Source organism: Apodemus sylvaticus, chromosome 2 (assembly GCF_947179515.1).
Source record: "Apodemus sylvaticus chromosome 2, mApoSyl1.1, whole genome shotgun sequence".
NCBI classification, from domain to species: domain Eukaryota; kingdom Metazoa; phylum Chordata; class Mammalia; order Rodentia; family Muridae; genus Apodemus; species Apodemus sylvaticus.
The window spans coordinates 68,476,026-68,548,114 of NC_067473.1; the positions used below are offsets into that span (position 1 = coordinate 68,476,026).

The window sequence follows — 72,089 nt, forward strand, 5'->3', positions numbered from 1 at the left end:
GTCCTGGATTTCCTGGATATTTTGGGTTACAAGCTTTTCGCATTTTGCATTTTCTTTGACAGTTGAGTCCATGGTTTCTATGGTACCTTCAGCGTCTGAGATTCTTTCTTTTATCTCTTGTATTCTGTTGTTGATATTTCCATCTATGTCCCCTGATTTCTTCCCAAGGTTTTCTATCTCCAAAGTTGTCTCTCTTTGAGTTTTCTTAGTTGTTTCTACTTCTGGTTTTAGATCCTGGATGGTTTTGCTTACCTCCTTCACTTGCTTGTTTGTGCTTTCCTGTAATTCTTTAAGAGCTTTTTGTGTTTCCTCTTTCATGACCTCAGGCTGTTGACCAAAGTTCTCCTGTAGTTCTTTAAGTGATTTTTCTGTTTCCTCCTTATTGGCTTTTGTATTCTGGATTTCTTTCAATGATTTTTGTGTTTCCCTTGTAAGGCCTTCTAACTTTTGATCCATTTTCTCCTGAATTTCTTTAAGTATTTCCTTCATGTGTTCCTGTACCAGCATCATGACCAGTGATTTTAAATCCAAATCTTGTTTTACTGGTGTGATGGGGTATCCAGGACATGCTGCTAAAGGAGAATTGGGTTCATATGCTGCCATATTGCATTGATTTCTGTTAGTGATGTTCCTGCATTTGCCTTTTGCCATCTAGTTCTCAGTGGTGTTAATTGGTCTTGTCAATGCTGGACTCACCAGTGCAAGCTGCCTCTTCCCAGGTGGCCTCTAGTGCACAGCTGACCTCCTGCACTGCCTGGATACAGGGTGCTGTGGCCCAGGTTGTTCAGATCCCGAAGCAGACACCTGAAGGCTCCTGCAGTGGCCTGCTGGACTCACCAGAGCACACTGACTCCTCCCAGCCAGCCTCCTGGATGCCCCTCTTGTGTCTGGCAGGACCTGGAGATATGGCTTGCAGCCCAGGCTGTTCTGTATCCTGAAGCGGAGATCTGAAGGCTCCCACCAGAGGCCTCGGGACTGGAACCTACATACAAAGTGTATCTTGATAGCTGCTGAGTGACAGGAACTATGCCAGGTGCACGTGCATTTGGGCTTTCTCTGATCCTTTACTTGTGATGACTTGTTTTCATTTTTACCTCTCTTTCTCATGATACCCTCTTCTCATCTCTCTTCATTTTTTTTCCTCGTTATACTCCTCCGGTTTATGTATCTCTCCAACTATTCCATCTACTATAGTCCCAACTCTCATTTGCTTTCAAAACCTTGCTTGTAGTAAAGCAAACCTTGTTGATCTGAAGTTATTTTTAAGTCAAGGTGACCTAAAGAAGGGGTATGCTCATTGCTTTGGGTGTTTCAGTCCCCTTGACTATGTTTTGTGAGTTGTCGTATCTGCTCTCATATCATTGTTACTGTCGCAGACAGGTTTAGGCTGTATGACATTGGAAGAAACGGTTATGGATTATGAGGAGGTGGCTGGATGGACAACAGGTGAGGGCCAACAAGGAGATGGCTGAAGAGGTGTCTTTTAAGTATTTATTTGCTATCATTAAGAGTGGCCAGTCACTCTCTTAAGATGGGACTTATTACAGAATAACAAGAATCTGTAATATTCAGTTCTCAGTAGATGTTGCTATCAAGTCACCCCTTAGTTCCATGTTGTCTACTACTTTCCACCACCTTCTGGAAATTGGAGCTTCCAGTTAACAGCCTGTCCATTGCCATGTCCCTCTATTTCCTACGTACCAATTTAGTGAACTATGTAGTTCTCACTTGATAGAGGCAACTCACTAAGGTGTGTAAGTGTAAGGTGTGTACTAGGCAACCTCAGGTGGCATTATCTGTCTTGTGCTGCTGGCCTGGTCATCTATGTCCATCTACTTCAGGCTTCGTTCTCTCTCACCTGAGCACAGTAGGTGAGTTTTCACCTCATTTTCTTCACTTTTTTTTTTATATTTGCTTTCTCCCCTTCTTCCCTCTCTCTTTCTGTGTGTGTCCTCCAATGGTTTGATCATGAGCTCCACAACTCTGCATTTTGATTTGTTGTGGTTTTCTCTTGAAAAGAGAAGTTTCTTTAATGGGGGGAGAGGTCTAAACTTTTCCGTGGCTCTGATATAGTTTGGATTTTTATTGCTGTAATGAAATAACATGACAAAATAAGTTGGGAAGGAAAGGGTTTATTTGGATTACACGTCCTTATCACTACTCATTGAAGGACAGGAACTCAAGCCGGGCTAGAACCTGGAGGTAGAGGCCATGGAAGAATTCTGCTTGCTGACTTGTTCCTCACGGCTTGCTCAGCCTGTTTTCTTATAGAACCCTGGATGACTAGTTCAGGGATGGCACCGTCCACAATGGCCTGGATCCTCCTTCTTCAATCACTAATTAAAAAGGTGCCTCACATGTTTGCCTGTAACCTGAACTTAGGGAGGCATCTTCTTAATTGAGGTTCCATCCTCTTAGATGACTTTAGCTTGGTCATGTTGACATGAAACTATCCAGCACTAGATATAAGGAGAAATATATAGGGGTTATTCCAGTTTAGTGGCAGTTGTAGATTTTCCTCCAAGATCCATGACTTCACTAGCTCTGGAGAGTTGGTTAGATTTCCAGTATCGGCCATGGTAGTAGGTCTTAAGCTCCTAATGGGAGCTGTTCTTTTCCTCCAAGGTATGCATGCCACTTCTGTACACGTAAGGTTCTTTCGTCAGGCTGGTCTTTGTTAGTGGGTCACAGCCATTCTACCTGGGTAGGACTATTGCTTGTCACCCTCCTTCCAAATCTCATATGGCACCTTCTGGATCATGGAAGCCAGTCTCTACAAAGGAGGCTTCCAGGGCACTTACAGCTTAGAGGCCTCTGGACCAAGCGTCTGAAATGTATGGTTTCTTAAAAAATAGGGCCTGACCTTCCACTACTGGGTACAATCAAGGGTAGTAGCCACAGCATGTTATGTTTTTGGAGTCTCTTGGACAATCCAGAATGATAACTTAAAAGAGGGATTTTTATGACATGTGTTGAGGATTTTGTTAGTCTTTGGCTCATAGGATTGGGGCCTTTGTCTGCCCACATAGAAACATTTCATTTAACTTATGTACATATACTTATGTACTGACATAAATGTATTTTGGGCATTTTTAGGTAAATAGTAATATAATTTCTTATGAGTTCTTCAGACATATTTACTGTTACGTTATCCCCCTCCTTTCTTTTTCTGTATTTAAGTCCCTCTCTTTCATATTTAGAACCCCTTTGTCTTTTTTCTCCCATTTCCCAAGTCACATCATGTGTACCCTGATATCCCTCTTTTCTTCGCTCCTTCTCTCCTGCTATTGTCCCTTTGTACAACACTGATTTCTGCAGTTACTCCAGGATGTAGATTCACATCTATGCCTTTAATGGATAATCATTGCTGCTGATTTGACACACTTGACAAGATGATAGTCAATTAAGGAATTGCCTGTATCAGACTGGCCCATGGGTATTTCCATGGGACACTTTCTTAACTGCTAATTGCAGTAGAACAGCTCAACCTACTATGGGTGGCACCATTCCTAGGCACATGGGCCTAGTCTATGAAAGAAAGTTAGAGGAAGCAAGTCAGTAAACCCCATTCCTCCATGGTCTTTGCTTCAGTTCTTGCTTTCAGGATCTTTCCTTTGTTTCCCTGATGATGAACTATAACCATGATGTAAATAAATTATTTCTTTTTTAAGATGCATTCATTCCTGGTCCTTTATCACAGGAAAAAAAGGCAAGAAAAATCAAACTAGGACATATTTTGAAAGTGCAAATGATCCCTATCTTACAAACCATTTAAAGGTAGATATTACTATTAAACTATTTCACTTTATTCAAAAATATATATCATTATTTTTCACCTTAGGACACTAGGGTATGGCCAAATATTTTGTTGTCTATATAAAAAGAAAATGGAGCAATGATCATGGTTGAAGTCTGTGGTCAGAACACTGGACCCTGGAATTGTTTTCCTGTCTTCTAATTTACAAGTTTTTAAGGCCAATGAATTCACGTAGACTACTTATTTTTCTATTAGTTTAATTTGGATTTGCTTGTATTTAATTTCTGAATTGTAGAACACTTTTAAGTAATATAATTTAAAATGAAGTAAATTCAATAATTTAAAATGCCATGAGTTATTCAAAACAGCCATCATATCCATCCAGTGTGGTTAAATATATAATTTGTTTTGAAATACATTTATGTATACCACTGTAATTCACAAAAGCAGCATGGGAATAACTAAACAAATAATTTTCAATAGGCTTTCCCATCTGAATACTATTTTTGAAACCCTACTAGGATATAAAGGAAATTTGTAGTTAATAAAGAATTAGAGAGAGCGAGTAGAGATTTAGCTAAGTAAATCAGAGAGGATTTTAAAATATGAATGAAATGCCATCAACAGTGTTTTGTCGAGGAATGTTAATAAAGTGTGCTGAGAGTTCTGTGATACTTTGTGCATCTTAAGTGCTCTGAATTCTTTTTGGTAATGATGCTGCATTATAGGAAGAGTCAATATTTGGATGACACAAGATTAAACAATAGATTGCCTGAATTGGCACCATTCATTTGTTTTGCAGGATAATATGCTCTGAGTTGAGAAGCATATATTAATATTCATTTTTCATTTTGAAAATGCCAAATTAGGCTATGAATGCAGACCCAAATATAGTAATGCAAATTTAGAAACACAATAACTGACATTTCAGGGGTCAGGAAACAGCAAAATCTATGAAAAGCCCAGAAAGTTGTACCTTCAATTGCTGAGTCTCAATGGACTGAACACATTGTCGCCTGTAAATGAAAGTAAGAATGGGAAAGAAAGGGGTTTAGTAACTAAAGGATACATGGTAGAGAATCCTCACAATGTGATGACACATTGGACATATCCTATATGATGTACATCGAAAAGCTTATCAATAAATGCATTTAGCTGAAACTACCATCAGGAACCACCAGTCTGGAACAAAGACTCTTGCTGTTATCATTCAACCTCTAGGTATTTTTTCCAATCTCTCTCTCTCTCTCTCTCTCTCTCTCTCTCTCTCTCTCTCTCTCTAGTACTGACAATTGACTGTAAGGCTCTGCACATGCTAGGCAAGTATCCTACCACAGAGCTACATCTTTCTACAGTTTCTTTTGCAACTATCATTTTTATTAGATAATTTCTTTATTTACATTTCAAATGTTATCCCCTTTCCTGGTTTCCTCTCTGAAAACCCCCTATCCCATCCTGCCCCACAACTGCCTCTATGAGGGTGTTCCCCCACCCATCTATCCACTCCTGCTTCCCAGCCCTGGCATTCTACTACAATGGGGGCATCGAGCCTTCACAGGACCAAGGGCATCTCCTTCTATTGATGTCCAAGAAGGCTATCCTCTGCTACATATGCGGCTGGAGCCATGGGTCAGGTCGCTCTATGCATACTCTTTGGTTGGTGGTTTAGTCCCTGGGAGCTCTGAGGGGTACTGGTTGGTTCATATTGCTGTTCCTTCCATGGGGCTGCAAATCCAATGAGCTCCTTCGGTTGTTTCTCTAGCTCCTCCCTTGGGGACCCCATGCTCAGTCCCATGGTTGGCTGCAAGCATCCACTTCTGTATTTGTCAGGTTCTGGCAGAGCCTCTCAGGAGAGCTATATCAGGCTCTGTCAGCAAGCACTTCATGGCATCCATAAGAGTATTTGGGTTTGGTAACTGTATATGGGATGGATCCCCAGGAGGGGCAGTGTCTGGAAGGTCCTTTCTTCAGTCTCTGCTCCACACTTTGTTTTTGTATCTCCTCCTGTGGATATTATGCTCCCCTTCCTAAGAAGGACTAAAGTATCTACACTTTGGTTTTCCTTCTTCTTGAGCTTCATGTGGTCTGTGAATTGTATCTTAGGTATTCCGAGCTTTTGGGATAATATCAATGAGTACAGTTTTAAAAATAGTTTAAAATTTTAATGTTGAGATCCATCATAAGATGATTCAGATCATCTTAACTTGCTCTGTAGTTCAGAGTGACCTTAAGTGTGCTATCATCCCATCTCAGTTTTCTGGGTCACTGGGGTTGCAGGATTACAGTGTTAGTTCCCAATGCTTTCTTTGACTTCTGTTACTGAAGACTGGATTGGATTTTGTCTTTACTGTTATTTTAACAAATAATTGGATTACATGCAAATGTGTCCATAAACAGAATATTATTTAGTTTGACAGTTTGTAAATTTTGAAAATGAATTCATTATGTGTATGACATGAAATTTCTTCTCATCCAAGTTAAAGGTTCCTTCATTCGGATGCTTCTACTACACTCGTGTTCACTGATGTACAGGGCTCTACGTCATAAATATGTCATAATTTACCTGTTCCTTCTAGAGTGAGTGTTCAAAGTGATGAAACACGCCAGTGGAAAATCACCCAGGCCCTGGCCTGCCTCAGATCTCTGAGTCTTGGAAATGACAACCCTAATGTTAATAGATAAACAATGTTTCAAAGATGGCCACCAATCAATACTTCCTTCTCCACTATACATTGCCAATAGCTCACTGGGCATGCTCTGAAACCTCTATAAAAGCTCTTCCTTTTGTGCAACCATCTGTTGTTCCTTTTCTCATTCAGAGGCAGTCACTGTTCTGTGTTTCGACCCAATAAATCTCTTGTGTGAGGTTGCGTTATTTTGGGTTATTGTGCTGCTTGGTATGATTTTGTGTTATTCCTTGACTCCTGATTTCCAAGATACCCCTGTGTGCAAAACAACCCTTTCATTGAGAACCTTTTAATACTTAGAATTCTGATCATACTTTGAAGAATGTTTGTGACACATATGAACGTGTAGCAATGTCTTGCAGCCTTGCTCTGCAGATCCAGTTTCTGTGGTGAGGAAAGTCCTCTGCTTGGTGCTGCCTCACATTTCTACCCACTTTCCACAGCCTTTCTTTTGACTCCTCTGTTTAGCCAGTATGAATCCAGAAATAAGTTTTTATTGAACTCAATTTAGAATAGAATAAAAAGCCTGTATATTTATCATGTACAAGATAATATACTAAAAGTATAGACCACATCCTCAGTAATATATATGCTCAATACTGCTGAAAATATTTTATTTAGCTTTTTAAGTTTAATTAAAATGTATCTACATTTGGTTTGGTTTCTGTCTTGGAGAGAGTGGGTGGAAGGTGTGCTCTTGGGGATGGATGTACAGATTACAATTAAGTGACTTGTTTTATCGCAGTGCATCCACTTAGACTTTCTTACCAGTGCTTGATTTCCCACGTCTCTTCTCGCTCATCAGAGCTTTGTAGATCCAGATTATCATCCTTTGCTCTGTGTACTGTGCATTGCCTTTTCCTCCTAGTACACTTAAGAAAAGGACTACTTTTTCCTTACTCTTATACAAATTTGTGATTAGACATAAAGCATAATATTTTTCAGTGGTATATGTGTATTGGTGCTTCACTACCCACGGATGCACATACATGCAGGTTCCCATGACCCCGGATGTGGAGACCAGAGTTTGATGATGGGATTCTTTCTCTGTTGCTTTACACCTTATTTTTGAGTCAAATCTCTCATTGGGCCTGGTACTTCTTGGTTGTCCACACCAGCTAGTCAGAGAAGGGTGGTGGTACTCTTCTGTCTCCACCTGCTCAAAACTGAACCTGCCAAATCACAAATCACAAACACCTGCCCTCATGCCCAAGTTTTCTTTTTTTTTTTAAATTAGGTATATTCTTTTTTTAAATTTTATTCGATATATTTTTTATTTACATTTCAAATGATTTCCCTTTTTCTGGTCCCCCACTCCCTGAAAGTCACATAAACCCCTTCCCTCCCTCTGTTCTCCCACCCATCCCTTCCCACTTCCCTGCTCTGGTTTTGTCTTATACTGCTACACTGAGTCTTTCCAGAACAAGGGGCCACTTCTCCGTTCTTCTTGTACCTCATTTGATGTGTGGATTATATTTTGGGTATTCCAGTTTTCCAGGCTAATATCCACTTATTAGTGAGTGCATACCATGATTCATCTTTTGAGACTGGGTTACCTCACTTAGTATGATGTTCTCCAGCTCCATCCATTTGCCTAAGAATTTCCTGAATTCATTGTTTCTATGGCTGAATAGTACTCAATTGTGTGCAGATTGTGATACCAATTCAGACCCTCATGCTTCCTTAGGAAGCACCTTATACACTAAACAATTTTCCCAGCCCCCAAACATAATACTCTTAAATATTTCATAAACTATCTTATGAGAAATAAAATGATTACAAAGAAGTATGATAGATGAGTTCTTCTTATTTTAAGCTCATTTACATCAGGAAGTACTCCTTGCTCTGGAGGAATAATCATCCACCGCCACAACCTTCTGTCCCTGGGGTTTGGAAGAAATGAATCAGAGTGCTGTCTTGTCTTCAGCTGTCTGTACAGGTGTGTCAGCACCATGATACCTGAAGTAGTAGATGGGAATAGAAACTGAGCTACTACCTTACCTAAGACAAATGGAAGGTCTTCTGTGTATCCCTATCACTTCCCTTCATCTTTCGGTATTTGGAAAGAATTGAGTGGATGAAGCATCATGCTAGGCTCAGTTTTATTTAGAGCAAATGGTGTTTGAGACTCAAATGATAGGATATTTTAGTTAACATTGACCTAAAAGTACATACTATAATAAAAGAATTAAAGTGTGTGTGTGTGTGTGTGTGTGTGTGTGTATGTATGTATGTGAAATAAGGGTGTTCTGAAAACAGGAAAAGAACAAATGAAAAGAAATGGGTGGACCATGGTTATGAGAAGCATGGTTAAATACACATGATGGAAGAAAGTGAACTAATGGGAAACATCATTTAATGGTTCACAGTGTTGTAGTGCTATTTGTGAAGTTCACTTCTATATACACACACAACCTCATGCACACAATTCTAATTGTGTGGATGATCATAATTCTAATTGTGCATGGGATGATCATAACTTCCTGGTACCACAACAAAATGAAAATAAAAAATAAAAAGTGACTTTTTAAAAGACTTATTATTATTATTTTGAGAGAGAGAGAGAGAGAGAGAGAGAGAGAGAGAGAGAGAGGAGAGAAGAGGTGGTGTGTGTGTATGTGATCTGTATATTAGTTTGTGCATGTGAGTGCCAGTGACTTGGAAGACCAAAGGTATTGTCTTGCAACTGGAGTCACAGGAGATTCTAACCTGGGTGCCCAAGGAATCAAGCCTGTTAGGTCCTACATAAGAATAGTTCTTAATTGCAGATCCATCTCTCCAGTTCCTAGGCTGAATATTTTAAACATCTGATTTTGAGAGGTCATGCATTATACATTATAATTCTTTTGAAGTTTTTTTCTTAGGAAATTTCATACAATGGGGTGTGATCATATACACACTGACTCAGTGTTTTCCAACCTTCTCCTGGTCATTCCCTACACATCTCCCTCCCAAATGCATCTTTCTTTCTTTCTTTCTTTCTTTCTTTCTTTCTTTCTTTCTTTCTTTCTTTCTTTCTTTCTTTCTTCCTTCCTTCCTTCCTTCCTTCCTTCCTTCCTTCCTCCCTCCCTCCCTCTTTCTTTCTGCTTCTTTCTTTTCTTTCTTTCTTTCTTTCTTTCTTTCTTTCTTTCTTTCTTTCTTTCTTTCTTTCTTTCTTTTTTCTTTCTCTTTCTTTCTCTCTCCTTCTTTCTTTTTTCTCTCTCTCTTCCTTTTATAATCCCCTGAGTCCAATTAGTGTTGTATGCATATACATATACACATATACATACACATGCACATACATATACATATATGTATGTATATATATATATGGTGTAGAATCGTTCACTGGGACATAGAAGACATCCACTAACAATTGAAAAGTTCTAGCTCAGTGAAAATTATTTCTTTCTAAATAAGATTTTTTTATACTTTGTATATCTTTCTTCAAAGAAGTTGAGTATGATAATATTATTCATTACAACTGATTGTCTTAGGGTAGTGGTTATAAGTATTTTTCTTCCTTCCAACACTGATAACATTTTCCCCAAAGTACTTTTTTATTGAAAACTTTTTGTTTTCAATAAAAATGAAAAAAGCAGTTTTGTGTTGAAAGACAGGAAAAAGATTATGATGGTCATGCCAGCTCACATGGTTCTACCACCCTCCTGTCATGCTGGCAATGACTGTGTAGGTTAGGCTAGCCTCTGGGTATATCTGTGAGGGGTTTCCTAGATCAGGTTGAGATAACAAGATGCATGCTGATTGTGGGCGGGACCCTTCCCTGCTCTTGGGGTCCTGGAATGAAGAAAACAAGAAGGCAAGCTGAGCACTAGCAGCCACCAATTTTCCTGTGCCAATGTGAGGCAGCATAACCAGCTGCCTCATTCTCTGCTTCTGCGACCGTCCTAGCATGACAGACAGTATTCTTGTAATGCAAGTCAGAGAAGACTCTTCCTCCACTAGGTCTTTTCAGGTATTTTGCTTCAGCAGTACATAAAGTAAATGATAAGAAAAGCCAGCCTGTTTGAGCCCTCAGGGTCGGTTATCTTATCAAATAGAATAGCAATATTGATTGTGAATATTCATAAATACAAAGTGTTAATATTAATGAGTATACTTTGAAGTTCAAATCCAGTTAAAAATTACCAGGATCTCAAGAAGATACCATATAGCCCTTAGATCATAGCATTCTTATTATTGAAGGGCTAATATAGCAATGCTTTTAGAGGAACCACACAACGTGATGTTAACTATACACTTTTTCTAAATAGTCTTTAGTGAGTAAGAGATGTTTCTATTTCTATGCAGCTGCAATCTTCATCAAGAATGTTTTTGGTTTTTGACAAATGCTGTTTTTTTATTGGTTATTTTGTTTATTGACATTTCAAATGTTATCCCCCTTCCCAGTTTCCTCTCCACAAACCCTTCCTCCCTCCCTCTTCCCCACCTCTATGAAGGTGCTCCCCTACCCGCCCACCCACTCCTGCCTCAGCACCCTAGCATTCCCCTACCCTGAGACATTGGGCCTCTACAGGACCAAGGGACTCTCCTCCCATTGATGACTGAGTGGAGCAAAGACTGAAGGAAAGGTCATCCAGAGCCCCACCTAGGATCGATCCCATCTGCAGACACCAAACCCAGAAGCTATTGCTGATGCCAAGAAGCACTCGCTATCAGGAACATGTTTTTGTTGTTGCTGTTGTTGTTGTTTTTTGTTTTTTGTTTTGCTTTTTTGTTTTTTTTTAATCAGAGATTGAGATGAACACTTTTCAGTGTTTTAATGTGGCAAGTTGCATTAATTTTAATTTTAAGTCTTTATTTTTTGAAATAAAATTATAATTACATCATTTTTCCTCTCCTCCTTTCCCTCCAACCCCTCTCATGTGCCCAGGCCCTTGTTCATAACCCCATTTCTTTGGTTTATTATATATATAATATATATATTCATATATATTCCAAAATATGTAAATACATCTTACCTGATCCATATGTTACTTGTATAGGATTTCAGAGCTGACTACTTGGTTATTATAAACATATTCATAGATCAAACCATTTGCCTAAAAATTTTGTGAATTCATTGTTTCTAATTGCTGAGGAGTATTCCATTGTGTAAATATACCACATTTTCTGTATCCATTTCTCCTTTAAGGGGCATCTGGGTTCTATCCAGCTTCTGGCTATTATAAATAAGGCTGCTATGAACATAATGGAGCATGTATCTTTATTGCATGCCAGGGAATCCTTTGGATATATGCCCAGGAGAGGTATAGTGGGGTCCTCCGGAAGTGTCATGTCCAGTTTTCTGAGGAACCACCAGACTGATTTCCAAAGTGGTTGTAACATCTTATATCCCCATCAGCAGTGGAGGAGTGTTCTTCTTTCTCCACATCCTCGCCAACACCTGCTGTCTCCTGAGTTTTTGACCTTAGCCATTCTGACTGGTGTAAGGTGAAACATCCTAAGTGAGATAACCCAGTCACAAAAGAATACACATGGAATGCAATGTCTGATAAGTGGATATTAATTATCCCAGAAGCCCTGAATACACAAGGCACAAATTGCATAAGAAATGACTCCCATGAAGAAGTATGGACAAGGTCCTGATCTTGGAAAGGATTGATCTAGCATTGGAGGGGAATATAAAGACAGAGAAAAAAAGGAGGGAGGTCATTGGAGAATGGATGGAGAGAAGAAGGTTTATGGGACATATGGGGAGGGTATATCTGGGAAAGGGGAAATCATTTGGAATGTAAACAAAGAATATAGAAAATAAAAATATTTAAAAAACATATTCATAAAACGTACATTAATTTTCACAGCTTAAAATACAATTTATGCATTATGAAGTCTACCTACTTAAAAAGTAAGTTGTAGGGGGTTTATAGTATGCAGTCTACTGGTGGTGCAAACCCAGGATTGTGTTACACTTAGCAGAAAAATTTTGAATCATTTTAGTCTTTCTCAAAGCAACCCCAGCTATTGGCAATCACTTTCCATTTCTTTTTATTTTTAATTCCCCACATCTTCATCTCAACCATCAGTAGTCTACTTTCTCTCTAAGTTTGCTTATTGAAGGCGTTTCATATAAATAGAAACTTAAAATATGGTCTATTACAATCATATCCTCTTATATGACATAATATTTTTTATTAATCATTTTATTTGTTTACATTTCAAATGATAGTCCCTTTCCCTGTTAATCCTCCACATCCCCCCACATCCCATCTTCCCTCTTCCCCCTCTCTTTGCCTCTATGCTCCTCCACCCACTCACCCACTTACCCACTCCTGCCTCACTGCTCTAGTATGCCCCTATGGTGGGGCAGCAAACCTCCACAGGACCAAGGGCCCCCTCTCCCATTAATGTCAGATAAGGCTATCCTCAGCTATGGATGTATCTGGATATAAATGTGTCTGGAGCCATGGAACCCTCCTTGAATACTCTTTGGTTGGTAGTTTAGTCTCTGTGAGCACTGGGTAGTCTGGTTATTTGATATTGTTCTTCCTGTGGGGTTGCAATCCCTTTCAGCTCCTCCAGTCCTTCTCCTAGCTCTTCCATTGGGGTTCCCAGGCTCAGTCCTATGGTCGGCTGAGAGTATCTACATTTGTATTGGTCAGGTGCTAATAGAACCTCTCTGGGAATTCAGAACTTCTGGGCTCTGAATTCTCAAAGCACAGTTAGCATATCAAATGATACCCAAGAAGAGGAAAAGAGAGGGCCCTGGCTCTGAAAAGAGTTGATCCACCATTGTAAGGGAACACCAGGATAGGGGGAAGAGGATTTATGAGACTAATGGGGAGGGGAGAACCCGGGAAAGGGGAAAGCATTCGGAATATAAGCAAAGAATATAGAAAAAAAAGAGCAGCCATACTAGTTACTGTTAGAAAGTGCTTCTTGGCATCTGTGTCTGGGTTTGGTGTCTGTAGATAGGATGGATCCCTAGGTGGGGCAGTCTCTGGATGGCCTTTCCTTAAGTCTCTATACCATTTTTTGGACCCTGTATTTCCTTTGGTAAGGAACATTTCTGGGTTAAAAACTTTGAGATGGGTGGGTGGCTTCATCCCTCACGCACTAGTGGCTGTGCCTATCTACTGAAGGTGCTCTCTACAGGTTTTATCTCCTCTTTTTTGGTATTTCTGCTAAAGTCCTCCTTGTTGGCTACTGGGAGCCTCTAGCTTCCCTGGCATGTGGGGCTTTCTAGTGACTACCCCAGTTCCTTATCCCCTACTACTACATATTTTTATTTAATTTCCTTACCCTCTTACTTCTCTTCTAATTCCTTCTTATCAATTCCTGATCCTACCCTCATTTTTTCCCTCCTTTTCCTCTCTCCCTCCCAGGTTCCTCCTTCTCTCTACCTACTGTGATTATTTTGTTCCCCTTTCTATGTAGGACTGAAGCATCCACACTTTGGTCTTCCTTCTTCTTAAGCTCCATATGGTTTGTGGGTTGTATCATGGGTATCCCAGAGCTTTTGGGCTAATATTGACATATGAGTGAGTACATACCATGTGTGTTCTTTTGTGACTGGGTTACCTCACTCAAGATTTTTCTAGCTCCATCCATTTGCCTGAAAATTTCATGAAGTCATTGTTTTTAATCGCTGAGTATTACTCCATTGTGTAAATGCACCATATTTTCTGTATTCTTCTGTTGAGGGACAACTGAGCTGTTTTCAGCTTCTGGCTATTATAAATGAGGCTACTATGAACATAGTAGGCCATTTTTTTCTTGTTCTATGTTGAAATATTTTTTGGGTATATGCCCAGGAGTTGTATAGTTGGGTCTTCAGATAGAACTATTTCCAATTTTCTGAGGAATTGACAAATTGATTTCCAAAGTGATTGTACCAGCTTGCAGTCCCCCCAGAATTGGAAGAGTGTTCCTTTTTCTCAACAATTTTGTCAGTATCTGCTGTCACCTGAGTTTTTGATCTTAGCCATTCTGATTGGTGTGAGATGGAATCTCAGGGTAATTTTAATTTGCATTTCACTGATGATGAAGGATGTTGAAAATTTCTTTAAAGTGCTTCTCAGCCATTTGAAATTCCCCAGTTAATAATTCTTTGTCTAGTATGGAGCAGAGACTGAAGTAAAGGCCACCCAGAGACTGCCCTACCTGGGGATTCATCCTATAAATAGTCACTAAACCCTGACACTATTATGAACAACAAGCAGTGCATACTAAAAGGAGCATGACAGGGTTGTCTCAAGAGGGGCCCTGCCAGAGTCTTACACATACAGATGCAGATGCTAGCAGCCAACCATTGGTCTGGGCGTGGGGTCCCCAATGAAGGAGTTGGAGGGTGGTCCGGAGGAGCTGAAGGGGCTAAAACCCCATGGGAAGAACAATGACGTAGGCCACCCAGATGCCCCAGGACTCATAGGGACTAAACCATCAACCAAGGGGTAAACATGGTTCCAGCCAAAAATGTGGCAGAGGAATGCCTTGCTGGGTATCAGTGGGAGGAGTGGTCCTTGGTCAGGTGAAGGCTCAATATATTCCCAAACAAAGGGAAATCAAGGTGGGAGGGAGGTGGGAGTGGGTCGGGTGGAGGGGCATATACTTGGAGGCAGGGGGTGGAAGGACGGGTTGGGGCTTTTTGGGGAGGGGGGAAACTGGGAAAGGTTTTACTATTTGAAATGTAATGAAGAATATATTCAATTAAAAAACAAAGAATTCTTTGTCTAGTTCTGTACCCCATTTTTAATAAGGTTATTTGCTTCTCTGGAGTCTAATTTCTTGAGTTCTTTGTATATTTTAGATATTAGGGTTGGTAAAGATCTTTTCTCAATCTGTGGGTTGCCATTTTGTCCTACTGACCGTGTCCTTTGCCTTACAGAAGCTTTTCAATATCCTGTGGTCCGATTTGTACACATTGGCATAGGAGAAAATTTCCGGAACAGAACACCAATGGCTCATGTTCAAAGATCAGCAATCAACAAATACCATAATATTTTTAAGATTCATCCATATGTTTTGTACCAGATCTTAGGAATTGAAACACTGAGTAGCCTTACATTCTTAGGATAAGATTCTACTTGCTTAGGATGTACTACCCTTTTATGTATAGTTAGATTCAATTTACATTTGCATTTCTTTAAAAGCTTCCCCCCTCCCCCCGAATCCATGTCATGTATTAAACTATTCTTTTTGCAATGACTTTGCATAATTTGTGTATCAGAATGGTGCAGCCCTTGTCTAAAAGTTAGAAAATATCTTAATTTTCTAAAAAAGTAAATATAAAGAGTTGGTATTATGTCCTGTTCAAACATGTCATAAATTTCACCAGTAAAATTATCTAGATCCGACGTTTTACTTGGGGCGGGGGGCGGGAGGAATTTAACGTGAATTTAATGTCTGCAGTGCACAGAATGTCTTGCAGGGCCAATTGGAAGAAGATTAGTAAGGCTTTCATTAAAGTTAGTTTAGAAAATGCCATCTATGCGGTGATCAAGCATGTGCCTGCCTTCACCACTTTGAACCTCTACACTTACTGGAATTGATTTAATGATAACTCTAAGTTAACAAATAGTCTCAGAATGGTCTTGTGGCATGTTTGCAAGGAAACTAAATGACTCACAGGATTTCAATGGCAAGTCCCCTCTGTAGTCTTTTCCCCCAGAAAGTAATCAATGAGACAGTATTCTCATTTTATGCACTGGTTTCCAGAGGTTGCTTAATGTGGCTGCCTCTTTCTATGCTGACATCACTGTCTGTAGGATTGGAACTACAGCAAAGTAATCAGAAGATTTCCATCCTTTGAAAGCACATGGCAGGGGGTGGAAGAGGACTTTCTTTAGCTTATTTAACTCCTTTCCCTCTCAGTTACTGTGCTGGTTAACACAATCCTTGACCTATTTGGACTTCTAAAACTGTAATATAAATACAACTCTAAGGTAAATAACGTAGTCGTACCCAATTGCTATCAAGGGAAGGGACACACTATGTAGAAGTTTCAAAAGTCGGTATCCAACAGATAAAAATTCATATTCTTCGAGGGTCTCTGCTCTGCTTCAGGCATTACTACATGAAAAGATATACTGCACCAGAGAAGGAAATCAATACCAACTTGTGAAAAGCCCAAGTGGGAATGGCTTGAATGAAGCCTCACATTCAATACGAAGTTCAGAGCTACGGCTGTCTAATTGTCCAGTGAAAGAAAACACAAATTCGTGACCTTCCTCAGATCATAGACCATGAGGAGAGTTTTGAAAAAGTGGACAAAGAAAGAAAAGTTCAAAGTGGGAAATTTAATAACCCCCTGATAAAAGCCATTGAAAGCTAGCAAACCAGTCATCGAGTCAAACTTCAAATGAGTAAGCATGCTAAATTCTAGTATTTTATAAATAGTAGGAAAAATAATAAAATATTTTAGCCTCTTTAATTAGTCTGTGGTAGATAGTGTCACAAGAGACACAATTATGAGAGTGAGCACAATAAACAAAGCGTGCTGGCATGAAAAAAGACTTTATGTTAGAAATTCCTTTGGTTTTAATTTGCATGTAAGGTTTTATTACTTATGTTGAGTGGCTCAAATGAGATGCTTGTTTCTTCAAAACTTTCTTAGGTTTTGAAATTTTTTTCATTACTTATTTTGTCTAGTATCTGCACAGTTTTTTGAAAAAATGTCCATTTCAACTGCTAGAAAATATGCAAGAAACAAACTAAATTCTATCAGCGTAACTTGAAACCCAGGGACCTGGTGTCTGCAGGTTTGTCATGGCCTGTTAAGCATTTTTTTCTCTTTTTAAATTTAATTTTGATGTTTTGTTAATTATTTTATTTGTTTACATTTCAAATGTTATCCCCCTTCCCGGTCTCCTCTCCATAAATCCTCTGCCCTTTGCCTATAAGAGGTTACTCCCCCACCCATTCACCTTTTGTTTGAATTTTAGCTTCTGTTTTAGGTTGGACATTTCCAGAGGAGGAGAATTTTCATAGGATCATCAACTGTCTCAAGCCAATGACACTCTGGTAGTACTTCATCACTGTGCAAGGATGGCCTATTGTCTTGGTTTGATTGGATTTGCTTTCTGTATGACTATCCATATGTGGCCTGGACAGCATACCCTGCTGAAGCCTGTCTAATAGCCTAAAGACTAGGGTGTGGACATCATGGACTACATTTAAGTAAAATCTACCACTTTTCACGTGGCTCTCAGAATAGTCTCTTATGGCCACTCTATCCCAAGTCATGGACAGGGTTGGCTATAATGGCTATGATGACTTAGACTATGACTTAGACTTCACACATGTTGTAACATAATCTTATAATGAATATAAAACTGTAATCAAAGTGAGTAAAGAATATATATGCATAAAATACAAAAGACCTTAAGCAAAAAATTCAATTGCATGAGGCTATATTAAAAACAGCAGAGCTTATATGTAGCTTGGACACTTGCAAAACACCATCATCATATTCCAAAGCATACTCTTTATATTCAATGTATAAAAATAGAGGTGGGCCAGTTATAATGGCTCATATCTTTAATCCCAGTACTCAGGATGCAGAAGCAGATAGATATCTGTGAGTTCAAGGCCAACTTGATATACATAGCAAGTTCTAGGGCAAGGACTATATAGAGAGATAAAAAACAAAACAAAATAAATCAGAACAGAACAGAACAAAGCAAAGACAAGATATAGGTAGAATATAAATGTTCATTTAGGATAGAAATTAACAAAGGAAAGAAAAGAATGATGTGATGTTCCAAAGGGTAAAAGCGTGATGTTTCTGTTTGTCATGTTTTGTTTGTTTATGGGTATGTTATGGCACAGGCAGCTACTTTTCTCAGTCTGAAAACCATTTATAATTAGAGAGATATACTTTTAATCTATTATTTTTATAGTATTTATTTCACCTCAACATTTTTTTATGATTAGTCATTTAACCATTTTTAAGTTTTAAATATAAACTTTCTATCCTTTTTCATCCTGAAGACCATTGCATGTGCAACTCTGGCCCTATGTGTGATCATCTCTTGTAGGCATTTCCTCTTCATGAGATGATATGGTCTTTGATCTCTGGAACTCCAAATCTTATTTTTTCCATTAATCCCAAACTTAATAATTTGTTTCTGACTTCTTAAAAATTGAATAAAATTGTTACCTCAAAATACTTGTCTTAAAATTTGACATTAAAATGATGATAAAGCAAAACAGCAGCCTCATGTGCTGATGCATGTTTTTTAAAAAAGAGGATTTTAGTGGACTTGAGCTGCAAAGAACACATTTCTAAGAATTCTTTTGGGCAAGAATTTTTAAAGGCAATATTTCTGAAAAAAATTATATTTGGTAATGATTTATGTTACTATGTTGTTAACTTTTAAAATACAAATGTAAAGAAAGGGTCTGTGGATGGCTATAGAACATCAGTCTTGTAGGAGGAACAGCAAAGGCAATTCCCTCTGAAGATGTTTGAGGGCATTTACAACAGCATCTTTAATGTGTAGCAAACACTTGGTGACTACAAGGTGAGAGGGAGGTACCTGAGGGGAAAAGGGGATATGGGGTCAGAGAGGGGAACACGATCAGGTGCTGGGGGGGAAGGGCTGAAATCCCCAAGGACCAGAAGAAAGAATGGAAACATGCAACCTCAGAAGGTAGGAGGTTGGGGAGACCCTCCATAATGCACCAGAGACCTGGGAGGTGAGAGACTCTCAGGACTCAAAGGGAGGGACCTTAGATGAAATAACCTATAGTAGGGAGAGGGAAATTGTAGAGCCCACCTCCAGCAGAAAGACAGGGCATCAAGTGATGGATGGGGTAACCAAGCCACAGTCAAAACTCTGACCCATAATTGTTCCTGTCTGAAAGAACTGTAGGGTTTGAAATGGAGAGGAGACTGAGGAAAAAAAGGTACAGCAACAGTTCCAGAGTATGATCCAGCTCAAGGGGAGGCCCCCAAGACATGATACTATTACTGAGATTATGGAGAACTTCCAAAAAAGGACCTATCATGACTGCCCTCTGAAAGACCAAACAAGCAACTGAAAGAGTCAGATGCAGGTATTTGCACCCAACCAATGGACAGAAGCTGCTGAATCCTATGGTTGAATTAGGGGAAAGCTGGAAGAAGCTGAGGAGGAGGGCAGCTCTGTAGAAGGACCAGCAGACTCAATTAACCTGGACCCCTGAGATCTCTCAGACCCAGGAACACCAACAAGGTGGCATACACCAGCTCATATGAGGCCCCCAGCACATATACAGCAGCAGACTGCCAGGTCTAGGTTTAGTCAGAGATGTATGTACCTCACCCTCAAGAGACTAGAGGCCCCAGGGAGTTTAGAGATCTGCTGGGGTCAGGGGTCGGGGGTGGGACATGGGGACATCCTTGTGGAGACAGGGGGCAGGGAGGAGGCATGGGATGTAGAACAGTCAGAGGGTGGACTGGGTAGGGTATAAAATCTGGAATTTAAAATAAATAAATAAACACATGACTTTAAAAAAAACATGAATGTCGCTTTACTTATTTACTACTGAGACATACTATATTTATCCTGTCTTGTCTGCCATTCTTCCATGAGTGAGTCATCAGCCTGTGAGTTAGAAACTCTCAAGAGGATTTCAGCAAAAGAGACAGAATAGCAGCCTCAAAGACAATAACATGGTATGGGGGCAGCCATGTTCAGGACTGGCATGGGAGGATTTGATGGAGACAGACCTGGGTAAGAACTCTTGGTGTCTAAGATTGGAGAAATGTTTCAACATGTTGACAAGTGCTGGTAAAATGATGATCTTGTGATGATTTATTAACTCAGGGCAGTCACTTTAAATACAGTGGGAGCAGTATGGATTATTTTTGGTATCTTCTAATTGTGTGGTGTGTCTGATATTATTCTATTGATTGTACTTTTCCATTGTGTGTCCCAAAGGCAGAGAAGGGCAAACAGCAATCATGAAATATGAATGAGATGCCTCATTAACCTTTGGGCTGTGGAGGACTTGGAAATATCTAATCTATGTCTTTGGCACTTAGAGCTAGGGAGCACTACAGGGGGTCCAGGGGGAGAAGTGGAGCTGCTTTCTTTGTGAAAAACTGGATGCCAAAGGCTGGTGAGGAGCCAGCCTGGTTCTCACAGAATAGGCTCCTGCTTTAAAGATTCTGAAATTTGAGCAAACAAACATCCGCAATGCAGGCTGGAGCTCAGATCAGGCTGTCTGCAGAGGCTCAACTCATTACTGGAGTAGGATTGTACGGATTTGTGTTTACAGGTACTCAGACGTCTGGCCCAGGGGCATCTGTGATCCATACTTTAAAAAACATCCCATTGAGTACACTCAACAAAGAGGTATTGCATTGACAAAACAGGATTCTGTGGCCTTTAAAAGAGCATGTTCTTACATTTGTATATTTTCATTTGTATGACATTTCCTTCCAAAATACACAATTTGGGGGGTTATAGGTAATAGGGTCATATTAACAGAAGTTGGTATCTAGACTGTCTAGACAATCTATGGCATGGCTGTCCAGACATTACAGTAGCCTTTCAAACATATAACCCTGTGAATACTATCTATTAGAGGAAACAGAACTCTAGAATTTAGTATGTTCAAGCATAATACAATGTACCATAGGTCAGGAGGCTGACTTCCCAGGATCCCATCGCCAATAACCGACAAGTTTTTATAGTAGCAGGATGAGATGAGTAGGCTGAAGACAGAGTACAAGAAGAAAGCCCCGGATTCACTGTGGGGCATATGGAGATGTTTAAAGAAATAAGAAGGGGAAATTGTTTCCAGGTGAAGCAGCACCTAGAGTTTCCTCAGAACCCACCCACGAGATCACCTGGTAACCAGTAAGTTACCTGACTGTGTCCTCCCTACCTTCTCTTCTCATAGTCTTTAGTGAGAGCTCTGATTCTGTAACCTATCCTTTTACAGCACTATTTTTTAGTTAACCCCTTTTATATAGCACTCACTTTCTCACCTAAACCACTTTCCTTGTGCCCCTTGACAGTGCTGCCTCATGCTTGAAAAAAGGATCTGCAATCAATGTCAGTCACCTTTCTCTCTTCAGTTGATGGGTCTAAAGAGAAATCTCCATAGTCGTTAAGCACAAAGATTATGACAGCTATGTGCAACACAAAAGAGAAAATAATTCATATATTTGAGACATTTCGATATATAATAATAAGCAAAGTATATAAAAATTTAAAATGTCATGAAAATACTCACGACATTTTCATAATTCCTAAAATTGTCTGTGTGTAACCAGCTTATGGAGCAAATGTTAGCTATCCTAAGCCAGTTTCAATATAACATAAGTTGTATCATATGAACTGCAGTCAAATTTTTCCATTTTACTCAGTTTGGAGTATGTATTGATTGAATACACACACTCATATATACACATACACACAGAGACTCCACACTTACATGTTTATTTTTATTTCTTTTAACACATTAAATTTAAGGTGAAGCTGATTTTCCTGGGAAGGTATATAGGTTTTACTACATTTGAAAACATTGACCCTGAAGAGACAGACCTCTCTAGTTACAAAAACCATCTTATACTGAACATCTCAGGACAGAACAGTAAAATTGATGAGAGCGGTCAGACCAAGCCTGTGAAGCCAGCTGACTTAACTCCTTCATTCCTTAGAAACAGGGTCTGAATGAGAAGGGCATCACAGATGTCCAGTGGCAGAGCTTGTCAGCAGATCTTCGTATTTTGACATTCATGGTTTTCATTTGTGGTATAACATTGTCCATGGAGACTTTTTCTGGAACTATGTGAATTTCTTTGTACTACATTGTACTGCTCCGGTATTTGTGCCCATGTTAAAATCTTAGATGCAAAGATGTCAATAAAGTAGATTTTTAAGGACCGACTTTTAAGGTTAAAAAGAAATCTGTGTCTGAGCCTATCTGATCTGCATCTAGTCCTTGAGCCTGAGGGTGAGCAAGTCTGGGTCCAAACAAAATTTTAAGAGAACCCTGACTCTCAGGCTACTATGAATTTGATCTTGCTCAATAAGTTCTTTTAAGAGTTACTTTGTCAATTAAGAATTCACTTTATCTAGAGATGTCAAAGAGTTTAATATTATGTTATTTGGGAGGAATGTGGAGGAAGGATTACTTCAAAACTCAAAAGATCCAGGCAATCTTTCAACCGTCATTTGTCTATTTATTTGGCTAAACGTCAAAGATAGCACCACCTCATTGGATTTTCTGCTTAAGAGATGAGGACATATATAAAAATATAAATCAACAGACAAACCAGGTAATTCCCAATTCTGATCACTACTGTGAAGTAACTAAGCACAGCATTGTGAAAAGGGGCGGGGGCGGGGGTGGATATAGAAAAAGAATCTCCTGTAGATTGGGTATTTGAGGCATGTCTCTCATAGTTGATCTCGAAGGAGAGATATGAAGCATGACAAGGGTCATACTTGCCATGGAAATCTTTGAGGAGAAGCTAGGTGGTCCAGAGGTGGGAAAGCTATGCGATGGTGTGAAGTCGCGTCTGTTGTATAGTCCAATGGGAAACCTGAAGCAGTCAAAGACAAAAGGCAGAAGACACATAATACAAGCCTCGTTTAAAAAGCAGAGAGCCTAACTGAAATTTCATTGTCAGATAATCTATTAAAAAGCCTTTAAAATTATTTTTATAGTGTGACTATGATAAGATACTGTCCACAGTTTGGAGCAATTTTAGCAGTTGCATCACGTTTAGCAGTTAGTCATGTTTAGTGCCACTTGTGAGACAGTGCGATTTCACCATCACCCAAAAATTTGCTTTCACTGCTCTGGTAAAAATTTATACTTTTATTTTATTTGTCAGTGCCTGCCTGCATATATGAATATATGCCCCCATGTGTGCCTGGTTCCAATAACGAAAGAAGGCATTGAATACTCCAGAGATGGAGTTATAGATGGTTGTGAGCTGCCTTGTAAGGGCTACAAGCAAAACTCAGGTCTCAAATACCAGGAGGGCTCTTAATTGGTGAGACAGTTCTTCAGTATCTATGCTGTTGGTTCAGTCAACTTTTTTTTCTCCCTTATCTCAACCATATCTCTGGTTCTAGCAGGCTACTCCACCTGTCCTTCTCCACTCATTGGCTCACACTGGTCCTTGATCTTTATCATATTAGCCTTCTATCTAGGCTGAGGACAGCAGAAGCTGACTACTGCTTTTGAGTTCTTATTCTACCTGAGTTCTTTGGTCTTGGAAATTTTTATCTCCAAGTAAGGGAGCTAAGAGTGATCACATGCCAAGAAATACATAAACATAAAACTCTGAAGGTCTCACAAGCTAGTAAAACTGGGAACTGAAGGCAGCTCTCTACTATCCTTTTCGTGATGTTCTTTAGCCTGCATGTGGCCATGAATAGATAACTTAAGAATGTACACAATCTAACAAGAATGAGTTAGGTTCATAGAGTACAGTGGTTTCTGGAGTGTTCTCAAACTCTGTTTTCCAGAGCTTTAAAAAAAAAAAACCTGCATGTTGTGCTGGAGGGATGGCTCAGTGGTTAAGACCACCAACTGCTCTTCCAGAGGTCCTAAGTTCAATTCCCATCTACCACATGGTAGCTCACAAATCTGTAATGAGATCTGATATCCTCTTCTGGTGTGTCTGAAGACAGCTACAGTGTACTCATATACATAAAAATATGCATGTTATAAAATATAAGAAATGGTTAGTGAGTGTAGTTGGGATATATTCTGTAAGATGGTTTCAGACAGTTGACTCAGGCTTGGAAGTTTGGGGACATTTAGGTAAATAATTGCTGTTTTCTGCCATGATTTTAGGATCAGTCATATCTTGAAAATGAGAATTTCTTCCTATTCCTGGCACTCATAGATTAAATTAGGATTCCCTAGAGCATGTACTAAAAACAAACAAACAAACAACAACAACAACAACCATAATGGTAATAAAAGTTACACATTTTCATATTTTGTAAATGTCAGGGTGGCCTTCAAGTTTACAGCTATTTCATTTTAAATATGATACAAATATGCTAAGTAGTTCTAGCTTGTTACCTTAATGACTCCATGCATTGCATTTTCGTTATGTAAAGGATATATCATTAGAGATGGTTATTTTTATATTGTGCACAATAAATAAACAATAAACTGGCTTCTTTCAATTATCATCTCATTTACTCACTCTACCAATAGATACCTCTCATACTAAAGCATAACAATACAGTGGCTGGCTGATATTTGGAGGGAGTATGGAGATCTAAGTGGTACAGTTAGATTGTCAATTAAAAATCAAAACACCCATTTGAATTTAAATTCAGGCAAAAGCATTTTTATAGTAAATGTTATGTCAAATATTGAATTTAAAATTTGGCAGGTTCTGGATTACTTAGAAGAGAATATACACATAATTAATAGTGTGAAATAATTCTATCACAGGCCATAATTATCATGTTATCACTGAATGTCATGTGCATATGACTTGCTTTTACTGTTGTATCCTTGGAATATGAAAAAATATAAAACTAGATTATTATTGATTCAATTACTCCCACCCCCAAAACTCTTATACTGAGATAGTGATTATTATGTGATGTCATTTGAGAAGCGACCCTATGGATATTACTAATTCAAAAGGTCCTTCGATAGTAAGAGTGCCTTGTTAGAGGAAACACAGAAAGCTCTCTCTTAGGGTTTTCATTGCTGTGAAGAGACACCAGGATCAAGGTGACTCTTATATAGGACAATATTTAACTAGGGTTGCCTCAGAGATTCTGATGCTCAGTCCATTATTATCATGACAGGAAACAGAATACAGGCAGGAATAACACTAGAGAAGTTGAGAGTTCTGTATCTTCATCCAAAGGAAGCCAGAATCTTCCCCACTGAACAGAGCTTAAGCATAGGTGCCTCATAGCCCACCCTCATAGTGACACATTTCTCCTGACAAGGCTAACCTCCTCCGATAAGACCACACCTCTTAATAGTGCTACTTCCCATAGGCAAAGCATAATCAACCCATCACCCCATCTTCCTTTAGATTTTTGTTTCTGGAAATCATAGAAAAGGGTCTTCCTCAACATTTAGATTAGCTGACCTTGATTTTGGACTTCCCTCTCCCGAACTTTTGGAGAAAAGTTTCAACTAAGCCATCCATTATATGGTATATTTTTCTAACCTTCTGAACTAAGATGATACTTTACATATTAGGATACTGTTTAAGATATTTACTAGTTGTTCTACAAAACCTTCTAAATTGCAGGACAGTGGAGGTAGGTGAACATGATGTTGGACAAAGATACAGTCTTAAGCTGGATTGGAATATACAGTCAGACATGTCTAGTTAATATGTATACAGATGTTGTGAATTCTTTTAAATCATTCTTATTGAAAAGTTTTTATCAAGTCAACTGGGATATTCAGTGTTTTTGCTGATGAGTTATCTTTCTCTGCATTTTTACCAATGGGTGTTTTTTTGTTTTTGCACTTTGTCTTTCTCTCTATTAATTAAAAATCTGAATACAATATATTTTTTTCTTGTTTTCCCCCTTGCGTACCTCCTCCAAGATTCTTCCTACTTCTCTACCCACCCACACACTCTAATTTAGTTTAGAATGTACTAGATATAGATCCATGTTATGTATACATAAATTGTTTATAAAATCAAGAAGCGATTTGCATCTTAATTTTTATGTCTCAGATTTAAACAGTCCTCTACTATCTTAATTATTTTTCTTTAGAGTTTAGGAAATGATACTTTCAAATAATTGACTTATCGTTAGCAATTTGGATTTTTCATGTTTAATTGTCAAGTTTTTTATGATTTCTTTTAGTGTGAATTTTTTCTCAATATTATTTTTTCAAATGCAAAAAGTTTCTGTAGAGTTTAAAAAGTAATAATGAAGATAAGAGAACACTTTTGGTGTAAGAAAATGTAGCTTGAATGAGTGTGACTTAAAGAAACAGAACGATATGTGGTCATAGGAATTTATTATAGATGTTGATTTACTAAATGGAGATAAATATAAGCCAAAAAAATCTAAGGGATATTTATTTGCAATGGAATTACAGGAAAAAAATCTATGCATAAAAAGTGGTCCAGAAGAGATATTTTTAAAAACGACAGATATATATCAATTTAAATATAATTTCCTATTTAATTGGCATGACTCCCCATTAAAGCAGAGCATAGTCCCAATGGTAGTCATTTCTATGAAAGTTTATATCATGTTTAGAATCACCTATGGATCAAAGGAAGGAAAAAAAATCATAATGGAATGTGGGAGAAGTGACAGTTTAGAAAATGACATTTACTTTTAGCACTGTAGAGCAAACATACAGCTGACATTTAGTTTTGTGGAGGAAGCTCCATGGATATCAAAGCCCACAGATGGTCAAGAATCATACAAGATGGAATTTATTTGTGTATAGCCTATAGAATTCATTCTCTCTATACTTCTTGGAATCTCTTAACTACTTAGATTATATGACTCAACGCCAGTCCCACATAAGTCATCATTATACTGTATTTTCTATGAAATAATGACAAGAAAAATGGGGGGGGCATGTTTTGTTGAGATGCCTCCATCCTAAGCCTAATGCAATACACAACCCATTAACAATCAAACATGTGAGACACAATTTTGATCTGAAGTTGACTCTGCAGCTTTGGGACCCGTCCCACTCCTTTTCTCTCTTTGTTTATCGTTTGTTAAGAAGTCATTGTTTGGGGTATGGTTTTACTCATTGATGTTCTTTGCCAGGACAATAAATGTCTTAAAACCATGGACTGCCTCTTTTCATCGTGATCCACTTTGGGAAGCAATAGAACAGTCCTTCGCCTAAAGAGCCAGCATCTTAATCTCCATAGAAGGCCTCTCAGTGCTTCCAGCCGTGGCCTCCACCAAGCTAAGCCTCCTGCTGAACAAACCAAGGACCCTCTCCTCCCTGCAGGATTCAGCCGGAGCTTTCCATTCTTGCCCCCTTCGGCCAGGACTAGATCCAGCCTGTGGGACCCCACACCATTCTCAGCTCTTCCAAGGAATCCAGCTGTGCCTGGGTGCCCAAGAGCCTGAGAGCTAGAAGGCCCCAGCCTCCCTGCATGGGGAAACAAAAGTCTAAAGGAATACATTTTGCCAACACCTTAACAAGATTTTAACTGCCAGAAACCCACCATGGCTACCCTCCAATAGGCCCAACAAGCAGCTGAAAGAATCAGATGTAGATACTTACACTCAACCAATGGGCAGAAGCTGGCAATCCCTGTGGTTGAATTAGGGAAAAGCTGAAAGAAGTTGAGAAAGAGGGCGACCCCACAGGAAGACCAGCAGTCTCAACTAGCATGGACCCCGGAGATCTCTCAGACACTGAGCCACCAACCAGTCAGCATACAACCCAGATATGAGACCCCTGACACACATACAGCAGAAGACTGCTGTCTGGCCTCAGTGAGAGATGATGGAATTAACCTTCCAGAGACTAGAAGCCCCAGGGTATGGGGAGATCTTGTGAGGTAGGGGCAGGAGGGTTAGGACTACTCTTGGAGACAGGGGAGGAGGTATGGGATGAGGACCAGTCAGGGGGTGGACCAGGAGGAAGATACAGACTGGACTGTAAAAAAAAAAAGATTAAATAATAAAAGAAAAAAGTATACCTATAGAATACTCCTAGGAAGAGTTGATACACTTATCCATGGCTTATAGCTTATTAAACTTCACATTGTGCTTATTTGAGAGGAAAAATAAAAAAGAAGTCATTGTTCACCAGTGTTGGGAGGTTAGAAATGGCGGTTGAAAGCATGGAAACGATATGCTTAGTGCTTGACTACAAAGCCCTCAGGTGAGGGAATGAAGAATTATGGGGCAGTCAGCTAAAAGTAAACAATGGATATAGGTGTGGGGGTAGACAAAGGAAGGTTTTGGAGGAGCAGATACACAGCTTCGAAAAGCTATGAGATTTCTGTTGCTTCCATCCTTAGAAGATGCTAAATAAGACTATTCCAATCAGAAAGTTGTATTAAAATTAGCCTCCTTTACTCTGTTTTCATTCTTGATTTAACTTTTACATTTAGGTAGTCTCTTCTGAGTAAGGAGACTGGCTCATATAACAGCAAGCTTTCTCATTGTAAATACATGTACTCACCTTGTAATTTACAAATTCTTCATCTGTTCATATTTTATGATGAGTCATTGAATATATGTGCCCCCAACTATTTATAATATATTAAAAATATATTAAAGTTTCTAAATAGATAATGTGTTTCCTCCAACACCTGGAATTTAGAGTATAAAAATCAACATTTGGTGGTCAAATTAATCTCTTTCTACATTATAAAAAGAGCAATATACAGGTGTTATCATGATTACAGCCATCCCTGGGGGGAAATATGCCTTAACACAGAGAAATTGAACATTTATGGTCCTGGGCTCAGGGACTCTATACGATACCAATAACTGAAACAAAAAGAAATTGTAATCTTTTCCCACTGAAGAGAACTGAGAGGTTTAAAGGAAAGTCTTGAGGGAGGAAAACATCTTGTAAACTAAAAGTAATTCTACTTTAAAGTCCACGTTGAACATGCAGCCAGGTCCAAAAACGAGAAAGCTGTCGAACAGGGAGATTACATGAATGAATAGTTTATGAGTTTCGCTGATCAAATCGGAAATCTTCATTTCAACCCATGGACAGAATGGAGAATTCTATCATTTAAAAAATCTTTTGCAAGATGAGTATGGAGTCATATAAAATAGGAAACAACATTTTTAAAAGGAAAGTTGATGCATTCAAACAGTCCCGTGTTCAATGAAGTTTTGATGTCCATTTTATTGGACATATGAGTCTCATCTTCTAAGTCAGAAAGGGCAAATTGTAGTTTATCTCCTTTACTTAGAAAGAGACACCAATTAATGTTTCATTGTTTTCTTCTCAATGGTTCCTTCTGGTAGCATCATTAGTCTTTTCTAAATCCAGAATGGGGCTTTGTATATAATGAACATTCCAGTGCTTCTCAAATGAACAAATGTATAATTACATGCTAATAATATTCAAGCTTAACTCTTGAGTTAATTATCATTTTCATATCTAGAAACTTTACCTTATTAGTGTTCATAAACAATTTTGTTAGGTTATATCAAATCCAGTGTAGTATCCTAGGGACTCAATTAGACATCTCTATTTAGATCTCACCATTTGAAATTGTGTTGCATTTAACATAATTATCTTACTTTTTTCTAAAAATTTATATAGGACATAATTATAATTACTCTCCAAAGCTCAACTAAGATATATATTATCTGTCTTATCAACTGATTTATTTCAAAATAAAATAATTTTGAAGTTTGCATCAATTGATTTGAACTATAAAATTCAATTATGGGGATGGACTTGAATTCAGCTATTTTGATAATGCTAACACTAGAAATTATGGAGATTTTTATATCTTAAAAAATATAAACTTTATTTAAACATAGCTTCAGTATTAAGGCATCCTTTTATAGTTTACCATTTAGTGGATTTTTAGGTAGTTATGTTTGTGAATTCTAGGAGCATGGTAGCATCTCCAAAGAAAAGTTATCCACTTTGTGCTCAGTTCATTTCTATTTTGTCCAGCCTCTGGCAATCACATGTTTTCTACATAAAATTACCCGGTCTAGAGATTTCATGTAAATGAAGTTGAGTTGCGATAATTTGTGTCTAGCCTTTTGTATTTAACATAATAGTTTTAAGGTTTATACATGTTATAACTTGTATCATCTTATTATTTCACTTTATGGCTGAAAACTGTTTCATAATATTGTATTATAGAAAATTAAAGGAATACTAAGAAGAAGACATGATATTTCTAAGTAAAATATAGTTTTAACTATATTTTCATTATTGAGTTGAATAAAAAAATAGTGGTTGGGGGATTTTAAGAATAGAAGTTGTGATACAGAGCACATTTTGGGTAATTAATCCAATAGATGGAAGTATTTAATTCTATGAGAAGAAGAATCACAGGGAAGGGATTAGATAGGTAGGACAGTAAAGTGGTTATAGTCTGATTATAGTCTTCTTTCTCTGTGCTAAAAATTGGTCTTCTCTGCATCTGGAAGGGGAAAGATGACTATGTTTCTTGCAAATATTTTTCATGAGAAAGTTGTAGAGATTAGAAGAGGTTGCCAAGGCAATGTTTATTAGTGGACTAATCAATTTATTTGGAGATTTTTGACTAGGAAATCTTAGTACCAAGTATTTGAAGCAGAGAAGACATATGACTCAATTGACTATATTTTTGCTTTATTTTTAGTATATCACAGTATACAAAAACTTGGTTATAGAATTTAAAATTATTGAAAAAATGTAAAATTCCACGGAGCTTCAGGGAATCTAGGCAATTGGAAACAGTGGATAACACTGTGGAGACTGAGTGGGGAGAAAGGATGAGGGAATTAATGACCTGGTGATGCCAGTGACCTCGGGCAGCACATGAAGTATTGAAACTAGATCTTGGAGAGAATGGGAGACTGTGGTCATGGGCTGCAGTGTAGGATTAAAGATTGTAGAACGATTTTGAGTGATGGCAAGGTCAACCGTGTAGCCATGGGGAAGGCTGAGCAAGGGAGAGTGCAAGTAAAGTCAGTCCAGCTGAGACATTTGTGATGGTGAGCATTAGTTTGAGTCAGCCAAGTGAAACTTGAACTTGGCAATAGAGATTAAAGCGCTGAGCCAGCTGTCAAGGACACCTTCCATAGACTCAGGTCATGTCCTCTCTTGTTTTCAGAACACTTCACTGGTCATTAGGCAATCCAGCTCTTTGTGAACTCTGTTTCTGTGAGCTTCAAATTCTCCACTTGGAAATGAGTAAGTTGAGCCATATGGTTTATAGTGTCATATTTTAAGTGTTTAAATTCTTTATGCTTAAACTTTTTTTCATTCTCAGTAATCTCCTTCCTGTTCTTTAATTTCTCAATACTTCTATAATGATTTTAAGTGGAATACTTGGCTAGAGTTATACCTTCTAGGTCTTATGTTTTACCTCTGAGCATCCTAGAGTGTTGTAGTGGGAAATACTGGAGATGGAGATGAGGGAAAAAAAAGGAGGAGGAAAGATATTTCACATTATTTACTTATCAGGCAGTCTCATTTCCATGTTAAAGTAAGCTTTCAGAATTTTATAATATATGAAGAAGCATAGCTTTAGAAAAATAAGTAATAGCTCCTATCAAAATAGCAAGTGAGATACACTTTATTCAAGCCTGTTTGCTTAAATGCAGAAGTCATTTTCAAAGTAACATTGCAAAATGAGCTTAATACCAAGACACCCAGATATAGTATCTTGCCCCTCCGTCTTCGAACTGTCACTATAATGTTATGGGTCATATCTTTTTTAAAATAATCTTTCAAACTATTATTACATTTATTTATTTGTATGTTTATGTATGTGTGTGGTCACATGTGTGCCACAACAAGTGTATGGAGGTCAGAGGATAACTTGTAGGAATCAATTCTCTCCTTCTAAAACTTGGATTATCAAGTTTGGTCACAAGTACTTTTGTCTCCTGAGGCATCTTGCCAGACCAAATACTCACCATAGAGTTCCTAAATTTAATAAAGAAAACGAAAAATAGAGCTGCTCCTAGAAGCACTGCAGGTGTAACTGCTGTGCCACCCTTTCATTAATAGTTGACAGAGAAGAGAGAGGTTATGTCTATGATCAGTGTTCTGATCTGTAAGCATCTGAATGATAGTAGCCTGACATTCCTTGAAAAAAAAGTGAGCCTATGAAGACTACCTGTCCAGAACCAAGAATGCTAGACAAAATGCTAACCTGAGAAAATAACCAGTCCAGCAGCTCAGAGACCTAGCAGGAGGTGGGAGTGGCAGGCTCTATATGAGCCCTGCCAGTGCCCTAATGCCTGAGAGGAGCATAGCACTCCTGAGACTTCTGCTGATATGACTGCAGATATTTAGAGACCCCAGCAGCCACTAAAGGAAGTAAGTGGTGGATAAATGGAAAAGAAATTAGAAGCAGAAGGATGTAGGCACAAAGAAGAGGGGCAGAACTGGAGACCGGGTAGTGAAGAACAGCCTGATGTGAATAGCCAGTGATAGCAACCTGAGACCCTAGAAGTGCCCTAGCTTGTGTCGCCACCAGAGGCTGTGTATGGGTCCATAGCCCTGCAGTAGTAGGAGTCTGTTGCTAACAAAGTCCTGGCGGGCATCACTGGTCTAAGCTACTGCCTAGGGATATGTTGATGTCTGAGGGCTGTGCAGAACTGGCTCCACTCCTCACTTGGACATTCCAGGAGAACTGGTCCTTGACGTGTGAGAGTTGGAAAGATGGCATTGTCCCTAGCCAGCTACAGTACTCAGGAGAGTGGCCTAGTGCATTGTGGGAGTTTTGGGTGAGCCCTCCCTAAGGATATGAGTGTGGGAGAGCTGTTGCTGCCACTTGTCTTCTGTAAGATGGCACAAACGTAGGAGAAATACCTTCCTCTCCCCTCACTCCTTACAATCTGTGGCAGGTGGGAGACCTAGCACTGTGGTTATGAGAACAAGAGAGCTGGCCCTGCCTCTCACCAGCAGCAGAGTTAGGGAGAGTGGACCCTTTACTTCACCTCAGCAGGTAGAGCTGCCCAAGGTAGCAGGGTCTTGGGCAAGCTGGCTTGGGGGTATGAGTGTAGGATAGCTGGTCCTGCTACTTGTTTGCACTGCAGTGTCATAGGCAGGGGCCAGATGGTCCTCTTCTCTAGCCTCTTGCTACCTATAGCAAGCAGGAGAGCTGGCCCTGAGGTCATCAGCATGGGAGAGCTGGCTCTGCCTCTCACCTATTGTAGCACTCAGGCGAGAAGCCCTGGCCTAGTGTTGGGGTTACAGGTAAGCTGGACCAAGGCTTACAGGTAAGCACAGGAGAGCTGGTCCTGCACCTTGTCTGAGTGAGAGATGTTCTCCTCCCCTCCCTTATTCCTCACCATCATGGCAGGCAGGAGAGCTGGTCCCAGGGTCATGAGAGTGGGAGACTCAGTCCTGTCTCTCACCTATTGCAGAGCTCAGAAGAGTAGGAGAGTAGACCCTGCATCTCACCTGGGCAGGAGGATTGAGCTGCTCTGGATTGCAGAGGGTTGCTGGTGAGCCTGTACGAACGGTGTGAGAACCAGAGAGTAGGTGGTCTATTAGCTCAGGTACCTCTCAGGCCTTTATCCAGCCAGGCTTTGAATTGGCTCACTCCAACATCTACCCCATCAATGAACTATTGGAGTGCATGAAAGAGCAGTTCCCCCAGATGCAAAACTACAGGCTCTCCATGACACAGGGCGACAACTGGATATCTGAGAGGAGTCCCAGTGGGGTGCGAGTACTGATGGAGTAGCATAGAGCACAGGCCTCATGCCAGACCAACAAGTCATTTCAATGAACATTTGCAAGCAAAGACATGTAGATAAAGGGTATACTGTGAGATATACTGACACACTGTGGATTCCACAGCAAGATTTTTTTCTTTGTTGGTGATGAGGTTGCAAGGGAAGGAATAAGGGGTTGGGGAGATGAATGAGATTAGGGTTCATGATGTGAAATTTGGAAAGAATGAATAAAAAGTTAAAAAATAGAATGATAATACATTGGCATTCTATAAATGTTGCATTCAAAGGGATTAATGAAAGATTTCTTTTAAAAACTATAAACCTGGACAGTTAGCAAGCAGTATAAACTGTTATCTTATGGTAAAAAAAAAACAAAACAAAAAACACTGAAACATATGTGTTGTCAAGGACCCTCCAACATATTTGAATATATTACAGATTATGGTAAACCATTCTTGGATGTTGCCCACTTTGTTGGGAGCTTCCTTCTCCTCTTGCTTTGAGTCTGCTCTCTTGGCTACTATTGTTTGGCTCTGGGATGTGTGTCATTATGATCACTTTAATTATGCTTTCCCATGATGCATTGGGCACTAGAATGCCAGTGAATCTCTGTGTGCAGCTAGTCCAAAAATGCAAATGCTAGCATCATGTGGCAGTCAGGTTACAGGCTGTAGATGGAAAAAATGACAAAGTATTTCATACACAACATCAAGTGGAAATAAGAAGAACGTCAGAAGGAACAATAGAGGAAACAAGCAAAAGAATCCCTAGTTCTTTAAGGATACTTATATTTAGCTTTTCTGGTGAGCTTTTGAGACTTTTCTTGTATTCTTCCATTTTGCTGTAAAGGCACTGGGATTACAAGCATTTACTCCATGTTAAGTGCAGGTTACATAGGTTCTATGGATCTCAGCTAAGATCCTCAATGTTGCACAGCAAGTTCTTAACCACTTGAACCATTCCCTAGACCCCAACCCATGTTATATTTTTACATTTAATTTTTCAAGTATTATGAGCATGACAAAGCAGTCTTAAATAATACACAAAATTATAAGCTCTGGATATAGACAGAAGCAAGAGACTTTATCATGAATTAGGACACAGGCAAGAATTAATTGATTTTAGTTAAAATTTAAACATTGAACAGTATTTATCTTTGGACAGGCATAGATTTTGAAACAGAATTCTAAAGACAGAAAGAAAAACAAAGATCTAAAGTTGATGTAATGTGATTACTCTGAACCTTCCACTTGCTAATAGATATTCATAACCTGAATCATCATATCCCTTCATATCAAATCAGAATATGGACTGTCCTGATTTTATGGGAACAAAATTTTCAGTTAATTTCCTACCTGAAAATCCTATTGTTAAAGCAAAATTATCCAGAAACAAAACAATCCCCCAATCATTCTGATAGTGTGTTTTTATGTATGTAGAAATGAGGAAAACTCTAAGGATGTTTCTTTCCACCCATATTCTCTAATTTTCAAGCTCTGAAATGTACTGTTCTCAATCAGTACTCATAGAAAACTATCCACTGAAAAATTATATGATCATATTCAGTCTTCCTCCTCTAACTCTTCCCAGATATTCCCAAATTCTCTTCTACACAACTTATTATCCTCCGTCTGATTTCAGAGCCAAGTAATGATGTCCAGTTATTTTTAGATATGAGGTCTTCTACTGGAGCATGGTGTCATGCCTATTGCAAGTTCATATGTGCATGCTTGTGTATGAGAGTGTCTGTATATATGTATGTATGCATGTGTATTTTTGTGTGAGTGTTATATGTGTTTTTAAATGAGCATGAGTATGTGCATATGAATGTGTCAGAGGGTCTGTGTTTCATGTATGCATATTTTTGTGTGTAAGTGAGCATGTGTGTGTGTCTGTGTGTTTAGTACTTGAAATTTAACTTGAAGCCTTGCACATAAAATGAGTACAAAAATTCTCTACTTCTAGCCTTTAATACCCATATTTTTCTGCTAATGAAATTCTACTGTAATATAACTCTGCTATGGTCTACAGAACTGCCTGTAACCATTTTTTATATTTTTATTTTGCAGAGCTACAGCAGAGATTGCATGACTCCCAGTATCTCAAAATCTTATGTATAACCTTCATTGATAAGCTGGACAACCTGTGATCCTGCCCATTTTCAGGCTATCTTGTGTGAAATGCAATAGACTGAGCACTATGGCATCTTCTTTTATATATTTCTTCAGTTATGCCCAAGAGATTTCTATCATGTGCAATCTTAGAAATAATAAGCTTTGCTATTCAAGTCTCTGACCAGGACTAATCATTCTTCCACTTATCATTTTTCTTTACTTTTACTAAACTTAATTTTTGAACTTACTGATAGCCTAATGACATTGAATTAGATACAAATCTACCACCTCATCTCAGAGACTGTGGTAGTTTAAGAGTTCAAACAATTTCTGTCGAACTATATCTAGTATGTATGCTCAGTTCCTGTCCTGTCAGCTACACCCATTTCTATACACCCCAACATGTAGAGATTTGTACCAATCAAAGTTCACATTACCCACCATTACTTGACTTCCAATGTGAAGTTTGTATTCATTTCTGGTCATTTCTAAATTTTAAAACAAAACTCTTGAAGATCAGCACTTCCTTGCACACACACACACACACACACACACACACACACACACACACACACACACACATATATATATATATATATATATATATATATATATATATATATGCCACAAGAGTATGGCATAGTTTTCTCCTATATAAAGAAATGAGATGTTATCTTGTACTTGTTCACTTAAATTTTTTAGCCTTCCTTGGGCAAAGCAAAAAATCCTGATTTCTTTGTCCTCTGAATGCTATTTTCTGTTCCTTTCCTTTTCTCTTGGGGCACATTGTCTATACCCTGTATTCAGGGATTAACACCGATTCTTTCTGTAGAATGGAATTTACATAATCTTACTTGCTTCAATTTTACTTGCTTCTTAATTATATGAAAATTATTTTCTTTCTTTCAACCCTGGCTTCAGAATCTATTATCTTCCCTACAATGAAAAGATTCCTAGTAAAAATTTGTGGTTCATTTTAAGTTATCTGTGATTCCCATCCTACCATTTTTATTCCACTTCTTCTAAAATTTATGACTGGTGTGAAATAGCCCAACTAGAGAAAATGAAAACATCCCACAGTCAAAACATCAGTCTGCTATCCAGTTCCATATTACCTATATCCATTTATATGTTCGTGAAATAGAAAGATATCATTTTATCTGGTTATGATAGTGCACATCTGTCACAGAGGCAGAGGAAGAACAGTTGGAAGCTTGAGGGAAGTCTGAGTTACATAGGTTGAGAATATCTCAAAAGAGATGATAGATGAATGAATAAATAAGAACAAAGAAAAAGAAATGCATAATGTACAATGTTCAAGGTGATGATAAGTAGCTTTAATTGTGCTTCTGCACAGAATTCCAATTATGGCTATTTAATAGGCTTTCTACTGGCATTCTTTACATTGAATTTTTACTTTCTTTTATATGTTGCATATTATTAAACAGATGGAATTAGTTCACTTATATTGTCTTTCCCATTTAACACCTTAAACACTTTGTTACTGACATATCTGCTTCATATTCTTAAAAGTTGAAATATACTCACATATATTAGGTCGTTGACATGTGTATTAGGCATCCAGCAATGAAGTCTTTATTGTTGCACATCTTTTAAACTATACTGAGAGTATTTAATTGAGAATATTTAACTCTATGCTAAGTGAGAACAACACAGAAAAAGAGAAGAGAGGAGAGGCAAGGAGAGGAAAGAAAGGAGAATAGAAGAGGGGAAAGAAGAGAAGAAAAATGAGGAATTTTGATGGGGAATGAAATCATACTGTAGCTATTGATGAATTGGTTTGAATTAAACTTGGACTGAAAATCTGGTTGTTATAGTACTAAGGATGAAAATAGTTTTGTACACACACACACACACACACACACACAAACATGAACTTTATAAATGGGTTAAAAGGAGAGCCTAGTGCAATTCAATGAATGCTCATGTGACTCCTTTGTGTCAAAATCTGTGTCAAAATCAGAGGAGAAGAATACCTCACCAATCTCAGGGTATTTTTACATCTTGCAACTACAAAGCCAAGAGAAGGTCCACACCAGCAGAGCTAAGGTTTTCCTTTGTATTATAATGTCATGTTAATGTCTTGACCATTTGTACTTCACAGAAATGTCCCTATAAGAACATACCAGTGGCACATGATTGATATGCCTCCACAGTTAGTCTCCTTAGTTTGCTAAAATAGTCACTCTTTTATGAAATACGTACTTGAGAAATCATTTTAATAACTGCAAAATGTTTCAAAATGAAAGACAACGAAACAGTGATGAGGAAAAAAATGACAAATTAAAAGAAAGGCAATATATTTCCGGGAAGTGAAATTCAATAGAAATATTCCCAGCTATCAGTCTCCGTAGCTTGAAGAGCAGACCATGGGGCCATGAGTTGTTTAACCACAATGCAGCTTGCAGTGATTTTTGTCATTCAGATTTTCAAGGGCTTGGAGTGCAAATGAAAGCACTACTCAAAGGGTAGTGAAAATGGACCATTCCTAAACCCGCAGTTTATGTGCTCCTTCATCCTTCCTCTTAAACTCTTTAGTTCTCTTGCACAGGTCCTTGAGACACCTCTACTGGGAGCTCAGACAGATGTTATAAACTCATTTCCTATGATCAACTTTTCATTTTACATATACATTTAAAACTTTCTTACATTTATACTTTCTACCTACACCTGCTTGATAAATATTTCTTATGTGAACATAAAACTTTTGCTTCAATTAGTGTATTAGCACAATTATTATTTACTTATGTATTATTCTGAATAGAAAGAGAATATTAAATTTAAACATGACTGAGGACATCATTTAGTTCAAAATTCACTCATTTTATTTTGAAAATAATAAATTGACACAAGACAGGAAGTACATTTCAGAGGCAGGGTTAGAGCTCAGATCTTTGTCTCTAAGTCAGATGTACTGTAAAACCTTAGTTCTTCATAGTGGTTTGGCTCACTCATTGCCTAATTACTTTTTGATTTTAATCATATTTCTATGTCATACAAAGAGTACTTTTTGACCTTACTGTCGCACTAAATCAATATGGGATTAAATTAATTCCTTTCTTGATTTTAGATTCAATTTAGGACATGGCAATCTATTTTTTACACTATTTATTTTCTTTTTCTTCCAGAAAAAATACAACTGAAATTATCCAGAATGTCCATCATTTCACGTGATACAGGCTCTGACTGCCATGTAGCCAACCAACTCTCTAAGAAATGCGCTCAATTTAAATGGTACTGATTTCACGTCAGTGCACAGAAGTCCTTGTCACTTGGTAAAATATCTTGTGCAGTGGGAATCTCTTTTTAAAAAGGTCAGCAATCTTCGGGGTTTAGTGAATCAATACTGTCTACTCAGGGATGATCTTGCAGTGCTTATTCATGGCAGTAGATGGACACATTTATAAAAGCAACAGAAGAGGTCTGGAAGAATGGTGACACATTTTAAACTTCTCCTAGAATTGAATGCAAACGTGGACAGATGAAGAGATAAAATGTCAGCCGGAGAATTTGGAGAAGAGGGAGCTTACGGGTGATGGCAAGAGAGAGAGATTTTGGAGGGAAGTGGATTAAATACTGTTTCAGTGTGTGTGACATCTTTCCCTGTTGCAGTTTGAAGTCCTATTTGAAGATCCACTGTTGCTACACTCTGTAAACATTAAGACAATCAGGACATTGAATAAAAGTAATAGTATGCTCCAATGTCAAGGCACAATTTTGGAATATTATTCCTTTGTAGGTAAATGTGTTCTCTTGAACTAATTACATTATCTATTTAGTCTGTATTTAACCTATGCACACTGAAGTCTTACTAAGCAGCGAATGAGCCTGCATTTGTGCCACAGAAACAAAGATCTGAGATAGCAAACAGATCCAGAACACTACTTTGACTCTTTCTGTTTAAATTTCTCAAAGTCATAGAAGCTATGACTTGGTAAGACCTGTTTATCATGTGCTTATGGTTCTTTCGACTGGCAGCTGCCTATTTTCTTGTTATATATCTTTAGTGATAATGAACTCAGATTTTGCTGAACTAAGCCATTTCCCTTTTAGACAACTTGAACTTTAGAAATTGAAATTTTGTATGAAAGTAATATTTTTGTTAGAAAAATTTAAAGCCATTGACCAGCTAGTTGTGTAACAGGGTCTTTTGTATTTTCTTTGAGACACATCAGTAGTTCTTTTGTTCTCCAAGTTTAAAATGAGTTGCAACATTAGTAAGTAAGTAAATAAATAAATAAATAAATTACAGTGGCTTGAACCTAAGCAATACATAAATTATATAGTCAACATCATGTAACTTAGCCAATGCTAAAAGAAACCAGTAAGTTTTGATCAAACACAACTTCCTCTCCCCCATTTCACAAGCAGTCTGGACAATGGAGTATATTTTATATACTTATATATGTTGCAGCTTATTTTAAGACACCTTGACTGACAGCAGTTAGTGCTAGACAGTGAGGTTTCCATTTTCTCCCCCATCCTGCCCCAATCTTCAATTGTTTCTGGGTGCACTGCTTAATTCTCTTGGATATCCCAGTAGAGCGTCCTCCTCTCAGCTGCCCTAGCTTTTCCTATATAGAGGAATTCTGTGTTTGAACAGGAAGAATGAAATGCCGGCGCCTTAATAACTTAAGAGGAATTCTTCTTTTAGGTTTGGAGTCTTCTTTATGTTACTTATTTCTTCCTCCTTTAGCCACTGTGGAACATTTCCCTGTTTTTTTTTTTCAAACCAGATCTAGTTTATGTACTTTGGGCTGGGAGCATTGACCTAGGCTTGATAAGAGACTAGCACAGCATTGGCCACAAGAGGAGCAGAGCTCAAAGGCAAATCATACAGACCGAGGAGTGCAAAGAGAACTTGACATAGTTTACAGGGATGGATGGCATCAGGCCAAAGCTACACAATTACTGAGGTCTTCTCTGGACTATGTACAACTTTAATCTTTTTAAAGTCAAAAACCATACTTTTAATGATGGTTCTTAAAAGCTTTAACCTACCTTCTAACCCACCACCTACCAGAGGTAGTAGAAAAGAAAGGATACAGGGAAAGTGGACCTGTTTAGAAGGGTTCTTCGGAGCAACTCCCTCCCTTCTCTGGTGTTAGGTAATCAGTGGTTCAATTCACAGGTTAGCAGGTAGCAGCAGCAGCAGCTCGATTCATTTGTAAACACTACATGGATATACCAGCAGTCCAGTTCAGTAATGTCGGGGAAAGCAGCAGTGGTGGCACAACCTATCAGGGACAGCTAAGCCTCAGCCAAATTGGCAGAAATAAGAAGGAAGGACTAGAGCTAACAGGAATGTCAGGAAAAGTTCTCAGCTGTGCCTCTCTCAGCAAAGCGAAGATCAGCGAAGATGAGAGACCAACAAGTGTCTGTAAGCAAGCCAAACTCAGCCCCTGTCACTTCTGTGGAGTATTTTTTATCCTCCCTCCAAACATCACATGTCTTCCATGGGTCTTGTCTTTGCTTTAGCGTGTGAGTCTCTCTCAGCTGACATCACTTTGCCAATCAGCCCAAGTCTGAGGAAGTGGCAAGAAGCTGCAGCACACCACCAGAAGGTTTTTGGTGCATTTCTCTATGGCATTCCAACAAATGGAGCTGAACTATGAAATGTAAGGCAAACCAATATATGTGTGTCATTAGCAAAGAATCCTTCATCTAGTGTCCTTTCACAAGCTTGTTTTAGCAGAAGGTCCTTTCAATTGTGTCTGCTTCAGTGAAATGTTTCTTCATGAGTGTGGCCTAGCCTTTCACCTGTGTCCACTTCAGGAAAGCACTCCATATGTTTGCCCCAGGAAAACTCCATCTAACACAACCAACTTTCCAAAGAACCCTTAAGTTTCTGTCACCTGTGTCTTAACTATACAGCTTTTCTAGATGCCACTGCTCAGAGGTCGGCATGCATATGTGCTGTGCAGCAGTAGACTGCTAAGATGCCCCTGTGCTGTCTGGACTGAACCCTTCCAGTGCAGTGCTACCTTCACAGACCTGCTGTGATTCCCTCCCTCATCACATTGATCATTCTGAATCATGTTTATGCTGTGGAGATCAGTAATCTTATCATTGGCATGAGGGGAGAATGTTCAAAAAGACTGAAAATGACCTTCTGAGTCTGCATAACCTTACACAATTTCATGCTTTTTGCAGGAAGTGCTGTTTATCCCCATTGATGTTAAGAGATCAACTCGAGACTAGATTTCCACAGAATTTAGAAGAAAAATGTATGATGTAGTGAACCCAATGTATTTTGGTGTCTGAATTCAAAGTGATGCAAAAATTGTGGGAAAAAACAGAAAACCAAACTCTATAATCCCATGTGGCATATCTATGTCAGTGATGAAGTCAATGCAGCTTTAGAGAGGAGAAATGAGTCACAATGGTGAATCAGGCATCACCATCTCAAAGACCCAGAAAGGGCCCAGAAGCCTTAGAAACTCACCTAGAATGCTTTCTACCTATCCCATCCATGTCTAAATAAATTTCATTTCAGCATCCAAATCCCACAGCGTTGTGAAGATACCACGTATTACATCAGGGCAATCATGTTCTCATGGACTTCGGAGTTTGAATACTTCAAAATTGTATTTTCAAGGCACACTCAATTGTTTTCTAATATTTATAACATGTACGTTGTTAAATTATCCTTAATTTATATCTGGCTTGGTGGATTAATTTGTGAGTAAACTATAAGTAGCTTTATTACTGTGAAAAAATAAGTTTTAAAATCACCTATTATACAGAATGCCATCAGTTTTCAATTGAAGGATTCCTTTAATTATTAACTAAATAGATGGTTGTTGGAGTTTAACTTTAAAATTAAAGACTAGTAGAGTACAATAAAATTGTAATAGATATCAGCTTGTTAGTCATTAAAATTTGATTTGGAAGAATCCTCTTCCTTGTTTTCTGACAGTGCAGAGTTGAACAACACTGTAATTGTAATGTTTGATAGGTTTCTCATTAAAACTTCAGAATTACTTCTCTTCCTGGGATTAAGCCTCCAAACTTCTTTATAAGATGTTATTGTTACAAACAATTTCCACCATTGTTTAATAGTCTCTAGCCTAAACCAATCAGAGAAGGAAAACATTCTTCCAAGAAGTAATAAAATTATATGACATACAATAAAGAAATAAATCAAAATTCTAAGATGCTGTATTATTGTGCATAGATATTCAAGTTTAAATGTTATATAAAAAAAGCCTCATTCCTTATTTCAACAGGAAGACAAGAAAGAAACAAGGACACACACTTAGAACCCAGGACTTCTAGAACTGAGCTCCAAATGCAATAGAGAATAAGGACATCATTCCTTCAAAGATATAAATTAACTGCACTAGAGTAACAAGAAATATTAGGTACCTCAAGTCATTTCAGGACTAGGTTCACCCTCTCCCATTGAGTCCAGACAAGACAGCTCAATTAGGGGAGCAGGATCCACAGGCAGACAACAGAGCCTGGATAAGCCCCTACTCCAGTTGTTAGGGCACCTGTACAAAGACGGAGCTGCGCATCTGCTGCACACGTGTGTGAATGTGGGAGGCTAGGTCCACCCCATGTATGCTTTTTGGTTGGTGATTTGGTCTCTGGGAGTTCCCTACTGTTGATCTTCTTGTGGCATCTCTATCCACTCTGGGATCTTCAGTCCTAAATCCAACTCTTCCACAAGATTTCCCTAGCTCCATGTAATGTTTGACTGTGGGTCTGTGCAGCTGTTTTGGTCAACTTCTGGATGGAGCCTCTCAGAACAGTTAGGCTCCTGTCTATGAGCATAACAGAGTATCATTAATTGTGTCAGGGATGGGAGTTGCCCCTTCTCAGAGCTGAAGAGCAGGTGAGTATGGGAGGAAAGAATGTGTTAACGGGGTGCTGGGAGGAGAGAGGGGGCTGAGATTGGGATGTAAATAAATAAAGGAATCAATGGGGCGGCGGCGGCAGCGGCAGCAGTGGCTGCTCCAGCTGAAGGGCCATCAGCAGTGGAACCAAGGCGTCACAGGGTCCAGTTAGGCCCTGCGCCCACGACCACTGACCTTCGCTGACCAGCCGGGCAGCAAGCAGCTGCAGTTGTGCGGCGCCTTTCCTGCACGGAGGCCACTTCAGAACTCGGCCTCCCACCAGTCAGGAGAGGAGCATCCATCTTGGATCCGTACTCCAGGAATCGGACAGACTGAGGTACACAAACATAATCCGAGGCCAACACCGCGGTGGTCTGAGCCCGACGGGCGTTGGCCTGCACCCAGGCCCTGGGCGGGTCGGGGGGCCATCAGGGTGCCAACCCAACCAGGAGGTTTTTTGCCCAGGCCTGCGAGCGCGCCGCCGCCATTTTGCCTGCAGGACGACAGAGAGCTCAGGCGGGCAGACCTGTAACAGGCATAGCCTAAGGCTAACAAAGCGGGGGTCCAGGCCCCAAAAGGCACAGGACTGACCCCAAGAACTGGGCGGCTTGGTGGGCCATCTGTGAGTCAACCCGCCCAGGTGATTGTTAGCAAAGCAGACTCTCCCGGCGCTTTCAGGGAGCGCGGGCGCGCACGCCCGCCATCCTAGTCACCTGGCAAACCCAATTATCAGTCATAGCCCCAGGGGAACTTTGCTCGGACCTTGGCCTCCCAGGCTTTTGCCTGGACTCAGGGACTGGGCGGCCAGGCTAACCTTGTGTGCGACAGCCCGGTTGGCAGATCGGCTGCCCAGCTGAGTGAGCGGAACACAGGGGAGGTCACAGTAGCATACACGGTCGGCACTCCCTGGGAGTGCACACGGGCTCCATCTGCTCCACAGACACAATCTGGGGCAAGGCCTCAGGCAGAAGCCCCTAGCTCTACTCTCTCCGCTTCCGGATCCAGATCAGTCTGGGCGGCAGCATTACATCTCCAAGTCCTGCAAGTGGCTAGCTGGGCTTCCGGGCGGCCAGCTGGGAGAAGTCAGTGTGCTCCAGTGAATCCAGCGGGCCCCAGCGGGAGCCTTCGGGTGCCTGCTTTGGGATCTGAACAGCCTGGGCAGCAGCACACTGTCTACAAGCAGTGCAGGAGGAAAGCTGTGCACCAGAGGCCAACTGGGAAGGGGCAGCTTGCACTGGTGAGTCCAGCACTGACAAGATAAACTAACACCAGTGAGATCTAGATGGCAAAAGGCAAACGCAGGAACGTCACTAACAGAAATCAAGGCAATATGGCAACATCTGAACCCAATTCTCCTCTACCAACATGTCCTGGATACCCCATCACACCAGTAAAACAAGATTTGGATTTAAAATCACTGGTCATGATGCTGGTACAGGAACACATGAAGGTCATACATAAAGAAATTCAGGAGAAAATGGATCAAAAGTTAGAAGCCCTTGCAAGGGAAACACAAAAATCATTGAAAGAAATCCAGGAGAATACAAAAGCCAACAAGGAGGAAATGCAAAAAACACTTAAAGAAATACAGGAGAACTTTGCTCAACAGGCTGAGGTCATGAAAGACGAAACACAAAAATCTCTTAAAGAAATACAGGAGAACTTTGGTCAACAGGCTGAGCTCATGAAAGAGGAAACACAAAAATCTCTTAAAGAATTACAGGAAAACACAAACATGCAAGTGAAGGAGCTAAGCAAAACCATCCAGGATCTAAAATCAGAAGTAGAAACAACTAAGAAAACTCAAAGGGAGACAACTTTGGAGATAGAAAGCCTTGGGAAGAAATCAGGGGACAGAGATACAAATATCAACAACAGAATACAAGAGATAGAAGAAAGAATCTCAGATGCTGAAGATTCCATAGAAACCATGGACTCAACAGTTAAAGAAAATGCAAAATGCAAAAAGCTTGTAACCCAAAATATCCAGGAAATCCAGGACACAATGAGAAGACCAAACCTAAGGATTATAGGCATAGATGAAAGTGAAGATTTACAACTTAAAGGGCCAGCAAATATCTTCAATAAAATTATGGAAGAAAACTTCCCTAACCTAAAGAGAGAGATGCCCGTGAATATACAAGAAGCCTACAGAACTCCAAACAGACTGGACCAGAACAGAAATACTTCCCGTCACATAATAATCAAAACACCAAATGTTCTAAACAAAGAAAGAATACTAAAGGCAGTAAGAGAAAAAGGCCAAGTAACATATAAAGGAAGACCTATCAGAATCACAGCAGACTTTTCACCTGAGACTATGAAGGCTAGAAGGTCCTGGGCAGATCTCATGCAGACTCTAAGAGAACACAAATGCCAACCAAAACTACTATATCCAGCAAAACTCTCAATCACCATAGATGGAGAAACTAAGATATTTCATGACAAAACCAAGTTTACCCAATATCTATCCACAAACCCGGCCCTAAAAAGGATAATAGGAGGACAACACCAATACAAGGAGGGAAACTTCACCCTGGAAAAAGCAAGATAGTAACCTTTCATCAAACCCAAAAGAAGTTAAGCATTCAAATTTAAAAAATAACGTCAAAAATGATAGGAAGTAACAATCACTATTCCTTAATATCTCTTAACATCAATGGACTTAATGCCCCAATAAAAAGACACAGACTAACTGAATGGATACGTAAACAGGACCCTACATTTTGCTGCTTACAGGAAACACACCTCAGGGTCAAAGACAAACACTACCTTAGAGTAAAAGGCTGGAAGACAATTTTACAAGCAAATGGTCTCAGGAAACAAGCTGGAGTAGCCATTTTAATATCAGATAAAATTGACTTTCAACCCAAAGTCATCAAAAGAGACCCTGAGGGACACTTCTTGCTGGTCAAAGGAAAAATACAAAAAGAAGAACTGTCAATCCTGAACATCTATGCCCCAAATGCAAGGGCACCCTCTTTCGTAAAAGAAACTTTATTAAAACTAAAAGCACACATTGCACCTAACACAATAATTGTGGGTGACTTCAACACTGCACTTTCCTCAATGGACCGATCAGGAAAACAGAAACTAAACAGGGACACAATGAAACTAATTGAAGCTTTGGACCAATTAGATTTAACAGATATATATAGAACATTCTATCCTAAAACAAAAGAATATACCTTTTTCTCAGCACCTCATGGTACCTTCTCCAAAATCGACCATTTAATTGGTCACAAGACAGACCTCAACAAATATAAGAAGATCGAACTAATCCCATGCCTCCTATCTGATCACTATGGAGTAAAAGTGGTCTTCAATAGCAACAGAAACAACAGAAAGCCCACATACACGTGGAAACTGAACAATACTCTACTCAATGATACCTTGGTCAAGGAAGAAATAAAGAAAGAAATTAAAGACTTTTTAGAACACAATGAAAATGAAAACACAACATACCCAAATCTATGGGACACAATGAAAGCAGTGCTAAGAGGAAAACTCATAGCCCTGAGTGCCTCCAAAAAGAAAATGGAGAGAGCATACATTACCAGCTTAATGACACACCTGAAAGCCCTGGAACAAAAAGAAGCTATTTCGCCCAGGAGGAGTAGAAGGCAGGAAATCATCAAACTCAGGGCCGAAATCAATCAAGTAGAAACAAAGAGAACCATACAAAAAATCAACAATAGGAGCTGGTTCTTTGAGAAAATCAACAAGATAGATAAACCCTTAGCCAGAATGACCAAAGGGCACAGAGAAAGTATCCAAATTAACAAACTTAGAAATGAAAAGGGAGATATAACAATGGAAACTGAGGAAATCCAAAAAATCATCAGATCCTACTACAAGAGCCTATACTCAACACAACTGGAGAATCTGGAGCAAATGGACAATTTCTTTGACAGAAACCAAATACCAAAATTAAATCAGGACCAACTAGACCATCTAAACAGTCCCATAATGCCTAAAGAAATAGAAGGAGTCATAGAAAGTCTTCCAACCAAAAAAAGCACAGGACCAGATGGCTTCAGTGCAGAATTCTACCAGACCTTCAAAGAAGAGTTAACACCAATACTCTTCAAACTATTCCACAAAATAGAAACAGAAGGAACACTACCCAATTCCTTCTACGAAGCCACAATTACGCTGATACCAAAGCCACACAAAGATCCAACAAAGAAAGAGAACTTCAGACCAATTTCCCTTATGAACATCGATGCAAAAATACTCAATAAAATTCTTGCCAACCGAATCCAAGAACACATCAAAACGATCATCCACCATGATCAAGTAGGCTTTATCCCGGGAATGCAGGGTTGGTTCAATATACGGAAATCCATCAATACAATCCACTACATAAACAAACTCAAAGAACAAAACCACATGGTCATTTCATTGGATGCTGAAAAAGCATTTGACAAAATTCAGCATCCCTTCATGCTTAAAGTCTTGGAGAGAACAGGAATTCAAGGCCCATACCTAAACATAGTAAAAGCAATATACAGCAAACCGGTAGCCAGCATCAAACTAAATGGAGAGAAACTTAAAGCAATCCCACTGAAATCAGGGACCAGACAAGGCTGCCCCCTTTCTCCTTATCTTTTCAATATTGTACTTGAGGTACTAGCTCGGGCAATTCGACAACATAAGGAGGTCAAAGGGATACAAATTGGAAAGGAAGAAGTCAAACTATCATTATTTGCAGACGACATGATCGTCTACCTAAGTGACCCAAAGAACTCCACTAGAGAGCTCCTACAGCTGATAAACAACTTCAGCAAAGTGGCAGGTTATAAAGTCAACTCAAGCAAATCAGTGGCCTTCCTATACTCAAAGGATAAGCAGGCTGAGAAAGAAATTAGGGAAATGACCCCCTTCACAATAGCCACAAACAGTATAAAGTATCTTGGGGTGACTCTTACCAAACATGTGAAAGATCTGTATGACAAGAACTTCAAGACTCTGAAGAAGGAAATGGAAGAAGACCTCAAAAAATGGGAAAACCTCCCATGCTCATGGATCGGTAGAATCAATATAGTTAAAATGGCCATTTTGCCTAAAGCACTATACAGATTCAATGCAATACCCATCAAAATCCCAACTCAATTCTTCACAGAGTTAGAAAGAGCAATTATCAAATTCATCTGGAACAACAAAAAACCCAGGATAGCTAAAACTATTCTCAGCAACAAAAGGAAATCTGGGGGAATCAGTATCCCTGACCTCAAGCAATACTACAGAGCAATAGTGTTAAAAACTGCATGGTATTGGTACAGTGACAGGCAGGAGGATCAATGGAACAGGATTGAAGATCCAGAAATGAACCCACACACCTATGGCCACTTGATCCTCGACAAAGAGGCTGAAAACATCCAATGGAAAAAAGATAGCCTTTTCAACAAATGGTGCTGGTTCAACTGGAGGTCAGCATGCAGAAGAATGCGAATTGATCCATCCTTGTCTCCTTGTACTAAGCTCAAATCCAAATGGATCAAGGACCTCCACATAAAGCCAGACACTCTGAAGCTAATAGAAAAGAAATTGGGGAAGACCCTTGAGGACATCGGTACAGGGAGAAAGTTTCTGAACAGAACACCAATAGCGTATGCTCTAAGAGCAAGAATTGACAAATGGGACCTCATAAAATTACAAAGTTTCTGTAAGGCAAAGGACACCATCAAGAGGACAAATCGGCAACCAACAAATTGGGAAAAGATCTTCACCAATCCTACATCAGATAGAGGGCTAATATCCAATATATATAAAGAACTCAAGAAGTTAGACTCCAGAAAACCAAACAACCCTATTAAAAAATGGGGTACAGAGTTAAACAAAGAATTCTCACCTGAAGAACTCCGGATGGCGGAGAAGCATCTTAAAAAATGCTCAACTTCATTAGTCATTAGGGAAATGCAAATCAAAACAACCCTAAGATTTCATCTTACACCAGTCAGAATGGCTAAGATTAAAAATTCAGGAGACAGCAGGTGTTGGAGAGGGTGTGGAGAAAGAGGAACACTCCTCCACTGCTGGTGGGATTGCAAATTGGTACAACCACTCTGGAAATCAGTCTGGCGGTTCCTCCGAAAACTGGGCACCTTACTTCCAGAAGATCCTGCTATACCACTCCTGGGCATATACCCAGAAGACTCCCCACCATGTAATAAGGATACATGTTCTACTATGTTCATAGCAGCCCTATTTGTAATTGCCAGATGCTGGAAAGAACCCAGGTATCCCTCAACAGAAGAGTGGATGCAAAAAATGTGGTATATCTACACAATGGAGTACTATTCAGCCATTAGAAACAATGAATTCATGAAATTCTTAGGCAAATGGATGGAGCTAGAGAATATCATACTAAGTGAGGTAACCCAGACTCAAAAGGTGAATCATGGTATGCACTCACTAATAAGTGGATATTAACCTAGAAAACTGGAATACCCAAAACATAATCCACACATCAAATGAGGTACAAGAAGAAAGGAGGAGTGACCCCTGGTTCTGGAAAGACTCAGTGAAACAGTATTCAGCAAAACCAGAACGGGGAAGTGGGAAGGGGTGGGTGGGAGGACAGGGGAAGAGAAGGGGGCTTGCGGGACTTTCGGGGAGTGGGGGGGGCTAGAAGAGGGGAAATCATTTGAAATGTAAATAAATTATATCGAATAATAAAAAAAAAATAAAAAAAAAAAAAAAAGAATAAAAAACATCTGCGACCAAGGCTTTCATTCAAAAAGTCAAACAACAAAGGGCAAGGGAAGGTGTAAGAATTTTAAGATGCAGGGAAAATTTGTAATTTGCTGAAGACATCAAATTTTGTATAAAATTAAATGCATGTTTGTTTCTTAGGCAACTTAAGGTCCTGAGATGCTCAGTGGTATCTTAGTTGAAGGGATGGTTAAGGGTTAGTGCATGTTGGATCTTTAGCAGTTATCAGGCTCAGTGTAAGGTTGTTTATGTTAAACAATAGTAATAATAATAACTGTCATTCTACCAGTTGTCAAGTTTGTTATCTTCCCTGCTGAGAACGGGACAAATTATTACAGTTAGTTTCTCTAATCCTCACACAACATTCAAAGCATCATCGTTCAAGATAGTGTTACAGAACCTGGGATTCCGAAGGCACTACTGCTGTCATAGGGATACAACTGGAATGTTACTTAGGGTCTTTTGGACTCAGCCCAGGAAGTTTGAAGCAGCTTGCCTAAAGTATCATCTTATGTTCTGTTCCCCCCACCACCCCCCACAGGGTTTCTCTGTGTAGCCCTGGTTTTCCTGGAACTCACTCTGTAGACCAGGCTAGCCTCGAACTCAGAAATCTGCCTGACTCTGCCTCCCAAGTGCGGGGGGGGGGGGGTGCGGCGCGGGGAGGGGGAATTAAAGGCGTGTGCCACCAACGCCAGGCTTCTTTCTGTTGCTGTCTTAATTGCTAAGTAAACAGAGTGTTTCACTTGGAAGTTAAGTCAGAAATTTATGTCATAAAAGGAGTAACAATGATTAAAACCTGGAATTCAGAGCCTTCAGAACAGTTACCAATATTCCCAGAGCTTCTGGTCTCTTGTTTTCCTCTTGAATCTAAAAGTGACTTTCCAAGAAATTTGTGTTGTTCAGACACCAGAGAGAAGTAGAGACACTGGTAGGAATTTATTATCTTGGAGTTTCTGCAGGACATTCAGGACCAAAGTGTTATCATTTTGGTTTCTCTGAGGACTATGTCCTTGGTTTGCTGATGACTATCTTATTGTCATGCCTTCATACAACCATCTTTCAACCAAAAAAAAAAAAAAAATAAAGGAATCAATGGAGAAAAAGACAAAAAAAGAATATATATATATATATATATATGCTAGAACAGAAATGTTATTCCATTTCTTTATTAAAATAAAAACATATATGTACTCACATAATAGACTGTTAATCTCCAAATCACAAAAAGTACTTCCCATTTGTATAAAAAATAGCAGAAAGAAATACTAGATAAAAGGATAGTTGATATTTAGTTATATACATGCCATCTTTATTGCATCTTTTCATTTAGATACATAATGGAATATGTTTTGCCCACAATTGATAATAAATTTCAAAGGATTTTCTAATGCCAACATTTGGGGTGCTGAAGTTTTAATTATAAAATTTCATTATTATAACTAAATTTGTTCTTCAACTCTTTCATCTCTGAATATCATACATTGTTATTACTTTCATCCCTATCATCTTGCATTTTTCTCCCACACCTGCCAACCTCATTGCAAACCCCTGTTTCATGGTTATGTAGTTTTAGCTTGTCACTCACTGAGTTTACATTGGGAATTTCACAGGAATTTACAGTGTAAGGATAGAGCAGTCCTAGGCACCACTCACCTATTTTCCCACAGTGACCCCATTTACATAGAGCCTAACAGCAAGACCAAACACTGGCATTCATGAAAAATATTTGTGTGAACACCAGTCACTGAGCCCCATGTGGGTTTGTGTAACTACCACTGTGACTGAGACATAGAATTACTGTGATAAGAATGATTTTCTTCTTACTGTCTCTCTGTGGACACTGCCACTTTTCTCTCTGAATCCTTAGCTGTGGCACTGATACCTGGTTTCAATGTCACAGCTTTGTTTTAGGAATTCCATACAAATAGAATTGGACTGTATATGGAATTTTGGGAGTGTCTTTTTATTTCTTTTAGCATAATGACCAGTAGGTGAATCCAAAGATTGCAAGATTGTTTGTTTATTTTGATTGTTGATTACAGAATAATATTCTAGCAACGACTGTGTATTTTTTAACTGATCTAGATGTTTGTTATAGGCATAGTCCCTTGACATAGGAAAATTTCCATCTTAGTTGCTAGTAAATTAAATATTTGGACAAGAAGGTATGCTTCAAAATCTTTTAATCTTGCAAGACAAAAGTACATGAAGGATTCACCATCTAATATTTAATATACATAATTAACCATAATTCCAAACCTAGAATTTGAGAAGTGTTTGAAGAAGTGTTCTAAATAACAAAAGCCAAGAACAATTATATTAAGCTATTTGCATTATGTTTCCATTAGAAATCACTCTTCAAAAACACCAGTAATGTAAAGTAGATGTTTTTAGCATGTCATGTTGAAATGTTTTGACTGTTAAATGAAACTCTATATTTTCAGAACTACCATAAATAGAAATGCAAATTGGATAAACTTTGACTTCTCTCCAAAATATTTATAAATAATTTATAGACATTAAAATGATACCAAGATCTACCACCTGGTGGCAGCTTATTCTAGACACCTCCACACACTGAGTAGGTATTGGGAGTAGGGTGAGGTGGAACAGCTTTTTGAGGGCTGAACCTAATGATGTTTAGACTGTTAAGTCAAAAGAGTTTACCAATCAGATTTATTTGGTTATGTTATTTATATAAGTAATCACCACCAAAGATTGAGTCAAGTAATTTACTGAAAAATAAATTTTTGAAATATTTTGGCCTGCAATCATTTTTCAAATTCTACATAGACTAACACCACTGTAAGCCTGTGGTGAGGAGTGATAATGGATATTTTACAAATCTAACAACAAGATAAGATCTGACCACACAAAAGATTTACCTCCAACACATGCTGTCTTGGGAAGGTACTGTCAAAACAGAGGAATTGCAAGGAAAAGGAAAATGAAGAAATAAAAATATGCGAAATACAGAGCAGAGCAAAAGAGTCTCCCGAAATGGCTAATGGAACAGGCTATCAGTTCATATGGAGACCCTTGACAGACAACATTATATCCTGCATTAAGATGCCATTGACAGACTACTCATCTGTCTATTCAGAGGGAGTAACAGAATTGAAGGAAACTTTGAGATTAAAACTAATTACACTGAGTACAATTTACATATTATTAACTTTCAGGAAAACACAATTTTATCAAGAATAGCAACAACCATAATTTTCTATATAGCTCAGAATATATTATAATGATGTAATCCTGTAAATGCAAAGGTTGGATGTTGAGTTGCTGGATTATAACAGTTATATAGAAATAAGAGGGAAGAGATGGAAACTGTTTTCCATTTCGTTTCCTTCCCCTCCCTCGCACCCGACCACTCTTCCTGCTGTTGCCACACCCTCAGGCTCACTTTTCTCCTTTTCTGCCCTTTACTCCCTTTTCTTCTTGATTTTCATTTTAATATTTCTCTTTTTGGTTTTCTGAAACAGGTTGTTGGAATGTTCTTCTGACCAGTCTACCATTTGTGGTGACCTCCCTGTGTTCTCCACCCATGTTCTAGGATTACAAGCATGTACCTCCACAGGATGGCCCAGAGGTCCATTTCATACCGCATTATGGTGGATATTCTTTTGGAGAAAAATCTATAGTTGGTTCATTCTTGATATGCACTTCTTTTGTGTATGATTTCTTTAAGTTGCTAATTTGAGTTTTCTCTATTTTATACATTTGCCCCTTAGAATGACTTTCACAGTGTTTCATAAATTGGATATGTTGGCTTTTATTTTCATTCAATTCCAGAAAACAATTTCTTATTTTCTGTCTTGACTTATATTTATTCAGTAGTGGATTGTTCAGTTTCTATGAGTTTGTAAGATTTTTGCTTTCTTTTGTTCTTGATATCGAGCTTTAATCTGTGATGGTCAGATAAAATGCAAGTTGTTAATTCAATTTTCATATATCTGTTGAGACTTGCTTTGTATCCAAATATGATTTTGGAGGAAGTTCCATGGGATTCAGAGCAGTTATATTCTTTTGTGTTTGAGTAAAAAGTTCTATGAAAATCTGATAGTTCCATACAACTTCAGTAAAGTTGCCCATTTCTCTGCTTAGCTTTTGTCTGGATTACTTCTCTATTTTCAAGAATCGAGTAAGATGGAGAAGGACTATCAGTATGTGAGGATCCCTATGTGACGCCGACAAGGTCCCATAAGCCCTCTTTCCTCCCCCTGTTCCCCAATCCACCCCTTCCTGCTTCCTGAGCTTGCTTCTTAGTTCTTTTTTTGGGGCCATTTTTTACCCTGAGGTGAGGTCTATCCTTGATGTTAATGTATGTTTCTTGGATGCAGTAGAATGATGAATACTCATTTTGCATCCAGTCTGTTAGTCTGTGTCTTTTTTATTGGGGAATTGATACCACTGATTTTGAGAGATATCCATGCACAATGTTTGTTGACTCCTATTATTTTGTTGTTGCTTTTGTTATGTTGGTGGTGAAGTGTATGTATATGTTTGTGTGTGTCTCTGTGTGCATTTCCTCTCTTTTGATTTGCTGAACTGTTTGTTGGCATGGGATCATTCCTTGTGGGGATTTTTTTGGGGGGGTTGGTGGTGGCGGTGATGCTAATGTCTTTAAGTTGGAATTTTTCTTCTAGCTCCTTTTGTAGGGTTGCATTTATAGATAGATATTGCTTACACTTAATTTTATTGTGGAATGTATAATTGTCTCCATCTATTATAATGGGAAGTTTTGCTGGGAATCATAGTCTGGCATGTTATCTGTGGTCATGTAGGGTCTATAGAACATCAGTCCATGCCCTCAATTGAAAAGTCATGTGTTCTTGGTATATATTCACTGATAAGTGAATATTAGCCCAGAAGCTCAGAATACCCAAGATACAATTCACAGACCACACGAAGCTCAAGAAGAAGGAAGACCAAAGTGTGGATACTTTGGTCCTTCTTAGAGTGGGAAACAAAATACCCACAGGAGGAGATAGAGACAAAGTGTGGAGCAGAGACTGAAGGAAAGACCATCCAGAGACTGCCCCACCTGGGGATCCATCCCATATACATTTACCACACCCAGACACTATTGTGGATGTCAAGAAGTGCTTGCTGACAGGAGCCTGATATATCTGTCTCCTGAGTGACCCTGCCAGTGGCTGTCTAATATAGAGGGGAATACTCTCAGCCTACCGTTGAACTGAGCACACAGTCCCCAATGGAGGAGCTAGAGAAAGGACCCTAGAAGCTGAAGAGATTTGTAGCCCCATAGGAGGAACAACAATATGAACCAACCAGTACCTCCAGAGACTTAATCACCAACCAAAGAGTACACATGGAAGGACCCATGGCTCTAGCTTCATGTGTAGCCTTGTAGGACATCAATGAGAGGAGAGATTCTTGGACCTGTGAAGGGGAATGCCAGGACAGGGAAGTGGAATTGGGTGGGTTAGTGAGCAGGGGAAGGGAGAGGGAATGGGAGTTTTCAGAGAGGAAAAAAGGAAAAGGGATAACATAAATGTTATATTGGAAATGTAAATAAAGAAAATATCTAATAAAAAAGTTATGTATAATTCTAATAGGATCTTTACATGATATTTGATATTTTTTCCTGAAACTTTTAATATACATTCTTTCTCTTTTTTGTACTTATAGTTCTTAGATTATTATGTGCTCAGGGGAATTTCATTTCTGGCCTAGACTATGTGGCATTTTGTATGCTTCTTCTATTTTGATGGGCATCTCCTTTTTTAAATTAAAAAATTTAAAAATTTTTTCTTCTATGATATTGTTAAAAGTATCTTCTGTGCCTTTGACCTGAGTTTCTTCTCTTTTCTGTATTCCTATTATTCTTATAATTGATCTTTTCTTAGTGTCCTATATTTACTGGATGTTTTGTGGTAGGACATTTTTAAATTTAACATATTTTTGACCAAGGTATCCATTTTTCTATTATGTCTTCAATGTCTGACATTCTCTCTTCAATCTCATATTTTGTAGGTGAAGCTTGTTTCTGTAGTTCCACTTAGAGTTTCTAAATTTCTCATTCCCAGATTTCCCTCTGTTTGTGTTTTCTTTATTGTTTCTATTTCTACTTTTAGTTTCTTAACTCTTTCATATTTGTTTTTAACTTTTTTCCACTTATTTTCATAGATCTTTTAAAAAAGAAATATTCATTTCCTCTTTAAGAATCACTATCATATTTATAAATGTTGTTAAGGTCCTCTTTTCTTTTCTTTTCTTTTCTTTTCTTTTTTGTATTTTTCAACTATGCTGTAATTATCAAGGCCTGCTGTGGTAGGGTTTCTGTGATTTAGTGTTCATATTGTTCTGGCCATTGCTGATTGTGTTTTTTTTACACTGGCATCTATGTATCTGGGACTGGGTGGATTTTAATTCTAGGTACTGATATCTGGTCTTTCTTTGTTTGGGAGGTGCTTCACTTGGTTTCCTCTGTCCTCTCTGGTTATTTAGAGAGTATGGTGGCTGCATGTTGCCTAGTAATTAATTCTTGGATCTTCCTAGCTGTAGCCACTGGGTGTTTCAAGTTAAATGTAATTCTAGGTATTGGGAGCTGACATTTAGGAATGAGGATGGTCTAGGAGGGAGTGTAATAGGATTCACAGAAGGGAAAAAAGCATGATGTTCCACCAGGATCTGCTTAGTCTCCTGAAAATGGGAGTAGAGGATGAGGAGACACTACAACAGACCTACCGCCTTCTGCAGTCCTGTGTTGCACCTCTATACTTAAAGTCATAAGCTACTACCATGTCTGGATAGCGCCTCTGAACTCTGCAAAATGGAGGTCTCCCTTTTCTTAGTGGAACTACCTCTTCTCTGCCAGATCTGGGGAGCCCAATCCCCAACCATCTATCTGAGGGATATCACATAATCCTTGGCAAACCTATAAATTCAATTCCTCCCATTCCTAAGAACCTGCCCAGCAAGTACCTGGCATTTGCAGAATGCCTCTCCACGCAAAAGAGACATTCACAGTACTTTAAATTCCAGGCAATGATTTCATTCACTCTAAAAACTTACCCTTACCAGTGTCTAAGCTTTATATATATAGCCCTTGTCCACCCTGAATAAAGTGCACATGTACAAGCCCACTCTGATTAAAGATATGTGCACAAGCTAAAATTGTCTAAGTGATCTGTTTCATTAAAATCTCAGAGAAGTTGCTCCCACCCTCCCATCAGACAGACAGATCCTGCAACCCCCAGCCATTCTGGACTCTGCCTCATCCTTCCAGCCTAGTGTGCAGCAGTCCCTAGACACCCTGAAGGAGGAAACAGAGGATATACACCAAGTTCACAGTCTTGGAGGTGATACTAGAGAAAGTGACTTGCAGGAAATGAGGGATAGTGAATATCTACAATTTGTCCACTGTTTCTCTGGCAGGCTTGGAAGGCAGATTCTCTCTGAATGCCTGCTGCAGTTGAGGACTGGGGTGAAATTGTGAGCGACATGGATAGAGGAGAAGGTCTACTTGGTTCCCTGGATATGGTGGCAGAGAGGTTGGGAGGCTGCATTAGGTTATCTGCTACAGAGTTTGAGTTAGACTGAGATGGTAAATTTTGAGGAGAGAAGGGAGAGATGAAAATCTGCATTTTAGCCTATTTTCTTCCTGAATGAAATGGTTGTTATATTCCTGGAGAATGTTTGCTGGATTTGGGGGCTGAAATTATGGGAAGTATAGGGGGAAAGAAGTTTGGAGGGGAAGATCTGTTTTATCTACTGTTGGGTTCTGAGCAGAAGGGGAGGCTGCAGTAATTACAGAACTATGGATGAGACTCAGGGATTGAATTTGGAGGAGAGGACAGGGAGACAAAGATCTACAATTAGCTCACAGGCTTCCCTGCCTGGCTCTTTCTGTATTGTGTAGACTTTTGCTTATCATACCATTTCTGCATAAATGGACAAGGTTCTTAGCAAACATTATGAGACAGATATTGAAAAGGATAGAAAAGGGGAGATGGGGGCAAAGAACTCTGGGATGGGGGACTGCAAAGGGCGGCAACACTTGGAATATAAGTACAGTGAAAAAAGTAATTAAAATGTAAAAAAATGGATAGAAAAATAAACTGTAAAAATAAATTCTAAAGCTTATTGCATTGTGATTTTCAGGTGAAGACGTGATGATATTGTGGCTTACTATATGCATACTGGGAGATGAATCCATATGGATTTGTATAGAGAACAAAGGAAAGAAAAATGCACACTGGTGAAAAGATAGCATCTTCAGCAAATGGTGAATGGCATTTGTTTGCATTTAAATGTCATTAAAACTGCCTACCTGAATGTAGAGGAATGAAAATAGATCCACATCTATCATCCCCCACAAAACTCAAGTCCAAATGTATCAAGGATCTCAACATAAGACTAGATGCCCTGACTCTGGTAGAAGAGAAAATAAAGTATACGCTTGGACTCATTGCCATAGAAAGAGATTTTCTGAACAGGACACTGATATCATATCACAGGCCTTAAGACCAACAATGAATAAATGGAAACTCATGAGGATAAAAAGCTTCAGTACAGCAACGAACACTATCATTTATGTGATACCCAACAGAAAGGAAAAATCTTTATCAATTGAAAATTTGATAGACAGTAACTAAAACATACAAAGTACTAAAAGCCATTGAACAGCATGAAGTCAAGCTGAAAAGATAAATGTTGCTATAATATTTGTTTACTTTTATATTCTGACAGTTTACCTTTCTTTCTTTCTTTGTTTCTTTCTTTGTTTCTTTGATTCTTTGTTTCTTTGTTTCTTTTTCTTTCTTTCTTTCTTCCTTCCTTCCTTCCTTCCTTTCTTTTTTTTTTTTTTTTGGTTTTTTCAAGACAGGGTTTCTCTGTGTGTCCTGGAACTCACTCTGTAGACCAGGCTAGCCTCGAACTCAGAAATCTGCCTGCTTCTGCCTCCCAAAGGCTAGGATTAAAGGTGTGTGCCACGGCTGCCCAGCTACCATATTTTCATTTCAATGCAAATGTATATTGTATTTGTTTCTTCTTATTTTTCTTAAATGCCCATGTATTAGTATACTGCATAAACATATCTAGAATGTGCTTGGGTTCTTCCTTTATTATTATTTACCTTTAACATTTATTGATATACTCCAGAGCTATAGGTAAGAGAGAAGAAATACATCTTCAACAGAATAAGTTAGGAGTTTGAGGTTGGCTAAAAGGGATACAGAAAGGTTGAGGCACAGAGAAACGAGCCAAACCATGGAGGGAAAAGGTAAGAAAAGCGAAGAGCAAACGAGCAAGAATATGGCAACACCTCTCAAGTCTGGAAGAAGTTCCTGAGGCATGTTGAGTGCTCCAAGCTGAGGTGCATAGTGACTCAAAAAGACAGTGTCCACTGTAGCCTATGGTCTCACTACTTATTTTTGATTTTGTGTCTAGACACCTCTGCTCCTTAGCAGCAGTTATCTATAAAGGAAGAAGGTTTAATTAGTTCATTAATGTGGTGGAAGGGTAGGAAATTAGCACTGGGCTCTGAAACAAAGGAAAAACATCATGGACTACTAAGGGCAGTGCTAAGGAGGTAGGGACTGCTAGCTCATTGGTGTAATTTATTGAAGAGGAGTAACTTAAACATAAATACATAATTTGCTTAAACAAATAATATTTTGATTTCTAAAATGCACTTCTTGTTGACAGTAGAAAACAAGAGAACAGCTGTATAAGTATGGCACTAGAGTATTTCTGTGTAGTATACAAATAGATGGTAAACATACTTACAGAAAATCAGGGAGCTTGCTTTCTGAGTTGCCTGGACAATTTTTCTTTTCAGCAATGGAGACAAAACTTGGAGCCTTCTGTATGCCTGAAAAGTACTTTACCACTGAACTACATCATCAGCATAGATAATGTTTTTTAAATGCACCATGCAGCTGGTGTTCAACAGCCCTGATCTTTCCTAAAACTCATTTGTTGCCTTGGTAACATTTCTTCTACACCGAGCCATGGTACCCAGTAACCTCAGGAGCCTAGACACTCCCTCATCAAATAGGATGTCAGTGTAGTAGCTATTTAGTCTTTGGTATAAATGGGGTTGTTTATGTGTTCAAACATCATACACATTCTTGTATGTATTCATGTACATTGACTTTGAGGTTGTTTTATTTTTCATTCGCTCTTTACCTTATTTTTTGAGACAAAGTCTTTCACTGAACCATGAGTTTTTCAATTTTATAGGCTACATGACCACTGAGCTCTGGGAATCTATCTCTTCTATCTGTCCCTGCCTCTACAGTGCTACTGTTTACAGACACATGCTGTTCTGCACAGGCTTCTGCTTGTATGCTGGATACCTAAACTCTAGTCCTTGTGCATATGCAGACACATTGTACCCACTGAACCATTTTTTCTAAATAAAATATTTACTTCTGCTAAAAATCTTTAATACCTGTAAGCAGGTAAGCAGAAGGTAGTTCTGAAGGCTGGATGTACTTCCTTAGCAGTCAATCTACCTCAGAGGGGCTTGTCTTCATATAGGGCTATAATAGGACCATTTTTTGCTGAAAAACAGTCAACTCAATATGTGAAAAAACAATATTCATATATAATATACATAAAACATGTGTAAATGTTCAATATCTCCAATGAAAAGCTGACATTTTCTACAATTTTCTATGTGGTTTTCACAAATGCTTAATGTTATTTAGTTTCCATGAGCCTCAGTGATCTAGCATGGTGCTCTGCAGCAGACACTTAGATGAACTCTTTATTGCTATCATATTTTTAGTGGTCTTTTCAATCTCACATTTAACTCTTTCATTAATAATGTGAAATCCTCAAGCTTTCAAATGTCCAACATATATTAGCAGTGACTGTGAGACATCCTGCTGGGCTTGAGGCTCAACATTCAGTCTTTCTGTGGGGCCCCAAGGCACCAGAGTCTTAAGATTATTGCTGTAAAACAGCTCCTCCTGACCTTCTAAACTCCTACCTTTGCCTGTGCGGCAGGAACAAATCCTTGACACTAGTGGGCTGCTAGGCTATGCCCTGTTTACTGAGCAGCATGGACTGCAGAGTGGTTATAAACATCTAGTGTTTTGAATAATGTTCAACTTGTAAATAAAAACTCAAGCTAATAGATCTAGAAGTTTGTTTAGAGGGTGTTGGTGTGAAATGACCTGTGCTATTGGCTTTCTTGTTCACATGTGTTCTTTTCCCTCACTCCATGGTTATGATCACTTAGCTTATTAAATCAATAAATCCATGACTTGGACATTTATCTAAGGCTTATTATAGGACCTGTGCTGGGGACCACAGAGGCATTTTGGAAAGCAAACTGATGTATTTCCTTGCCAAGGACAATATAAGCCTGTTGGGGAAGAAAGTACCATTACTAGACTCATGCTAGCTATTCTTTTGCATGTGAAGTCTTGCGATCTTGGTGACATTTCAGCTGTTCTTGAATGTGTATTCACACGATTGCTCTTTGCTTTGAGGGGGCATGGGAAAAGGCCTGAGAGGAGATAAGTATGAATTTCCCTAGGCTCCCTTGCGAGGTATAGAGATTATCTGAAGCAGTCCTTTTCAACATTCCTAATACAACAACCCTTTAAAACAGTTCATCATGATGTACTGATCCCACCACCCATAAAATTATTTTCATTGCTATTTTATAATGAGAAATTCTGATTCCCTGATAGGTTCCAACTTGGCAGTTTAGACTAGGCCTAAAGCACTGGGCAAGTCCAGGCATGTCAGTTAAAAACAAAACAAACAAACAGACAGACAAATAAACAAACAAAACAGACTTCAGGCAGCTCAGAAACTAGAAAGTGGTCAACCACTGAAGCAAGAACAATGTATCAGCAAGTTTCTAGATCTCCCTGGTAACAGGTTCCACTTCCCATGTCCTGGTAATGGAACATCCAGAAAGATGGAGTAAGATAAAGGTCACTTACCCCTGACTTCCTCAGTAACAATTTCTCACCCCAAACCTCCTTAATGGAATGCCCTTACAGATGGAGTAAGGTAGAAGTCACCTACCTCAGAATTCCCTAACATGCTTTAAATCTAGCCTGCGAGCTCATTTGGTTTTCTCTCAATTTTGGAATGAAGAACCCCCACATTCTGGCCTTCTGCAGAATGAAATACTTCTTGTTTTTGCATACTATTTGAGTCTGGGGTATGATTCTTCAGTGAACAATGGACCATTACAATAACTGTAATTTTGCTACTCTTATGAATCATAATGCAAATAGCTGTGTTTTCCAGTGGTTGATGAACGTGATGTCAGCACAACTTGAGAACCATTTATCTAGAGCGACAGCCATAAATGGCTTTCTTTCACAGTTGCTCTTCACTATTGGTCAACCAGACCCTGCGTGTGACATCAAGGTGGAGTTGTGCTTTGAACATGGTCAGTCACATTGTGTTGGGTGGTGCTAGAACCTTTTCGAGCGTCTTGGGACATTAGGTGTGTGAGGTGAGCTCCTTCAAGAATTTCAAGGGGATTGTTAAAGAAGGAGTCAGTCTGGTCAGTACCATCTTCGGCTTCCTGACTTGAGATGAGAGGTCCATTTGCTCTGATCATGCACTGTGCATTGAACCTCCTAAGTCACAAATAAAATTTGTCTTTTCTCTTTCTGCTTCAGGTTTTCCACTGAGGTAATAGAGAGGTAGAGAAACAGTCTGAGGACAGAAACTGCCTTGCCTGTGCATGTAGGGTTCTCAAAATGTGCCTGCAATGTCTGATTGTTCTTTTGTCAGCAAGTGCAGTCTCCTGCAGCAGTCTTATCAGGTCTTTATTTTCACCTGGTTCCCCAGCCTTTGGATTTGTGGTTTCCTAAGTGATAGCTGTAGAGGTTCTCTAAGGTTCTCTAAGACCACTTCGGTATGCTCAAGGCCCAAAGATTTTGGGCATCATTTGTATTTTTTATTCTGTTGATATTGGAATCACAAGTGGAATATCATGGGTAATGTTAAGTGCTTGGGGGCAGCCTGTGCTACAGAGCAAATTTAAAGGCAGACTGGGATAAATCTTGACACCATGCCACAAAAATATCAGAAAAAAAAGAGAAAAGAATTACTTTTGACAAAAATTTGATGTAGGGAGCAAAGAGAAAAAAAACCAGCCCAATTATCTGTAAAGCTATAAAATATTTTTGTAATTTTCAACTTCATGTGTCTGTGAGGCAGAGCTCTCTAACTACTTTGAAACACTCATTACAACAGACTGAACAGAGGAGATAAAGACCCTGTCACAGACTCCAGTGGATCCCATTACTCTTACTTAAGTGCTGCCCATAGAACAGGTCAAGGATTGGCAAAATCCTGTATCTGCTCATTCTTTTTATCCATTGAAAGGCTGGGGGATGGGTGATATAATGAAACCTTTGACTTCTGATTACTGTGAGACCTTGAAGTGTTACCTTATGGCAGTGTGGTGGCCTCTGGGATCCACCAGCTCAGTGTATGTAACAGCCCTACAAATTTCTTGAGTGTCTATTACCTTCCCCAGCTGCATACTTGCTCGTGGAGATATATGGGCATTTCTTTTAACTTTTTATTGATTCCTCGTGAATTTTACATCAGACACTCTAATAATACCACCCATCACCCTGTCCGTGTGTATCTAGGTTCTACCCTTGAAACCTGACCTCCCCAAAGGAAACAAAAAGTAAATATAAGAAAAAAAATCTCACTGTAGAACCTGCTGTGTGACATGGTATGTCCCACAGAATATTCTTTGTCCTCTCTCTCTCTCTCTCTCTCTCTCTCTCTCTCTCTCTCTCTCTCTCTCTCTCTCTCTCTCTCTCTCTCTCTGTTTTGTTTAGTTTTTGGTGACAGGGTTTCTCTGTGTAGCTCTGGCTGTCCTTGGAACTCACTCTGTAGACCAGGCTGGCCTTGAACTCAGAAATCCACCTGTTTCTGCCTCCCAAGTGCTGGGATTAAAGGCATGTGCCACCATTGCCTGGCTGTCCAAATCTCTTGTAAATGCTCACTGCATTGAATCATTACTTGGGTTCAAGGCCTCTGGCTTCTGCTATAAGTACTGGATGCTTACTGGGATTCCTCTTGGATAGCCTGATATTTTCCTGTGTCATGGAGATCCTGCAGTTTTAGATATGCCGGACTGGCCTCTTCATGCACTCCAGAAGTTTATAGACAGAGTAGATAGATATTGGGATGGGCCAACTCAGAGTCCTGGATTTGAGCTGAGTTAGTTGGCCTGCCAAAACTCATGTGCTCACACCACCATGACTGGCTCTCCTGTTTTGTGCAGGAAAGGGTCAGGGCCAAATACTCCATGCTCATCCCATCTAGGCCAGCTCTGGTCCACTTAAGCCACTGGGGCCAACTCATGAACACTGCCCTGCCAAGGGGTAGGGCCAGCTCTCTAGCACTCCCTTCCTCCAGGTCTGCTCACCTGCACTCTGGCCAGCAGAGCCAGCTCTTCTGTGCTGCTCAGGTGAGTTACAGGGCCCACTTTCCAAAGTGCTGTAGCTGCAGAGGAGCTGGGATAGATGGACATTTTTAAAGGAAGATTTGTAACAATGGTAATGCCCTATACCTGTAGTTAATGGCATCTGGGTATCTAATGTCTTAAATTTAGGAATAGATGAAAGATTATGACTCTCAAATTGACAACTGATATTAACACTCTCCTAAACAATCCCTTTTTTTTTTTTTTTTTTTTTTTTTTTTTTTACTCTCAAACAAAGCAAGTAGCTGTTTCCCACTTTCTCAATTCCTATGAGTATCATGGTCTATCAGCCTTGATGGATAGATCATTTTGGGTTAAGGTATTCTGATTGCTGCTCTAGCTCTGCTTCTCATTACAGCAATCTCATGCAACTTAACCTGGCTATTTGAAACGTCTGCCTTCTTCCTGCCATTCCAGATGCAATTCACACTGCTACTAAATATCTTAGTTCCTTGACAACCTACAGAAGACAATCACCATCAATCTCCTCAAAGCATATAAGCTTTTTTACCTGAAAATTCATTATTGTGTTAGTAAAGAACTTGTTCTCTGGTCCCTCCTGGGAAACATAGATGGCAGGCTCTCCAATACTATGTAATAAATCCATTCTAACATTTCATGCTCCTGGGCTGTTCATTAGAACTTTGCTAATGCAGCTGTGGCATTTGTACTGCACTTGTAGGCCAGTAATATATCCAAGCTTCAACAAACTATTTCAGAAACTTGTTAGGGCTAACACTGAGTATCCTTGTCAGAGAATGAACTTCTGAATCATGAGATAGTCTTCCTATGGCAATATGTTATCACCTTTCCAGGTTCTTTCTAGGTTGCTATTATAGATTGACAGTCACTCTTCTTCCCAACTGTCTCTACATATAGTTCTCTTACAAACTTGAGAAATGGTCTAGTTTTCTTCTCTGTTGTTGTGGTAAAACACTGACCAAAAGCAAATTGGGGAAAAAGGAGTTTATTTGTATTTTACTCTATGTCACAGAACACTGTTGAGGAATGTCAGGGCGGTAACCTAGTGATATAAACTGAACCACAGGCCATGAAGAAATGCTTCTTATTGATTAGCTTTCCACAGCTTACTAAGGCTACCTTGCTTATATGATCCAGACACATATTTGCAGGGATCGTAGCTTGGCCCTTCTCCATCAACAACAATGAACAAAGTGTCTCAGCGCCATGTCCATGGGTCATTCTGATGAAGGCAGGTCCTCAAATGAAATTCCTTCTTCCAAAGTATACATAAGCTTATGTCAAGTTAAAAGAACTATGATGTTCTACCCCTCTCAAACTTTGACATGCAAACATGTCTGTTTGTCATACCATTTATATTTGTTTGTCTTTATGATGTCACATTATCATAATACAAAACATAATACAAAGTTTTTGTGTTCTGTTTCTTGTTTTTTTTTGTTTTGGTTTGGTTTTTCAAGACAGGGTTTCTCTGTGTAGCCCTAGCTGTCCTGGAACTCACTCTGTAGACCAGGCTGGCCTCAAACTCAGAAATCCGCCTGCCTCTGCCTCAAAAGTGCTGGGATTAAAGGTGTGTGCCACCACTGCCTGGTTATATACAAAGTTAACAGTTCCACAAGTCTTTGTTTCAAAGATTAAAAGTTAAAGATCTGTCTAAAAGTCCAAAGTCTCCAAGTGTAGCTGCATGTCATTAGCTGTGTCAAGGGTGGACTTCCTCTCATGGCATGAATTTCAAGCTGAACCAGCCATTGGTTGGCTATTTTCTGAATTTCTGTTCCATCTTTCTTTTTTCTTTCTTTCTTTCTTTTTTTTCTGTTCCATCTTTATCTCTGCACATTATGTAGGTAGGGCAAATAGTAGATTGAAGGTTTTGTGGTTGGTGTCCCAAGCCCTCTATTGGAAGTCATACCTGGTTAAAGGAGATAATGGCCAGTTCAGGCTCTCTATCTCCCATTGCTAGTGGTCTTAGCTAGAGTTCCCTCATAGATTTTTGGCATTTTCCATCACCCTAGGTTTCTAGTTCATTCAAGTGATGCCCTCCTCATTCTAGTTGTTTCTCCTAGGACTTTCTCCCTCTGTTCTCCCCCAACTTGATCCTTCCTGTTTCCACCCACTCACCCCCAATAGTCCTCCCATCCCCTGTCCATGCACAATGTCTATTCTATTTCCTCTTGTCAGAGAAATTCATGTGTTCCCCTTGAGTCCTCTTTGTTATGCAGCATCTTTGAATCTGTAGATTCTTCCATGGTTATCCTTTACTTTATGGCTAATACTCACATATACATGAATATATACCATGTTTGCTTGTCTGGGTCTGGGTTACCTCACTCAGCATGATCTTTTCTAATTCCATTAGTTTGTCTGCAAATTTCATGATGGCATTGTAGACAGGAGTATAGCATAACCATCACCAGAGAGGACTCGGTCAGCAACTGGTACAAACAGATGCAGAGACCCATTGCTAAACATTAATTGGAGCTTGGGGAATCCTGAAGAAGAAGGAAAGGAAGAATTGTAGGGGGCCACTGCGACTGAACCACATACTAGGGAGCATTCATGGGTCTGACCTAGACCTTCCACAATATGTAACAGTTGTGAATCTTGGTCTTCATTTGGGACTCCTAATAATAGGAGGAAGCAAGGGCCTTCTCTTACTCTATTTCATGCCTTTGGGATCTTTTCTTCTTACTGGGCTACCTCATCTAGCCTCAGGACGAGTGCCTAGTCTTACTGCAACTTGATATGCCAAGGCTCGTAGATATCTATAGAAGACATCCCTTTTTCTGAAGAGAAAGGGAGGAAGAGTGGATGAGGAAGAGAGGAGGTGGAGGAAGGACGGGAGAAGAGGAGGGAAGAGAAACTGCAGTCGGGATGGAAAGTAAATAAATTTAATCAATTAAAAAATATCCAGTCTCTTAACTGTGGCTTTTGTAAATTCACAAACAAGTTACATACATTTTATCACAAGAGCGACAAACAAGGGCACAGTTAGAATCAACTAAAAGCAAATCCATATTCTAACAATGTGAATCACATTCTATAGCTCAATGGCATATGCAATACACTTATGGATGCTTTGGGCTCCAAAGAGTTTGGCAGCTCTACTTCTCTGTCTCTGCTTTCGAAAGGACTCATAACCTATTTTATAGTCTCAAGCCTGCTCAATTCCATCCCCACCTCCCATATACTTTCCTTGGTGGTCATCCCATGGTTCTGGTATCTCCAGTATCCTGGGATTTCCACTGCAGTGAAAGCTGCACCCTCACCAGTGGCTTCTGGTAGCTCTTCATGCAATCCACCACATGGAGACAAGCCCAATTTCCCCTCTATGACTCCTTTTATCATCAGGGTTCCCACTGCAACTGAGGCTGCATCACATCTCTTTAGAGGGATTCTTGCCATTGTACACAGTGACAAACTTCAACATTCTCTATAATGTCTTTGTGCTTTGAAAATTAGTATTATGTGGGAAACTCATAAATATTACTAAGTTCTGATCTGCATTTCCCTAATGACTAATGATGTTGAGCACTTCTTAAGGTGCCTCTCGGCCATCCGAATTTCTTCAGGTGAAAATTCTTTGTTAAGATCTGTACCTCATTTTTAATAGGGTTATTTGGTTCCCTGGGGTCTAACTTCTTGAGTTCTTTGTATATATTGGATATTAGCCCTCTATCAGATGTGGGGGTTGGTGAATATCCTTTCCCAATTTGATGGTTGCCATTTTGTCCTTTTAACAGTGTCCTTTGCCTTACAGAAACTTTGTAATTTTATGAGGTCCCATTTGTCAATTCTTGATCTTAAAGCATAAGCTATTGGTGATCTGTTCAGGAACTTTTCCCCTGTGCCCATGTCCTCAAGGGTCTTCCCCAGTTTCTTTTCTATTAGTTTCAGTGTGTCTGTTTTTACATGGAGGTCCTTGATCCACTTGGAGTGAAGTTTAGTACATGGAGATAAGAATGGATCAATTGGCATTCTTCTGCATGCTGACCTCCAATTGATCCAGCGCCATTTGTTGAAAAGGCTATCTTTTTTCCACTGGATATTTTTGGCTCCTTTGTCGAAGATCAAGTGACCATAGGTGTGTGGATTCATTTCTGGATCTTCAATTCTATTCCATTGGTCCACTTGTCTGTCACTGTGCCAATACCATGCAGTTTTTAACACTATTGCTCTGTAGTATTGCTTGAAGTCAGGGATACTGATTCCCCCACAATTTCTTTTGTTGTTGAGAATAGTTTTAGCTTTTTTTTTGATATAATTTATTTACATTTCAAATGATTTCCCCTTTTCTAGCCCCCCCCACTCCCCGAAAGTCCCGTAAGCACCCTTCTCATCCCCTGTCCTCCCACCCATCCCTTCCCACTTCCCCGTTCTGGTTTTGCTGAATACTGTTTCACTGAGTCTTTCCAGAACCAGGGGCCACTCCTCCTTTCTTCTTGTACCTCATTTGATGTGTGGATTATGTTTTGGGTATTCCAGTTTTCTAGGTTAATATCCACTTATTAGTGAGTGCATACCATGATTCACCTTTTGAGTCTGGGTTACCTCACTTAGTATTGTATTCTCTAGCTCCATCCATTTGCCTAAGAATTTCATGAATTCATTGTTTCTAATGGCTGAATAGTACTCCATTGTGTAGATATACCACATTTTTTGCATCCACTCTTCTCTTGAGGGATACCTGGGTTCTTTCCAGCATCTGGCAATTATAAATAGGGCTGCTATGAACATAGTAGAAAATGTATCCTTATTACATGGTGGGGAATCTTCTGGGTATATGCCCAGGAGTGGTATAGCAGGATCTTCTGGAAGTGAGGTGCCCAGTTTTTGGAGGAACCTCCAGACTGATTTCCAGAGTGGTTGTACCAATTTGCAACCCCACCAGCAGTGGAGGAGTGCTCCTCTTTCTCCACACCCTCTCCAACACCTGCTGTCTCCTGAATTTTTAATCTTAGCCATTCTGACTGGTGTAAGATGAAATCTTAGGGTTGTTTTGATTTGCATTTCCCTAATGACTAATGAAGTTGAGCATTTTTTAAGATGCTTTTCCGCCATCCGAAGTTCTTCAGGTGAGAATTCTTTGTTTAACTCTGTACCCCATTTTTAAATAGGGTTGTTTGGTTTTCTGGAGTCTAACTTCTTGAGTTCTTTATATATATTGGATATTAGCCCTCTATCTGATGTAGGATTGGTGAAGATCTTTTCCCAATTTGTTGGTTGCCAATTTGTCCTCTTGATGGTGTCCTTTGCCTTACAGAAACTTTGTAATTTTATGAGGTCCCATTTGTCAATTCTTGCTCTTAGAGCATATGCTATTGGTGTTCTGTTCAGAAACTTTCTCCCTGTACCGATGTCCTCAAGGGTCTTCCCCAGTTTCTTTTCTAGTAGCTTCAGAGTGTCTGGCTTTATGTGGAGGTCCTTGATCCATTTGGATTTGAGCTTAGTACAAGGAGACAAGGATGGATCAATTCGCATTCTTCTGCATGCTGACCTCCAGTTGAACCAGCACCATTTGTTGAAAAGGCTATCTTTTTTCCATTGGATGTTTTCAGCCTCTTTGTCGAGGATCAAGTGGCCATAGGTGTGTGGGTTCATTTCTGGATCTTCAATCCTGTTCCATTGATCCTCCTGCCTGTCACTGTACCAATACCATGCAGTTTTTAACACTATTGCTCTGTAGTATTGCTTGAGGTCAGGGATACTGATTCCCCCAGATTTTCTTTTGTTGCTGAGAATAGTTTTAGCTATCCTGGGTTTTTTGTTTTAGCTATCCTGGGTTTCTTGTTATTCCAGATGAATTTGAGAATTGCTTTTTCTAACTCTGTGAAGAACTGAGTTGGGGTTTTGATGGGGATTGCATTGAATCTGTAGATCACTTTTGACAAGATGGCCATTTTAACTATATTAATCCTGCCAATCCACGAGCATGGCAGATTTTTCCATTTTCTGAAGTCTTCTTCAATTTCCTTCTTCAGAGACCTGAAGTTCTTGTCATATAGATCTTTACTTGTTTGGTTAGAGTCACACCAAGATACTTTATATTGTTTGTGGCAATTTTGAAGGGTGTCGTTTCCCTAACTTCTTTCTCAGCCTGCTTATCCTTTGAGTATAGAAAGGCTACTGATTTGCTTGAGTTGATTTTATAACCAGCCACTTTGCTGAAGTTGTTTATCAGCTGTAGGAGTTCTCTGGTAGAGGTTTTCAGGTCATTTAAGTAGACTATCATGTCATCTGCAAATAGTGATAATTTGACTTCTTCCTTTCCAATTTGTATCCCCTTGACCTCCTTATGTTGTCTAATTGCTCTAGCTAGAACTTCAAGTACTATATTGAAAAGATATGGAGAGAGAGGACAGCCTTGTCTAGTCCCTGATTTTAGTGGGATTGCTTCAAGTTTCTGTCCATTTAGTTTGATGTTGGCTACTGGTTTGCTGTATATTGCTTTAATGATGTTTAGGTATGGGCCTTGAATTCCTGTTCTCTCCAAGACTTTTAGCATGAAAGGATGCTGAATTTTGTCAAATGCTTTTTCTGCATCTAATGAGATGATCGTAATGTTTTTTTCTTTGAGTTTGTTTATGTAGTGGATAGCATTGATGGGCAAAACAACCCTGAGATTTCACCTTACACCAGTCAGAATGGCTAAGGTCAAAAACTCAGGAGACAGCAGGTGTTAGCGAGGGTGTGGAGAAAGAGGAACAGTCCTTCACTGCTGGTGGGACTGTAAGATGGTACAACCACTGTGGAAATCAGTCTGGAGGTTCCTCAGAAAACTGGACATGAGACTTCCAGAGGACCCTGCTATACCTCTCCTGGGCATATACCCAAAGGATTCCTCGGCATGCAATAAAGACACATGCTCCATTATGTTCATAGCAGCCTTATTTATAATAGCCAGAAGCTGGAAAGAACCCAGATGCCCCTCAAAGGAGGAATGGATACAGAAAATGTGGTATATTTACACAATGGAATACTCCTCCGCAATTAGAAACAATGAATTCACTAAATTTTTAGGCAAATGGTTTGATCTGGAAAATATCATCCTAAGTGAGGTAACCCAATCACAAAAGAATACACGTGGAATGCAATCTCTGATAAGTGGATATTAATTAGCCCAGAAGCCCTAAATACCCAAGGCACAAATTGCTTACAAATGATTCCCATGTAGAAGTAAGGAGAGGGTCCTGATCCTGGAAAGGATTGATCTAGCATGGGAAGGGAATATAAGGACAGAGAAAAA

The 72,089-nt window shown here is 39.2% G+C and overlaps 1 non-coding gene across 1 annotated transcript; it reads left to right on the forward strand.

The window, feature by feature from the left end:
• The first annotated feature begins 31,977 nt into the window (after positions 1-31,977).
• LOC127679560 (small nucleolar RNA SNORA17) lies at positions 31,978-32,108 on the forward strand. The gene has a single exon (XR_007976855.1). It is a non-coding gene; the product is annotated as a small nucleolar RNA SNORA17 (small nucleolar RNA).
• The last annotated feature ends 39,981 nt before the right edge of the window (positions 32,109-72,089 follow it).